The sequence below is a fragment of the Ascaphus truei genome, chromosome 4 (genome assembly GCF_040206685.1).
Source record: "Ascaphus truei isolate aAscTru1 chromosome 4, aAscTru1.hap1, whole genome shotgun sequence".
NCBI classification, from domain to species: Eukaryota; Metazoa; Chordata; class Amphibia; order Anura; family Ascaphidae; genus Ascaphus; species Ascaphus truei.
The window spans coordinates 329,464,030-329,536,118 of NC_134486.1; the positions used below are offsets into that span (position 1 = coordinate 329,464,030).

Sequence of the window (72,089 nt, forward strand, 5' to 3'; positions counted from 1 at the left end):
TAGTGGGCGTAGCTTCTTACCATGTCAGGGGAGAGGGGCGTTAACCTGTGTTTATAAAATAGGCCCAGTGACGGTAAGGGGGTTGCCAGCCTACATTAATAAATGTCAAGCCAAGCTGGCTGCCTCTAGAAACCGTATGTCAAGGGCTGAAGTGTCAGCTCTTGGGTCTAGTTGTGCGCCCTAATGTATTCTCCTGTATTTCTGATCCCATGTTATGGTTCCTGCAGGAATGTAAGCTCGGGATGCCGGGTGTAGTTAGGATCCCTGTTAGGAAAAAGCTGCAGGCCAGGGACTTTGGGAACGGGAGTGTAAGGGGGGATATTGGGGAGCAACTAGGGTTAAAAAGTGTATGAAATGTTGCTGACCGATGTAGCCGGTAGTATGGTTATGTTAGCCGCAAATAGTGTATGATTTTCGGGTACCCGTCTGTAGATGAAGATGGGGAGGGGTATGGAAGTCCCATGTAAAGTATAGCAAAAACCTGACCTGTTTGTGGGCTTTACCTGTTCCCTTTGTCCCAGAAAAATGAAACTTCGGGAGTGTAAGTTTTAGGTGGGATAATAGGGTCAAAATGTATTCCTTTTGTTTGCAGGAGTCCGGGAGACAAAGTTACCGGAGGTCCAGTAATTCTCCCCGACGTGCAAGCATGATTTGCGTGTACGCGAGGTGAATTGCACCGGGTCTCTCCAGTGTCCCCCAGAATCCTAGTTTTCGAGCCCAGGTATCCCAGACCCATTTTCCTCACAGGTATAAGGTTCCCCAAGGTCTATACTTTATTAAAGTATGTTTTATAATGTTTTATACTGTATGTATAAATGTCTATGCAGTCAGCCTGGGCATTTACACCGGTACCAGGATGGCTGCATAGACATTGAAGTTCAAAGGAGGAAGGAGGTCCAGAGAACCGGCGGCACCCCACTGGGGCCCCTTTGTAACTGCCAGACCTGATGGGGCCCGCCCAGCAGGTGGGATATGAATTAGCTGGCGGAAGTTGTGCTTGTGGGCGCGTTTCCCATTGGCTAATTCATATTTCCCCCACACCCGTTTTTTCAAGCCGGCTTGGCACGCCCCCTCCTCTGACATCACCAGCCAGATGAGCCCCTGCTCTGATTGGCTGGTGGGAAATGTTCCAACGCTCTGATTGGCAAGCTAGTCCCTGTTCCATGTTCGACATAGGACACTGAAGTCTATGTAAGGAACTGCCCCAATCAGAGCTCTCTCTCTGTCTTCCAGGTAACCTTGGAACGTTGTCCAGTGACGCACCGGCAGGTTTTCCCAGGTGTTTTGCTGGCAATAGCAAAGCACTAGGCATTGAGGTGCCAGGAAAGCCTAACCTAGCTGAGGACAAGTTCTGAGGAATGATGTTACGTGTTCCAGGTTTATTCCAGTGACATGGAGCGGACAGGGTAAGCCTTTGCAGAAGCAGGCGCCCTGCACCTAGTTGAGGCTAGTTTTCAACCACAGACCCCTAGTAAGTGTATTCGGTCTGTATTTTATATTTCATTGTGTGTACGTGGGTTTACCCGAATAAACCTCATTCTATTCCACCATCTTGTTTTGCCTAGGGAAAATATAAAAATGTGTTAAAAGTCCTGGTCTTCCGTGACAGGCCCAGTGGTTTAAAGTAGTAATTTAAAAACTTAAAATAAACGCATTAGGACCCCACACAAACTGCTGAGCAATGAATCTGTGCTGCAATAGTCAAGTTGCTCACTGTGTTGGACGGGATGGGAGACCTGAAAGACACAACCACATACTGTATATACTATTAACCTCCATGTTTATACAGTATGTCTTAGCTTTCTTGCCATGTTTTTGTGTGCTGTGCAGTGAATGCACCTTTCATAAACAATCTACTACAAGTCTTCGTGATTCTGTTTCAGAATATAGTCACAATTATGTGTTCCTTATTAGGTCACAAATGGATCTTCACAGAATCATCTTTTAAAGCTGCAGTCCAAGCAATATCCTAGATGTTGTTTTTTAATCAGTTCTGTATTATGAGAAAATACTTGTAGCATTTGTTTAAAAAACTCTAGATGACATTTTTAATGTATTATAATGTAACAAGCATTTTTGTTTCTATAGCAACCATTTACAAAGTTACATCCCCTGCCTCTTCTGAAACAGGATCTGGCACACCCCTTTTGAGCCCTGCCCTCTCTCTAGCAGTGCACCAATTGTATCTAGTGACTGTCTGGTCACATGGTCTTCCCCATAGAACTTTGCATCTTTGGTCTACTTCTGCTGCACTGACAGCCATTTAGTGAGCCCCCAAGCCAAATCTTTGCCGATCGATCACAGGAGAACAAATCGATCGGCAACTTAGCTAATTACTTATCATTGTGTGGATTGTATTGATGCACATATTAAAGGGGGAAAAAAATAAATAAAAAAAATGTCAGCTTGGACTGCTGCTTTAAAAAAATATATTTTTATATTTACATAAGTAGTCCTGACTGCTGAAGAATCACTGCGTTCTGTTTGTGCATTCAGTGGCAAACTCTCTCTTTGCCGCTCTAGAAGTAAATTAGAAAATGTAACTTGCTTGTAGTCATTTTGATTATCATACCAAATGTATTCTAATTACAAGTATGTTTTCCAGGTTTGATTTTTGCAATATTAAATTATCTGGGGGCTCTGTATCATGCTCCTGGAAAGTGGTTCAAGATGCACTTCAAACTTTCTTATGCTTGCGGCTGATGTAAGTAAACTGCGTAGAAAACATTTCTTATACTTTATGCAGATCTTACACAGAGATTTGCATTGTGTTAAATCTTGAATATTGGATGTAGGGAAAAAATGACTGCTTAAGAAGCAGGACTTGACACACGACATATGTACTATGTAACTTCTACCCTTACTCCCCATATTTTTCCAAGAAGAACCAGGAAAACTCAGATTGGGTACATTTCATTGCCACGGGAAAAAGGGAGAAAGGTGGTTGCCTGGAGATATAGAATAATCCCATTATTATTACTGTGTTAAAGAACTTCTCCACACCATAACACAGGCTGGAACTTGTGAGAGCTGCACTAGGACTGCGTTTGCTTCAAGACCTAAAGACATTATCTGCTACTCTAACATTTTATCATTTCTCTGTATTTGCCTGTGTACGTAAAAAAGCAACATATATTTTTTTCCTTTTTTCTTTGTTCTCACTAAGGGAAATACCTCTGGTATGTACTGTTCGATCAGTGGGATCGGGCCCGATGATTGGGTCAGACCCCGAAACGTAGCCACCTTTCTTTTTCTGTAAATACTTCACTTTTTGTCGCTGGTGTTTTCAGTGATCTTCTTTCTTTGGGAATAATATCTTACGTCACCACTTCACGTGGTCAGCCTTGGTTTGTTGGGCTGCTCAGTATCATTATAGCTGCGGATAAGTATTGTCTTCATGCTTATCACACTCATTGATCGCAGTTCATTGTTATGTCACAAACGGAAAATGTCATGAATACATAACGTCTTTTTGCGTAAACACTGTGAGAACTATTGCTGTGTTTGTATTTATCTATTTCTACTATCATACTTATTGATAACCGCTCTATGCTATGTCCACTTACAATATCTTTATATGTGATACTACAAGTAAAATGCAAGACATTTTTCACTGACTACCATCATCATCATCAATAAAAATTTTTTTAGTAAAAACACGCCTCCACTTAAGGGGACATTGCAATACTTTACAGTTAAACAAATTAAAATGATATACAATTGTTCTGTTAGACAGGAAAAGCCAGAAGTGAGAGTTAAGTCTTACACCGAGCCCGAAACAGTGGTAGAGTAGATATACACCTGAGCTCTGGCGGTAGCGAGTTCCAGACCTCTGACGCTGCCCATGAGAAGGTCCGCCCACCCAGCGTAGGGTGCAGTACCCTTGGCACGGAGAGGCAGACCCGCTGCTGGGGACCTGAGATCAAAGCCAGTATCCCTCCGCAGCTTCAAAAGAGACTGCAGATAGGCAGACCCTTGACTCAGCAAGGTTTTAAAGACGAAGGGCTTTACCCGAGTAGCCTTCCACGAATCTTCGGTAGTACCCGCAGAACCCCAGAAATGACCGTAATTCTTGGACGTTATTGGGTCTTGGCCAATTCACCACAGCTTCTATCTTCCCAGGATCGGTAGATATTCCTTCAGGGGACACATAAGTCACTGACGTACGGCAGAACCAACACTTGTCCATGGACAGCTTAAGCCCTTCGTTGCTGAGTCGATCCAGCACCTTCAACAGTCGTTCCTCATGTTCCTCCAGCGTCTTCCCGAACACTATGATGTCGTCAAGGTACACCAGGCATTCCCGAGGGTTCATGTCCCCAATGGTCTTTTCCATCAGACGCTGGAATGTGGCGGGGGCCCCGCATATTTCTTGAGGCATACGCGTAAACTGATAGAATCCCAAGGGGCATATGACGGCAGTCTTCTCTTGGACTTCAGAGATCATGGGCACCTGATAGTACCCGGACCTCAAGTCCAACACACTGAACCACTTATTCCCGGATAGGGCGTTCAGGAGGTCCTCGATCCGCGGAAGGGTGTACTGACCGGGTACCGTATGATTGTTCAACGTTCTATAGTCCACACGTAGGCGTACAGTCCCATTCTTCTTGCGCAGTACCACGATAGGCGATGCATAAGGACTATGCGACCCGCGGACAATGCCGGCCTCCTCCATTTCGGCTAACAGCCTCCTCACATCTTCCACATCCCTGGCGCGATGCGCCGAGACCGTTCACGGAAAGGCGTCGTATCGCTCAGGCGAATGGTGTGCTGGGCACTGCGGCTGCACCCCACATCCATGTCGCTGGTGGAGAACACTTCACTTCGGGTTTCCAGCTTGGTCTGCAGTCTTCTCTTCCAATCCTCCGTTAAAGGCGAATCCCCAAAATCAAACGCCAACTTAGGGGTCGCGGCATGAACGGTGGCGACCGGCCGTCTAGCTTCTGTCGTTCCTTCAGGGGTCACTAGATATATTCGGCCCAGCTGCTGCCCGTGGTTAATGGGCATGGGATAGTGGAAAAGGTTTCTCACGTATACCCGAGTCCGGTACGGAATTCTACGCGCCCACTTCTTAACGGAGGCCAATACCTTGTAGCCAAACCGCTGGTCATCGAGTACAGTACTTTCCAAGGAGAATAGCCGATCCACCCGACATCTCGCCGGATAGTGACAAGCTGCAGTCATCATCCTTCCTTCTCCTGGGAGAATCTCCGTCACTCCACACTCCATATTATACAGCATCCCATGCTCTTCTTCAGCCGCGATCCTTCCGCAGGCCTCTTGTAATGCCGGACACGCAGCCAGAGCCAACAACGGCAGCTCCCCCGCTTCCTGCAAGTACATACGGATCACGGCCTGTACAATGTCCGTATTAGTCCCCATGATTATAGGGGGCGCTGGGATGGTCTTGGGGCTCCGGGCACACTAGCGCTTCAACCTCCATGGGGTGATGCTTGCCGGTATTCAGCTGTGGAATGTCCAGGTGTACTCTCACCACTCCATCGATAGGGTAGTCTTCATGGCTTAACCCTCTCAGCCTCATGGAGTCTGCAGACCGTAGCAGCAACAGATGCAGATGCTGATTGTAGAATGGCCGATACACAATGGTTACTTGGGAGCCAGTATCCAGCAGGGTCGGAGGCATAAATACCCTCAATAATGACTTTGACAATGGCCGGTGAGCTGATGCGGCTACTCGTCGGGGCAGGGCCTGATGCTTCACTGGTGTCCTGGGCAGCTCCCACGTGAGGTACCAAGCCGGGTTCCGTGGTCTGGGGAATACACAGCATGGATTTGGCCGGTCGGGGCACCGTTCTTCGCTTGGCGGGGCAAAAAGCCATGATGTGCCCATCTTGCCGCAGTGGTAGCACTGGATATTGCTTTGGAAGGGGCTATCCGGGAAGGTCGGGGAAGCTCGTCCCGAGGCGGTGCGTCCCCGGGAAGCCGCGGGTTCCTCAGACTCCTTCTCTGGGTTCACTTCCCCCGCCGGCTCAACTTTAGCCTCTGACTTCTTGGCTTCTTTGGAGGGCACTCCTGTCTTCTTCCCCGGGTTCAAGTCCCGACACAACAGCACGGTCTCATGTGCCTGCACCCGGCCCATCAGTTCATCAAACGTCAGAGCTTGTCCCGGTACCAGGCATCCGCTGACTCGTACAGACACCGGATGTAACGAAAGAAGTCCCCTCAGCAATTGCGTGGTCCGCAGCCCGTCGGCATCCGCCTCCTGTACTACCTTCTTCCTCACCATGGTCCAGAGATCCAAGTGTAGACGCCTAAGGAAATCAGACACCATTTCTCCCTCTTTCTGGGTTAGGGCGTGGAACTTGGCCATCAGTGCAAACGCATCCACCGGAGTTCCATAGGCTTTTGTGAGGGTATAAATTATACCGGGCGTGTCGGCATCCGGGTGGTCGTCTCGGTACCAATGCACTATATGGGAAGCGGGCGGTCATAGACATTCGATTATGCGCTGCCTCCTCACGGCATCCGTGCAGGACCATTCAGGGAGTACCTGCTCAGCATGATTCAGCCATTCTTCAAACCCAACTTCTCCCAGGGGTGTTGGTTTGTCTCCCGAAAATGCCTTCAGCTTCCGGTACTGATGCGACTGGGTGGATTGAGGTATGGCCTCTGCTAGCGCAGGGATGGACATATCATTAGGCGTGATATTTCCGGCAGGTACATACGCGTCAAGTCTAGACATGCTGATTCTACTTAACGAGGCCCGGATGGTGGAGGGGGTGAAGGATACACCTAGGCCCATGGTGGCAGGCCACCGGGGGTTCAGACTGCTCTCAGGGGTACTGAAGAGATTGGCCGTTGCGGCACTTGACGGGCCAGGGTACTCCTTCTGTGGCATGGACGCAGCCAGTGGTTCGGCTACGGCTGCGTGCACCAGCGAGCAATGGATACCAGGGGCTTCAGGCAGGATTAATATGGAAGGTACTGCTTCGGGCATATGTCCCGTTCCGTAACAAATAACGCTTTACGCCAGGTGTTATCCGCATCAGACTTATGGTCTTTCACTCGGGCCATGGCCAGGAATGGAAGTTTCCTCACTTCATCCCCTAAAGTGCCCACAGAAGTGGTGGCAGGGACATTTCCAATAGCTATGGCACAGGTCAGTGGGATTTTGCATTGTAGGGCCCACTTGCGCACCTCGGTCGGTGAGGGCACAAACATGGTTAACTGAAAAACACAATTTAGTTCTGAAGGGGCACCCCAGGTCTGAGATCTCAGCAGCGCCTCCAAATGTAGCCCTCTTTCCTACTGCTCTAGAGTGACTACTGGTACTGTACACATCTGCTGGCTCAGCGAGATCTGGGCCTCCGCTAATTGGGAGCCTGGGGCAATAACAATAATTTTGGCAGCGCCTCCACTTACCCAGGATCCCCAATGAGTGAGATTCCCCTAGGCAAGAACAATGGTAACACACTTCAGTTTCATAACCGTTTACTGATATGCATAAGTAGATCCTTATCTTATAACTATAAGTTTTAACGCACATAGGAAATAGCATTGAACGTAATGAAATGCACTAACATATACCAGTGGCTCGGCCACTCTCCTATAGAGAAATGTCACTCCCTGTCACCGTGTGCATCCCACACCGTGTCCACTATCATATAAATATATGCGCAGTTCTCTGGTCACTCAACCCAGTGTCCCCAAAGAGTCCTTCCCCAAGGCGGGATCAGCGCCTGTTGGTACCGGTGTTGGTGCACTTATAAAATACCTTCCGATCACTGCGGTGACCGGCAACAACTTCAAAAAGGATCTGCCAATCCAGTGCAGTCTCACACGAGTGGATGATGTCCAGTAGCTTGGGCCCAAACGACTGTCACCACCGCAGCTCCGCGACACTGTGTCCCTATCTGTCTATGCAGTAAATGGATGGTTGTCGCTACCTATATAGGGTGTCCCTGCAGCACCACAAACTTATGGTGACTCAGGGTATACACTGGGGCCTGAGGGAGAATCTGGCCTACGCAGGTGGCTCACTGACCCCCTGCACACACACAACCTCTCCCCTTGCTCCTCCGGTGCCCTCTGGCTAGCGTGGTCTCTCCCCCACGCTTCCCTTTCCTGCCTGTCAGTAATCCCCACAATCCTATTCGCTCCCTGGTGTCAGGTGACTTTGCTGAGGCTCCTGGGGGTTGTAGTTTACTGCAAAGCCCCTCTGTGATTGGCCTGCCGTTCGCGCGCTTTACACTGCGCATGCACGAACTCTCTCTCCGCTCTGACAGTCGCACCTACTATTGCGCAACAACATGGCGGCGCCCTGTGCTGCCGGGCTGTCGCGGAACATCCGAACACTCCCTCAAAAGGCCCCCTGCAGCATAGGTGGACAAACAAACCAGGACATCCCTACACATGTTTACATGTAGAACCTAAGTCTGTGTAACAAAGGAGTCATTTACTGTAGTTGCATTTTTAAAAAAAATCAAAACATGATTCAAGATGTCAACCTCGTCAAGGTAGACTCTGTTTAGCAGGTAACTACACTGAATATATGTCATTACTTATTGTCCTATGGACTAAATTTTGTGAGGTATGTGAAAGTGTCCCGAAGTGGAAAAATAAATGATGCATATGCTTATTTATGATTTAGTGCAGTTAAAAGTTGGCCAAAGTCAGTAACAAAGTTCCCTAATAATAATAATAATAATAATAGCATGTTCTTGTATAGCGCTGCTAGTTTTACGTAGCACTTTAAAGAGACATTTTGCAGGCACAGGTCCCTGCTCTGTGGAGCTTACAATCTATGTTTTTGGTGCCTGAGGCACAGGGAGATAAAGTGACTTGCCCAAGGTCACAAGGAACTAACACTGGGAATTGAACCAGGCTCGGTGCCAGTCCGTGTCTATACTAACTGAGCCACTCCCTTATAAAGGTAAACTGTGGGAGCACAAATACTGCACAGGGTAGGTTTGGCTCACCTGGTTTCTGTTTTACTAAACAGTTCCATTGAGGTGTATGGCTCCTGACCTACAGGATAGAGACACTTACCAATTCTCCAATTAGCATAAAGGTATTATACACCTCATTGTGAGTGTACACGTCCCCCTCTACTGAAGAGTAAGTGAGTGTTTATGGCTGACACAAAGAAGATGTTTGTAAGTATTAATATTTCACACTACTGTATTTGTGCACCCACAGGGGTATATTTTCTCTTACAGTCTACAAATTCTAACCCTAACATTTATCTTTCATGTCAAGGAGGCTATGAGTACTTGCCTTACTAATTGCTATGAGATTCATAGAGTTAATCACCCCATGTGGAGACTAAAACACACTTCTCTTCATGAGACCTAAATCCCTACAACTCCCATGACAACTAAATCCCTACATTCACTGCTACAATCGAGCCACCTCCTCCCCTTCTCATGTCTTTGAGGTCAAGTAGCCGGCCTGGATTGCTTGGCCTCAATTTTTTAAATTTATTTATAAAAATGTTTTTACCAGGAAGTAATACATTGAGAGTTACCTCTCGTTTTCAAGTATGTCCTTGGCACAGAGTTATAAAAATACATGGTTACATTAAAAGAACAGGGTTAAACAGTTAATTCACAGACATTTCATGGACAGAGTTGGAAAATTGGGTACAGGAGATAAAGGGATTGTGATTTTCCGATTGAAATACAGCAGCTTTAACATCACCAAACAGCAGCTGAATGGCAGCAACCGGCTCACACCCTTTGGCTGCGCCAAAGGTTGTCCGTCTATGGGGCAACACAGATGTACACTGGGGTGGTTGATTATCAAGGACACCCTTTTGAAAGCACTCGTTGTAATTGAAATGTAATGATGAATTAATTAATACGTTATACTTTATTATTATAATATAAAATAAATGGTGAAATGTTAAAGTGATAAACAACTAACATTGGTGACACAACATATAAAACAGACTAAAGTGCTCTATACAGAAACTGTAACGTATTAATTAATTCATCATTACATTTCAATTACGAGTGCTGTCAAAAGGGTGTTCTTGACTCCCAGTTCTCAACTTTTCCTTATCCCCTTTTGCACCGTTGTAACTACATTCCACTATTATATTATGGGCTGATGCGAGAGTCACTTTCCTCTTCCCTTCCCCTATTTGTGTGGTTGATTATCAATGCAGCTGTGAACAAAAAGTTCTTTGTGTCCTCTTGGCTCATTAACATTCCAGTGGGTGGAGTTGACGTTCCACAAAGTACAAGCAAATGTTTACCCTTAGCATGCTGGTCCTGTGCAGAGGGGAGCAGCTCTTGGGGAGCCCCATCAGGCAGTCCGCCTTTGGGGCAAAGCAGATGTACACTGGGGTGGTTGATTTTCAATGCAGCTGTGAACAAAAAGTTTTTTTTGTGTCCTCTTGGCTCATTAACATTCCATTTATGGTAACTGTCAATAACTCATAACCGTGAAAAAGTTCAATATAAACACTTGAAAATAAACAGTCAACATGCGTTTAACAAGGCATCGATTCATATCATCGCCCTGCTTACCTCTATTTTAGCGACAGAAAACTTGGAAGCTGACCCATACAATCTCACTATTGATGAACATCAGCATGCGATAGACATTTTTGCAAAACTTACTAATTTAATTGATAATTAGAACAAAGATTTCACTCAAAGATTTTTTTTTAGCTTGCATATTAAATACAACGTCATAGTATCTATTGGAGAAAAAGAACCCAGTCTTATAGCACTCATTCACAACAAAGTGTATAGTGATACATTTAAAATACTTTATTAATAACTATGAATAAAAAATAGGGTGTTAAAACGTAATTAAATACTGTATAGAACAGCACGTGACTGTATCCTTTAGTGACCCACCTTAGTATAGGTGGGTGGATATGGTATGATCCCTGATTGATACTAGAGATCAGATGCTATGATTTATAGCCTCCTAAATATAGGAACGGAGCCAAAGAGACATAAGGGAAACTGAAGCGATTGAGGATCTCTTATCCTTACAGGCAGAATCTGACAGGACACCGGGTGAGGGTCCTTTCACCGACCTGAGACCAAAATCGAAATTCATGCCACATGGGGAACAGTATGCCCACATTGACACCTTTGTCAGTCTAGTCACAAAGGACCTCGAGTCTCTGCCGAAGATTATGACCATTAAATAAGCCTGCACTGTGGGAACGCATCCTTGCAATTTTTGGCATAGCCACGTGGATCTAGTGCTCCGTTTTCTCCCCTCCTTTGCTACATCTGCCGAAGATTAAACAACTTAACAATATGAGCACGGGTGAAACTATAGCACTTGAGGAACTAGCCAATGCTAAAGAAATTGTGATCAAATTGTGATCAAACCGTCTGACAAAGGTGGCAACCTGGTTATCCTAAAATCTGAGGACTATGAAAAGGAAAACATCAGAATTCTATCTGATCGGGCCTGTTATGAGACTCTGGATACAGATCCCACTCAGAGATTTACTAGAGAGTTGATCAACATCCTAAATGGAGGTTTGTCCTCTAAGCTCATTTCAGAGAAAGAGTACAACTACATACTGGTTCGAAACCCCAAAATCGCCACATTTTATAGCCTTCCCAAGGTCCATAAGAACAAACGACCACCTCCAGGTAGACCCATAGTCTCTGGGATCGGAAACCTCACTGAAAAAGCAAGTGCTTATGTGGATAAGATCTTGAGACCCTTTGTCACTATCTTGCCTTCATTCATTAAAGATACTAAAGATGTTCTTACTAAGCTGGATGGCATCTCAGTAGCACATGATTGCATCCTGGTTACTCTGGATGTGGAGGGATTGTACTCCAGCATCAGACATGACCAGGGAATCAGGGCAGTCAACCATTTTCTCAGCACACGTAGTCAACACCATCTTAAGCACAACAGTTTCACATTGGAATTACTACAATTTGTTCTCGGGAGAAACTATTTCTGGTTCAACAAAACCATGTATCACCAGGTACAGGGCACAGCGATGGGCACGAAATGTGCCCCTACATATGCAAACCTGTATCTGGGATGGTGGGAATCAGAAGTGGTTTTCTCTGAGGAACTGGAACACCTAACAACCTTTGTGGAAGTATGGCTGCGCTTCATTGATGATGTGCTGATAGTGTGGCGGGGGACTGAGGCTTTGTTAAAACAATTTATTGAAGTTCTCAATACAAATGACCTCAACCTCCGTTTGACTCTTGAGTACAGCCCAAAACAAATTTGTTTCCTTGACTTACTAATCACAAAGGATGACAATGGCAATCTGGAAACAACTATATACCGCAAAAAGACAGCCACCAACAGCATACTCCTAGCGAGTAGCCATCACCCAAAATCACTGATTAAGGGAATACCGGTGGGGCAATTTCTTCGTTTAAGGAGAAATTGCAGTAAGGACGAAGACTTCGAGGAAAAGGCAAGGGACATGAAGGACAGATTCACCGCAAGGGGATACAGTCAGAAAATTATAAAAAGAGCATATAAATGGGCAAAGCAAAAAGCAAGATCAGAACTGGTCATGGATAAGAGACCACAGCCAGAGCAAAGAACAGTTAGGTTCATTGGCACCTTCAATAAGCAATGGAAGGTGGCAAGGGAAATCCTACAAAAACACTGGCACATCCTCAGGGCGGACGAAGATCTAAGTGACTCCATACCATCATTTCCAGCAATGGTCAGTAGACGGGCTAAAAATCTGAGAGATCATCTGGTCCATAGCCACTACATTGTGGCAATACCAAGGGCCACATGGTTACCACCCCGTTTGAATGGAACCTATCATTGCCAAAGATGTAAGGCCTGCCAGTATATGACAGTATCAAAAACATTCAGCAACTATAACAACAAGAAACATTATACGATACGCAAATTCATCAATTGCAATACATCAGGAGTTATCTATATGGGAACATGCAAATGTGGGAAAAAGTACGTGGGGAAGACCCGTCGTCCCCTTAAGACACAGATACTGGAACATGTGGGCTCAATCCGAAACAAACTGGATACTCCAGTGGCCACCCATGCAAATAGGTGTCAACCGGGAGACCCAAAAGCGATCACCTTTATGGGGATAGACCAATTTTCTCCAGGAATTAGACGTGGGGACTGGGACAATGAATTGTTGAAAATTGAATCAAGGTGGATCTATACCTTGGGAACATTGAACCCACGGGATTTAAATGAGGGCTTTGTTTTCAGCCCCTTCATATGAATGCAATAAACCACCACTACCCCCCAGAAGGGATACAAGTATGGAAAAAACTCCCATATATACAGTAAAATATCTGATGTAATATATGTTTCACATTAGGGCAGCCGCTCATACCTACATTCATGAATATACAATATGATTAAAATCAAGTACAAACAAAATGATGAAAAAATGACCAAGTGTGTTTTAATATTTTCACTTTATTTAAATCAATTATATTCTTTCACTTGTCACAATCAAATTGATGGACCACAGTGTACTTTAATAGGTATATTTCAAAACCTTAAGATATGCCTTATCACTACTAGTGACTAACCATCACATACTTCAATGAATATTAAATTTGACATAACACAGTACCCCATAGCCTATGTGAGCAATCAAGACATGAAAGCATCACATATACAAATATCACCAAAGCCACAGTTATTCAGTCCATGATACTCTAGCATCTAATCTGATACATTTGCAGCAGTTCAAGGACACATTGAATCAGGCAATGAGGCTGTTACATGTGTGCATACCATGATCAGTGCACTCCTAGAAGTGGGATATTATATCAGCTATGCACCAGTAATGAAGGGGTTAAGTGAATTAACAGCCAATTTCCACGTTGACTATATAAACCCACCTCACACGCAGGGACCTCCCCCTACGTGCCCTGAAGAAGCGTTTTATTACGTGAAATGCGCGCGTCGGCAATTCCTCCCTGCACACGCGGGAAGTCTGTTTATTCAAACAGTACAGCCTCTGGATATTGATCCGCGTCAATGCATTTAGGCTTCCCCCGATCTGCATGTTCTTTCATCTAGGGATCGCGCTATACATTACTATTGCGGGACCCTCCATGCTCATAGGAGTCACTGCACAACTCACCTGATAGACAGGCAGGTCCTCGAACACATCGGCACTGATAGAATCAGGATCAGTGCTGATGTAGGGGACACTGCGATCCTCAGCTAGACCGGCTCCCCACTTCACACTCTGTGCACACGACTGCTCCAACTCCTAGTGAGGGGGGATGGGGTGATTCTGGGGCTCTGACCTCACTTTATTATTAATCCCCTGTGTACCCCACCTCAGTACTAGCCGTTGGTGCAGGCAAGTATCTGTATTTAAATTTTGCTGAGTAGCTTCTCAGCTGTCTATGTGCCTACACTTACCCATACAGTCAGCGCTACTATTCACAATACCCACGCTACACTGTGGATGTTGCTCATACATTAGCCTCCACCTATTGCGCTCTATCTGACCCTGCTATGATAAGGGTGATTACTCCAGAGTGCAAAGTAGTTTTATATGGCAGCTTAGCATTTTGTGCCTAGACTGTAAGGGGTACTGCACATACATTATAGCACAGCAGAGATCACCATCACCCCACTTACAGTATTAGAGGTGCTTTGGTGTTTTTATAGCTGCTTTAAGCTCATCAACATCACAGACCTTGCCCAATAGTCTGCACCTAAGAGAACAAGGAACCTTCTATCCCCAATAGAGATCTAGCTCTTATAGTGCTGGTGAAAATACACAGAAACCAGTGCAATCTCTAATTTGGGGGGGGGAGATATCTATAGGTCTTACTGAGCGCAGTACATGCCATTTCACTATGATTGTATCTTTTTAGAGTGCACTATACGTCTAGATACACTCTATTAGAGACAGTCAATCCGGTGGGCTCTCTTTGGCTCCGTTCCTATATTTAGGAGGCTATAAATCATAGCATCTGATCTCTAGTATCAATCAGGGATCATACCATATCCACCCACCTATACTAAGGTGGGTCACTAAAGGATACAGTCACGTGCTGTTCTATACAGTATTTAATTACGTTTTAACACCCTATTTTTTATTCATAGTTATTAATAAAGTATTTTAAATTTATCACTATACACTTTGTTGTGAATGAGTGCTATAAGACTGGGTTCTTTTTCTCCAATAGATACTATCACGTCTCCATCCAGTCAGCACCTCACAGGTTAATTTATAGCAGTGCGGGTTTTTCTTTACGTGTAGTAAATACAACGTCACACAGATTTTTAACCTAGTGAATAGGTCAAAGAATTTTGAATGGCAAAAATCGAATTTGCCTGTGACCAAAAAATTGCAACAATAAAAAGCACCTCGTGTTCGGAAATCAGTTTTTTTGGGGCGGCACTAAAAATGATTGTTTTCAGAGCCTTAAATATCCCTTAACTACATTTAATACATGTAATAAAACCTTTACAAATGAACATTGTGAAGAACGTCGGCCGAGTGTAGGGGTGGCCAGCTCCAGTCCTCAAGAGCCACCAACAGGCCAGGTTTGAAGGATATCCCTGCTTCAGCACAGGTGGCCCAATCAGTGGCTAAGTTAGTCTGACTGAGCCGCTGATTGAGCCACCTGTGCTGAAGCAGGGATGTTCTGAAAACCTGACATGTTGGTGGTTCTTGAGGACTGGAGTTGCTCATCCCTTCTTTAATGCTTAGTGGCACACACCATGCTGTGTGATCTGTGTATCAAGTTTATAAACTGTTTATTGCTATGCAGGAGTATGAAAATGATACTGGGACAAAACTGTCTATTTTATAAATATCATCCTACAGTATAACTTAATGTCTACCCATTTATGGAAACTGTCAATAACATCTTTGTATCTGACAGATAATCTTCCTTCCTTGTGACTGCCCCTGCCTATTGTTTTATTTGCCTTTCACCTAATGTTTTAGTGGTTTATATGTTACAGTGTCTGTCTGACCAATGTTCAGTGTTGAATATGACGTTTCACTTACCCTTCTTACATTTACAGCATATAATCAGATCTACATGCAATGTGAACTCTTGGTCAAGAACAGCTCAGCCCTTGTCATAAACACTATGCTGTATGATGTATTGGGAAATAACCAGGAAATGTGTATATGAGGGAGGTTCAGAGTACAATGAACCTAATAATAATAATAACATACCCTGAGAATCAACTTTTTCAGTATGAGGGGTATCTCAGACTTCTCCAAACAATGCAGTGTTTGTGACATCATCAGAAGCCTTAGATGCCCTGACTTTTTTCTTACTCTTTATCTCATTGTTCATTACTGAAATGTTTATTTGAATAATAATAATTCTATTTTTAAAGTCATGTGATTTTCATGCAAGTGGCATCTACAAAAGTAGCATTGTTCATAACGGAAAGAACACATTAAGTTATACAAGTGTAGTGCCACATAAGTCACGGGGAATGCCTCCTCGGCTGTTTTAGAAAGGGAAACATTTTTATATAAAGAAATGCTGCAGTGACCATTAGAGCAAAAAGCAACCAAGCAGGATGTGGAAACAAAAAAGAAAATATTAATAGTAAATCTGAGCTGAGAGAAAGGAAATATATATAGTCCTGAAAGGCACGTGAGAGAGAATAAATGGAGAAGAGAAGAAGAAAGACTTGGAGGAATGAAGAGGAAGGTACAATTAGAAGTACTCTCTGTTTCAATATACATACAGTATAGTATGTAGACACAGGGATATATATATATATAAAACAAGAAAAAGAAAACAGCGCTAAGACATAAATCTGATGATGAATAAATAAAAATGAACAAAGTCCAGTCCAAAGTGTTCAGACATAAAATGTCATCAAAATCTTTTGGTAGCAGTGTGTTGAATCGAAAGACAGTTGAATAATTGGTGAGGGGGGCTGCTGGATCCAAGGGAGAATCACTCCCTGGTAACTATGAAGAAAAGAAAAAGGGAAAAAAGCGCACCCCTAGTGCAATAACTTCCAGGACATGGAATAAAATTATTTAATAAAATAGATGTGTGATAAAAAGTGCACACTTACAAGATGGATATAGAATAAATTCACATAAAGGTTTCTTTGGTAAACTGTATGATTAGCCGGCTGACAGAGGGTAGGGGTATCAGCCAATACTCACACCTCTACAGACCCGTGGAGCACCGCCAGAAGCCTGTAGGTAACAGTAACAAACTGTGCCAGCAGGAACCGATGTCAAGATCTTTCAAGGTAGTGTTACAGTCCAACAGATCTATTCACCATGGCATACCACCTCACGTGATCACGTGGTGTCTTGAGATCATTGTGGACACTAATATTGGATGCCTACTTCATCTGGAATAATGTCCACTGGATCAAATTATGCTCCTATAAAGGGTATATCACGCAATAAAGCTAAGGGGAAGTCTAAGAGGACAATACTGTATAACAAGGTCAGCCAGACCCCCAAAGAACAAGTGAATAAATCGGAGCTGGGTCAACCAATATGCACAGATAAGTGGTAAATTGCAGTACTCACTATTTCTTGATTGTAGAATGACTTCCAGGACAAGCGTGCAGACAGTCTGAAAAGCGGCAGCAAGGGAAAATTCTTTTTTGGAAGAATTATCCCTATATAGGGATACTAGGCAGATGGGGTTGAGAACACACCCAGAAGGTGGGCTTATATTGTTTTCAATTAAAGAAGTTTTAGGATAAAAATAATGTATTTGTAAGATGAATTTAAAAATTCAAGAGAGGATTTTTGACAAAAAAACAAACAAAACAGCAAAGGAAGACACCACGCACCAGAGGCAAGTTGTAAGTACATGTATCAAAAAATACACAACAAGCATAAGTAACTTACAATTGAGTAAGTAAAAGTAGGCACAATGCTGCATTCCGAGTACCTGGTGCACTGGGCCTCCGGATTACAACTAGCAAGTCCAGGGACAGCAGGGGCATTGTAATGCCAAGATTCTTGATTCAGCCAATAGCTTGCACACTCTGGGGGTCATGCACTAAGCAGTGATAAGTGGGTTTTCTGGGTGCTATGCACAAAGCAGCGATAAGTGCTTTTAAGTGAGATACATGCCTTTATAGCGTGATACTGCCTGTTGTGAGATTCACAAAGCAGTGATAACACTGCAGTATCGTGCTATAATGGCATTTTTTCCCACTTAAAAGCATTTATCACTGCTTTGTGAATCTCATAGCAGACAGTATCACGCGATAAAGGCATTTTTCTCACTTAAAAGACTTATCACTGCTTTGTGAATCTCACAGCAGGCACTATCACGCTATAATGGCTTTTTATATCTCACTTAAAAGCACTTATCACTGCTTAGTGCATGACCCCCTCTGAGTCTGTAAACAGTCTTAGAGATGTAATCAAAAAGGGGTTTTACTTAGCTTTGGTTATGTTCTCAGTTACAGCTTTATACAGCTAAACAGCATGCAACAAAAAAATGCTCCAAACAACCAGGGAAAACCCTATCAGTCTAGTCTGATCCTGAGAGCAAGGGGAATTATTGGCCTGGCACCTGCACGGTCCATGGAGAAGCTTATGGCACTATCCCAGCCTAGGCTCTTGTTTATAGCCTATTTTGTTAGGCTTCCCCCAATCAGTGCTTAGTGGTTTATCAAAAAATGAGCACTTAAACTGATGAGGCACACTTCCTTTGTAGTAAACAACTCTATATATGGCAAACATGTGACAGAGAGAGAGAGCTCTGCTCACCCAAAGCACATGCCATGGCACACTTAAGCTGATGAGTGGTACTTTCCCTATACAGTCATACTTCCTTTGTATCAAACATGTGCAGAGAGAGAGAGAGAGAGAGAGAGAGAGAGCTCTGCTTACCCAAAGCACATGTTATGGCATACTTAAGCTGATGAGTGGTACTTTCCCATACAGGCATACATGCGTCACAGCAAAAGACACAAGAACATGATTATGTCATTCGTGAGATATGCTGTGTGGCAACGTAACAGCAATACCTCAGTGCATTTTGCTCACTTAATGTGCTTCATCAGGGCAGTGTGTTTGATGTCGACAAGATACGTGAATTCTCAAATTCCAACCTCCATGACCTCTTGGAGCAAGCCGATATTGTTATGTGGTATACCCTTTTTTTATGAGACGGTCTGCATTTATTGTACTGTGCTTATAATAATCTTTTTCTGTAAACTAAGCACTGTACTATTTTGTATATTAAATCTAAAATTTAATAAGTATTCTCTTTGACTTTAAATTGAACTTTGCACGTTTTGAAGAGTGATTACATTTTCAGACACATTTTGCTACAATAGATTTTTGTGTGAAGTGCATATATTTCTTAGTAAACAGAAATTAAAGGCTCTGCAAGCACATCTTGATCTTTTTGCTGGTGGCAGTGAATAAAGATATATATTCTGGCAGATTGAGTGGGGATATTATTCATTTGATGGACATTGCAGAGGTGAAAATTGATTATCTAGATACACAACTGCTGTATTAACCCTTGTCACATATACAAGTCACATGCCTACAGGTGTACCGTTCGTGACATAGTTCACTACTATATTTTTTCTGTTTTTTCTTCTCATTTTGTTCAATCCTTCAGCCAATACATTTCAAGTATGCAGCCACATCAAGGTGCCGCCCTATCAGCAGGTCCTACACGACCAATGTTATACTGTGTCTTTTGTATTTCTTCCACTGCATAGAGAAAAGTGTAAACAAAACATTTCAATACAATTTGTTTAATTACATGAACATGTTTATGCATACTGTGTCTTTTCCTGATGCATTTATATGCACAAAAGAATGACAGTCACTTTTGAGACACATCTTGTTAATTTTACTTTCTTATCTTGTTGTTCACATACTGTAGTATGTATTCTTTCTTACTTTTCGTTTCTTGAGAGGATTGTAGGAGGTGGGAATCGGTGGGACTTCCATGACCTTGGTCTGGTTCCTTTATGCATCATCCGTAAGGCAGCGTGCTGTGGCTGTGCCCGCTGCCCCTCACACATCTGCACTGTTGACCTGTGTGATAAACATAGATGATGGCCATTACAATCTATTAATCCAATAATTAATATATTTGCCTTAGAAAAAAAAAGGCTTAGCTGAATTTAAACGATTGAAGGCAGATGTGGTCTTTGTTCAGGAGACCCATTTCCCTCAATAGAATAGGTGATACATTTCTAGATTGATCATAGTGTCTATCATATTTCTCTTCCATAAACATACGCCATTTCATTATGATTTAAAAACGCAATTTGGAGGGGAGATAGCTTTTCTTGACGGTTACCATACTGGGAACTAAATATACTTTTTTCAGACTTTATGCCCCTAATACTAATCAGGGACAATGTTTTTAAGAAATGTTTTCTCAATTGACGCTTTTCAGGGAGGGGATTAATAATCTTGTGATGGGATTTAATTTCTCTCATGAACCCGCTTCTAGACATCAATTGCCAACCTCGCACAACCCCAAAAAACTCACAACCACCTTTAAACCTCTAATGTCTCTAGTGCTCTTTTATATGGTTAGAGGATTGGTCATCCCTCGAGAGAATATAGCTTTTGCTGACACCAGCACAAAACACATTGTTTTTGACCAAAGAGTGTTTGGTAAATTTCGCTCAGCAACAATAGGCAACATCACTTGGTCTCACCACACACATATGGAAACATCCTTCTCTCTCCAGATCGGGGAAAACCAGTCAAGACTATGGAAACTTACCGACAGTCTCTTAACGCAGAAAATCTATTTAACTATTTTGATATGACACTGTCGATAAATATTTCAGTTACTACCCTATGGTAAGACCATAATGCAGTTAGAGGAGATTTCCTCAACCTAGTCTCCACCCAGAGGGGGAAAAAAACCACAAGCAGAAACAGATAAAAATAGATAAAGAATCTCTTTATCTAACAAAATGTGTTTACAGAATGTGGAAGCCTCATACAAAAGGAGACCTGCTGACCTCCTGGTAAATTAACTGACAGAATTAAGAGGGAAATTTAATTTGCTTCTCACCCAAAAGGTGAAAAATGTCACTCTATGGATCAAACGAAAATACTATGAAAAAAGCAACACAGGTGAATTTACTTATGATCCCTCAATTATTGAGAAGGCGTTCCACCACTTCTATTCCTCATTGTATAATATAGGAAATAAAGAGAACAGACCCCTGGGTGGGGGGGTACAGGATCTCTTCATATCTACAAATTTCCCTCTAACCCCAATATCCCACTCCAAGGCACATACATAAACTGGCCTGACCCCCTTTTATTATAAAAAGATTGATTTGATATTAGCGCCCTACTTGACTAAACTATTTAACTTCCTGAAACAATGCTGGAAGCAATCCTCACTGTAATAAATAAATAAAAAAGTGTGCCTGTAACTCTGCTAGTTATAGACCGATTTACTGACTCAATTCAGACCATTACAAAGAAGAAGAAGCTCCCCAGGACCAGCGTACCGGCAGCTAAGTACCCCACCTCTATTACCATTGATATTGAGTGCGTGTCTCATCCTGTCTATCAATTCAGACCATAAAATTTTCTCCAACATTTCTAGGAAACAGATTAAATGAAATTCTCCCTTCATTAATTAACATAGACCAGACTGGGTTTATTCCAGGGTGACAAACCATTGATAACACAAAAAGAATAATCAACCTAATTCACAAATGTAACATGAAGTCCGTCCCATCCATGCTTTTGTCCCTTGGTGCTGAGAAAGCATTTGATTGAATAAACTGGTAATGCACTCTGTTCTTTCAAACTTGGGCCTAGACCCTAATTTTTTTTATTGGATATTGGCACTTCATACATCCCCCTTCCCCCTCAGCTAGAATTAGAATAAGTGGAACACTAACTCGTTCTTGATATAGAACGATAGAAGACAGGTCCCCTTTTGCTCTTGTAATGGAAGCCAAATAAATCTACATGTATGGGAGAGGAAAACTTCTAGAACTAAAAAAACAACCGCTCCAGTCATCCTCTCAGTGCTGTGGATGCACGAGTCCTCCTCTCAGTGCTGTGGATGCACGAGTCCTCCTCTCAGTGCTGTGGATGCACGAGTCCTCCTCTCAGTGCTGTGGATGCACGAGTCCTCCTCTCAGTGCTGTGGATGCACGAGTCCTCCTCTCAGTGCTGTGGATGCACGAGTCCTCCTCTCAGTGCTGTGGATGTACAAGTCCTCCTCTCAGTGCTGTGGATGCACGAGTCCTCAGTGCCCCATGACTGCAACACAAAAGACACTTCTAGTCACCCAATAAATTGGTCACTAGCAGACTAAAGGCTCTCTCTAAACAAGAGAGCTTTTGGATCTTTAAATGCATACATTATAACCAGAAGGTTTAAATGATGAGTTAGATGTCTGGTCTCTTTATTGATTTAGATCTACATCAAGAACATACATTTCCATCAATATATATTTTTTATAATATTTTATTGAGGTGTATTATATGTAGATTTATATATTTTAACATTTATTAATTCATTTGACCAGTGATCCTATCCTAGTTTTTTACATTCGGTTTGTTCATAGTCTATTTTGAATATCTCTTTAAAACTCTGCATGTATATTTTAGAGTCATTTATTTTAGAATTGTGCTTTAATTAATAATTTTCAGGTCTCCTCTTAACTTTAATATTATATGTTTACTATTATAGAGGATTGCACTAATACTGTTTTTATATCATTTCAGTGTGGATGCTTCATGTGCCTGCGGCCTGGATTATGTAGGCAAAACTAAGAGAGAACTCCATGTGAGAATCAAAAAACGTGAACAATATAAAAAATACTAAAAAAACATTTACAACAACATAAAAAAATGGCATAATCTTCCAAAACATTTTTTATTGAATCACGAGAGGGAAGTGACAAATTTTAAATTAATTGGTTTAGAGCAAATACCCCCAAATATTAGAGGGGGAGATAGAAATAAAAAACTAATGCAAAAGGAACAGTGAATCTATAATTTACATACGAGAGCTGCCAATGGTTTAAACAAACATGTGAGTGGGTCTCATGACACAATAAAGTACCCTTTTTACATATTTTGATTTTGGGTCCTTTCCTGCTCCATTCGGTTTGTGCGCTCCTCCCAATTTTTTACTTCTGTATACCAGCATTGGAAGCTGCACAACCAGCCACACCAAGGAACGTGAGTACTTTTGCCAACTTAGGGGAACCTGCCAATGAGATTGATCGTGGGTGGGCTTGCACTACCCACTACCTGTCTTCAGGAGGACTGTACCCATTATTGTTGTTGCATTATCACTACTCTATATTTGTGATTACGGATTTCCTTTGGATGGTGGTTCTGGCATTATATCATCATTGGCCTGGCATTTGAGCGCTTTTGCCATTTCTCTAAGTATATACTGTACACTTTATTATAATAAGTTGTTTCACTTTCAGCACGCACTTAAAATATATGTTATTTCACATCTATAGATTAAAAGAACATAATTTATATATACTGTATGTTTATTAATGTGTGTGTGTGTGTATGTATATATATATATATATATATATATATATAAGTATATGTATTTTATTTTCACCATTCACAAATAAATACATATTTAAATATATAATGCACATATTTATTTAATTTTGACTTTATCACTATATTGTGTTTTTAGTAATTTTTTCCCGATTATACTTACAGTAGTTCATCACAAAGCAGAGCTGCAGCATGTATTAACTTTTCTGTAACTCTATCACATTAACACCAGCTGACAGCATTCGGCATATGTTGAGCTGAATCAATGGGAGAGATCCCATTGGAAGTGTTATCCTTTGTAAGCTCCTGAGCAGCCCCAATGCGTGACCTCCTGATGAAGTACGTTGTACGAAACACATTGAGGTCACGAGGGGCTGCTGCGTGAGCGTCCACGAGCTGGAAGAGGCATACCTGTTGGAGAGAGGAGCACGTGACCAACGACGTATCGTGGGTACGGACCCGTTTTACATCTACCCATCGGATCTCACCTCCGGATCTCCCAGTTTCACCTCTGCAAGCCTGTAGTCGTATTGTAAGTCAATTTTATTTCATTATTATAATTATTGTTGTCCACTCTTGTGGAACATTTTTAACCATATACATTTATATACTCATACTCAGCGCGCTCTCTCCTTTTTCTTTGTGCGTCCTGTTGCGTGAGCCCCCTAAAGGGAGCTCACACTTGTTAGGAGATTAAGGAGTTCTCCTTACGCATGTCAGCACGAGTATAGAACTAGTTTTTGAGGGCAGTATGAGTGCAGATTTCAATCAAAAACTTTTCTTTATAAAGAGTCATAATTATGTTTACTTCCCTTCCATCCATTGCCCGTTTGATGCAAGATAAGATCTTGTTTGCCTTTGCAGCTACTACATAACTTTGGGCACTATTGCTAAGCATGTCTACAAGCACTCCTAAATCCTTCTCCATCAAGGATTCCCTTAATGTATCCCCATTTAATTTCCAAGTCGCCTGTTTATTCTTGCTTCCCAAATGCATAACCTTGCATTTATCTGTATTATACCTCATCTGCCATTTACCTGCCCAGTTTTCAGTCTCTCCAAGTCCCTCTGGAGAGAAATTACATCCTGCTCTGATTCTACTACCTTACACAATCTAGTATCATCAGCAAAGATTGAGACTTTGCGCTATATTCCAACCTCCAGGTCATTAATAAACAAGTTAAAAAGCAGGGGTCCCAGTACCGATCATTGAGGTACTCACAAATTTAGCCCAACCTGAAAAGTTCAAATTATGACAACCCTCTGTCTATCCTTCAACCAGTTTTCAATCCAGGTGCATATATTTTTACTGAGTCCAATTTGCTTTATTTTGTACACCAACCTCTTGTCTAAAAATCTTGTCAAAATCTAAGTAGACCACATCAGCTGCATTACCCTGATCTAAATGCCTACTTACCTTCTCAATAAACTAATAAGGTTAGCTTGGCATGATCTATCCTTCATAAATCCATGCTGACTTTTACTAATAATTTTGTTTTCCATTAGGTATTCCTGAATATTATCCCGTATTAAACCTTCAAGTAGCTTTCCCATGTCAGGATTACAGGTCTGCAATTCCCTGGTTGTGATCTAGCTCCCTTGTTAAATATAGGCACCACATCTGCTTTACGCCAATCTTGTGGTACTGAATCATGAACACACCTCTAGATCAATCTCATTTATGGATTAAAAAACACACTTTTAAACCCCAAGCCTTTAATTTGTGACAAAGAACCGATGCCTGAGTCAGCCTTTGTGGGTGCGTTTAAGTCTTATTTATCACCATCTCTTCCCTGTAACACCTTTAAGTCTGGCTTCTCCTAGAAAGGGGAATTATTTCACTTCAATTTAATCTGAGAGTATACCCCATAACTCTCCCTGTAACCACCAAATTAATCATACCCACATCCTGATGAATCATAGATACCCCCAGTGATAGTCGCATTTCTACCCTAGAGAGGGAAACTAATTATAGTTATTTGTAGCCCAGATATCTTCTTACATTTTATATGATTACAATTGTGTACTTTTGCCCTTTACAAATTTATAGTACGTGGCATTATTATGGCTCCCTCAGGACAGTCCCATCTGAGACTGATATGTACAACAAAGAGAACGCTGCCGTGCACTCAGAAACTGCTTGAAACAACACTGTGGTGATCCTCACCGGGATAAGGGGGGAGTATATGAAACAGTCTGTGAAGACACTGTGATGTGTCACTGAAAATGGAGAAATTCCTACGGGGAGGCGGTGGGGTAGGTAGGGAATAGCAGGGGCAGACCCCTCTGTGTGTACCCTCTATTATCCCTCCTCCTCTGTTAGGGCAATGTACAGTGATCTTCACGGGACAGCTGGTACTCCTGGGCTGGGAAGGTAAGGAAATCACCTCTTACCTCTCTACTCACGCCCTGTGTCAGCCTCCTGCTCCCGTCTTCCAAGATCTGGCTGTACTGCACGTCCTCAGTGAAAGCTCCTCCCCCTCCCCCTGCTAGGGTGCCACCGAAGACCCGGTATCCACGATAGAAGAAAAATCGCTCCAGGGCACACACTATCAATCCTGGTGGACTCCAGCTAATCAAAAAGAACTCGGGTCCCAAAACGTAGTGAAAAAATGAACACATTTATTGATGCATGTACAAAAGGTGAACAAAAATCCTCCCACGCCTTATAATTAAAGAGATTAAAAATGAGATATAGATGCTTCACTTGGACTCTGCATTAGACCACTAACCCCTATAAGGGGGAGTTCATGTCTACTCAGGGTCTTTTGACAAGGTGGAGGGGAGGACAACTACACCCCTTCCCTTAGCTCTCCCCGTTCCTATCCCCTCTCTCCCCCCTTCTTCTGTTCTTCTCTCTTCTCCCCCTCTTTCTCTCTGTCTATCCTTTACAGTACTAATATAAGGGGTTTGATCTAAGATCCTCCTAAAACTGTTAATTCTCCCGGACGGGATCTACATAGTAGAATCTAAATGCATAGGAGGTTACAAAATACTAGGGGCAGATCGCCTCTTCTTGATCAATCAACCTTGAGATGCTTTGGGTTGTTCACTTTTAAATGTATATGTTAATTAAGTTTACTGTCTATAAACAACCATGTGATGTGAATGTACCCCTGTCAGAAAACAATAAAAATGTTTGAAATAAAAAAAAATCCTCCCACGCGTTTCACGCAAAGTCTGCGCTTTCTCAAGGAGGGGACTGGGACCCCAGTTCTTTTTGATTAGCTAGAGACCACCAGGATTGATAGTTTGTGCCCTGGAGCAATTTTTCTTCTATCGTGAGACTGATATGTGTATGCCTGTCATCAGCATTTGATATATATATCTGTATAAATAATATTTTTATGCATTGAGTTTTGAGTACCCGCTTATATTTTCCTTCATCACATGACAATTTTGGGGGAACTTTTTCCAGGTAATTCCTTATTACCATCGGTGCACCACAAAGGTAATTCGCTTTTTTTATTTTTGTTTATTCAGAGTGCATAGAGCTCCTATTTCTGATTATTTATTATGAGTTAAGACAGACAGGAATTATCTTACAGTACATAAGGTGAATCAGTAATGATAGGGAATATCGTGTCCACTCTGTTACCTTTGGATCAGCTGTTTCGGAGAATGTCTCTGGAATTTATGATTCCTTTTGAAGTTTGCCCCAGCAGATAAAATAATACCTGGTGGTGTATCTGTAAGCTGTTACATGTCATTTTCATGTGAGCATGGCTTTCCTTAATGGTTTTATTGCCACCCAAGTCATGGACCCAGGAGACTCCATGATGAACTTACAAGAAACAGAACTAAAATGGTTCTCTTCAAAAAGAAGGTTGACCCCTTGGTTGCTATACTGCTCACACAATCTAGTCCTTGCATGGCTTTATCGTGACATTAATATTGATCAAAAATACAAAATCTCACACAAAAACACACACAACCTAATGTCCTGATGTTTTTATTGGTGGGGAAAACAATTAAAAAAAAATAAAAACTAGCTACAAAATACATAACTGTAACGGGTATTCCCCCACCCAATCGCAGATTATAGTGTGGGTGCGGAGAACATACAGTGTTACCTGCGTGTGGTGCTTAACCTGTTGGCTCACAGGAGGGCTGAGCTTCCGCCAATGGGAAACCTGGGGCCTTTATGATACTATGAGTAACCACTTACTCGGTGCAGCGCCTCCACCTGCAATGGTTCCTAGCAGAGCAGGAATTGTTCCTCTCAGGACATCATACAATAACCATATACACACCTTTTACTTTGGAGCATAAGAAACACATATATCATCACACTGGTATAACAGGTGTCCCTCTCTAGAGAAGACACTAACCACTGCGTCTCACACAATGCTAACGCTATCTTGCGCCACGGCGGACGCTAACACTTTACGCGCCAGGGCGGACGCTAACACTTTATGCACCACGGCGGACACTAACACTTCCACAGAATGATCCCACCCCGTGTCCAGTAACCCCAACCCAATGTCTCGCACTCCCAAGTCATATACAAGTGTGTGTGTGTGACTGCGCAGCCACTATGTCTGTTGATAGGCCTTGCTGGTGCACGTGAGGTTATGGGTTACCTGCCGAGCACTCCAGTGCTCGGACCTGCAGCGAACTTCACAAAGGTTCAAGGCGAACTCCCACACGATATCCGTGATCCACCGCAGGATGATCCATCAGAGGCGATCTCTCTCTGATAATAGTCCAGCTCTCTCCCAGCAAGACGCACAATGTTCGTTGCACTCTATAACAAATAGCTAATGGGGCAGAGTCCCTAACCTAGGGCCTGTCCCTACAACACTCCACTAGGGTGACTCAGGGCTATCTGGGGCCTAGGGGAATTGCTGGCCTAGTGCAGGGAGTCACTGACTCCTGCACCCTACCTCCTTCCCCTAGCTGCTCCGGTCACCAACTGCCAATGTGCTCTCTGCCCGCGAAATTTATCAATCTCCTTGCAGGGAGATGCTGCAGCCCTATTGGCTCCCTGGGGTCACATGTTTCTGCCCCTGTGCACCCTGGGGGTGGACTGCCCCTTCCTGTGCATGCGTGACCTCTCAGTGTCCTCCCGCGCTTTCAGAGCTCCTGCGCATGTGCAACAGTGCTATCCCTGGCAGTGCCCTGCTCCGCGAGCCGCCGGGACCCATACGACGCAACCGCAGCCCTAGCAATGGCCCGCTCGCGTCTCCGGCAACCGGCCCGCTCGTGTCCCCGGCAACCGGCCCGCTCGCGTCCCTGGCAACCGGCCCGCTCGCGTCCCCGGCAACCGCCCCACTCGCGTCCCTGGCAACCCAGCCGCATCAATGGAGAGGCGCGCTATGCTCGTGCCCACGCCGACAGGGGACCTGGTTACATCCTCCCCCTGGTAAAATCCCCAACGTCCCCGCTTTGGACACAACAATGTAACTATGTACAGAAGTTATATAATAAAAATGCAACAACCACATACGATCTTAATTAACTCTAGATCAGATTACACATTTCAGTGAACATCACAATGACAGACTGCACTCTGCCGCGAGCCCACTGCTGAGCCTCATAATGGGGTGCCCCAATTTGGTCATAGGTTACCCGATTTGGAGGTTACCTTACTCTTTGACTCCGATGAAGTTGTTCTTCTGCAACTCCCTCGGGGGAGTAATAAACACAGTCCTGAGGCTCAGCCTCTTCCCTTGAGGGGAGAAATGTCTCTGAACAGTTTCTGTTAGGCACAAGGCACGGGCTCTGTGCATCCAAAGGCGGGCCTGTTGGTGCCACCTTAGTAGGCATTGGCCTACAGGGCCCTTTACCCGTAGCTCTTCCGGGAGGTGCCCCTTCTGTGGAGTAGTCCCTTTGAGAGGGTCCTTCCATAGGATCTTCAGGAGTTTCAGAGTGGGTCTCGTTATTGACAGTCTCTTGACCCACCTCTGATAAGTTGGACTCACCGTTGAGCGGTGTGGCCAGTATCTCTGTCTCTTCATCTCCCACTTGTGGAATGGGAAGAAGATGATTACGGTGCCATACCTTTACCCGGCCTTCAGTGTCTTTGATACGATAAACCGGGAGGCCAGGCATCTGAGACTCTATTTCATACACCCCCTCTCTCCATCGGTCAGCTAACTTGTGTTTCACCGGGACTCCCAGATTTCTAAGCAACACAGCGTCCCCAGGACGAAGTTCCCGATATTTGACCTTATGATCGTATCGTCTTTTATTGCCAGCGTTCAACTTAACTGTAGCCTTCTCAGCTTGTTGATAGGCCTGCTGTAAACTGTCTTTAAGTCTTTCCACGTATTTAAAATGGGTAGCATTATGTATCCCATCCGTCGAAACTCTAAGACGTAGGTCCACTGGTAGTCTCGCCTCTCGCCCAAACATGAGGAAGTATGGGGAGAATCCCGTTGACTCGTGCCTGGTGCAATTGTACGCATGCACCAGGGCCTCCACGTGTCGACTCCATTCAGTTTTCTGAGCACTCTGTAGTGTTCCGAGCATGTCCAGTAAGGTTCGATTAAAGCGCTCGGGCAGTGCATCTCTTTCGGGGTGATACGGGGTCGTTCGCGACTTGGTGATGTTCAGCAGTTTGAGTAGTTCTCTGATCAAGGTGCTTTCAAAGTCCCGCCCTTGGTCGGAGTGAAGGCGGTTGGGGAGACCATAGTGCACAAAATACTTCTCCCATAATATTTTTGCAACTGTTTTGACTTTCTGATCTTTCGTGGGGAAGGCCTGGGCATATCGGGTGTAGTGGTCCGTGATGACCAGCACGTTGCATATTCCTCGGCTATCAGGTTCAATGCACAGAAAGTCCATACACACAAGATCCATGGGTCCAGAACTTTTTAGATGGCCCATGGGGGCTGCTCGGGTAGGCAGGGTCTTGCGCTGTATACACCTAGTACATCGGCGACAGTGATGCTCAACGGCCTCTCGCATCTTGGGCCAGAAAAAACGATCTCTGACCAACCCAAAGGTCTTGTCTATACCAAGATGTCCATGATCATCATGTAGGGACTTCAACACCAGGTATTGTAAGTTCTTAGGGAGGACTAGTTGTCGCCAATCCGGGTGGTTGTGGTATTGCACCACCCGATAGAGTAAGCAATTGTCTATTTCGAATTTGTCCCATTCCCGCATGAGCAGGGCCACCAAGTCATTGGGTGCGCTTTTCAGAAGGGCTGGGTTCTTCTTTTCGATGGCTCGCCTGATGATACTAACGACAGGATCTCGTATTTGGTAGTCTACCAGATCCTTCCACCGTAACACCTTGTCATGCGTGATGTTCATCCCTTTTGGGTCGCAGTAGACGGAGGGGACAGCCTGCGACCGGCATCCCAATGAATCGGCCACTCTTAATTCTGAAAAGGACACTTGGTCGTTGACGATGGCGGCCATGCTACACATAGCTCGCACTCCGGGTCCTGGGAGTTCCTCCCATTCCTCATCATCTGGAATAGCACTTAACCCGGGTCGTCGGGATAGAGCGTCAGCCCCTATATTCAAAGGTCCCGGCTTATACTTCATGGAGAACCTGTAGTTGCTTAGGGCGGCCAGCCAGCGGCGTCCGGCGGCGTCCAATTTGGCCGAGGTATTGACGTATGTGAGGGGATTGTTATCCGTCCTTACCTCGAAGGTAACACCGTACAGGTAATCGTGGAGCTTCTCGTGATAGCCCACTTGAGAGCCAGGAACTCCAACTTGTGGATGGGGTATCTCTGTTCACTGGGTGTCAAGCTGCGGCTGATGTAGGCCACAGGCTGAAGACCCTCGGGGTGCTTCTGGTGCAGGACGGTGCCCAGTCCATTGAGACTGGCATCCACATGCAGAACGTATGGTTGTTCGGGATCAGCATACGCAAGCACCGGCGCTCCAGTCAGACATTTCTTCAATTTCAAGAAGGCCTGTTCACACTCAGACGTCCATTTATCACCAAACGGTTGGCGAGCAGATACAGCCTTCCTCCCGGTTTCCTCTGGGTATATCTTCAACAGAGTGTTCAGGGGTTTCGCCCTACTAGAGTACCCTTCCACGAACCGACAGTAGTACCCACAGAATCCCAGGAAGGATCGCAGCTCCGTGACATTCTCGGGACGAGGCCAGTTCACGACTGCTTCTACCTTGGCGGGGTCGGTGGAGATCCCTTGGGCGGACACGATGTGTCCCACGTAGGTCACTGAGGTATGGCAAAACCGGCACTTGTCTAGGGACAATTTCAACCCTTCGTTCCCCAGACGGTCTATCACTTTAAGTAACCACTCTTCGTGCTCTTCTAGAGTTCGTCCGAAGACAATGATGTCATCCAGGTATACAAGACACTCCCGCGGGCTCATGTCCCCAATAGTCTTCTCCATCAGCCGTTGGAAGGTAGCAGGCGCCCCACATATACCTTGGGGCTTACGTGTAAATTGGTAGAATCCCAAGGGGCAGACGAAAGCTGTTTTCTCCTGATCTTCCGCATTCATAGGTACCTTATAGTACCCAGATCGGAGGTCGAGCACGCTGAACCATTGACTTCCATTCAGCGCATTCAGGATCTCTACAATGCGAGGGAGGTTGTACTGATCGGGTATCGTACGATGGTTCAGAGTTCGATAGTCGACACACAGTCGTACGGATCCGTTTTTTTTTCGCACCACCACTATGGGTGACGCGTAGGGCCCCCGAGACTCCGTCAAAATCCCGGCATTTTCCATATCGTGAATGACGTTCCTCACATCGTCCACATCCCGCGGGGCGATGCGACGAGGGAGTTCTCGGAACGGGGTAGCATCACTCAGTCGAATGGTATGTTGGGCGCTGCGACTGCACCCCACATCCATCTCACTCGTGGAGAACACCTGTCATCTTTTATTCAACTGGGTTGCCAGCCATTCCTTCCACTGGGTGTACAGCGTCGACTCACCGAAGTTGAAGTCCAGTTCGATTAACCGCTCATCCACGGCCGCCGCCTTCAACTGAGGCGTGTTCTCTACAGGGCTGACCGGATATATGCAACCCAACTTCTGGTCGGCATCAAATTCCATCGGGAAGGGGGAGAGATTCTGCACATACACATGGGTTCATAGAGGAATCTTAGTCGTCCACTCCCTCACTTCGGGTAGTACCCTATACCCTCTCCGAACTTCTTCTTCTTCAGGCGTACTCTCCAGAGAGAAGAACTGATCGCTCCCATCTCGTTCGGGATAACAACACCAGATGGCCATTCTTTGCACTCCCCCTGGTAATATGGTCGTCAGCCCGCGTTGACGATTGTAGAGCTCCCTGTGTTGCTCCAGGGCGTATACCCGTTTGCACTCCTCTCGTAGGACCGTATCTAGGAGAGCGGTGGCTAGCGGCAACTCATTAGTCTCTTTCAGGTACGCTCGGATCACCGCCTGTACTATATCAGCGTTGGTGCCCAAGATGATCGGGTACTTGCACTGGTCTTGGGGCTCCGGGCATACCAGGGCCGCTACATGCATGGGGTGTCTCTTGCCGGTGTTCAGCTGGAGTGTTTCCATTTGAACCCTTACAATCCCATCGATGGGGTAGTCTTCATTACTTAGCCCTCGTACGGTCACATGATCGGCCGCTCTCAGGGGGCAGTGTCGGAGGTGCTGTTCATAGAACGGGCGTTATATGATGGTCACTTGTGACCCCGTATCCAGTAGAGCCGACGCATAGATCCCTTCTAGTAACACCAGTATGATAGCTGCAGGGCCTACTTGGCTGTAAGCTTCCCGGTTGGAGGCGTCATCCCCTGCGTCGGCCTCCGCAGGGGCATCGGTAGTTCCCGGAGGGGTCTCCACGTCAGACCCGACAGTTTGTACTCGGCATACCATCGAGCGGGCTGGGTTTCTTCGGTCGGGAGTTTTGTCCTCTGTGAGGTCCTCCCTTTCTGGACAATCAAGGAAGAAGTGGCCCTTCTTACCGAAGGTATAGCAAAGGAGATCTCTTTGTTCAGAGCGGCCCCGGTATGAGGAAGATGATTTACGGGCGGGTCTAGCTTTGGGGCCTGAGCCCTTAGTGGCGACCTCCTCGTCCTGGGTCGGGGTGTTCTTGGCCTTTGCCCCAGCGGCTTTAGCAGGGTCACTGGTGGAAGGCTCCTTAACCTTGGCGGGAGTATGCAACCAGGAGTAGGCTTCATGTTTCTTTATCTCATCCATTAGTTCCTTAAAGGAAGGGGGCTCACCTTGCATCCGGGAACACTTAATCATGATGACGATAGAATGGTCGGGTAGCGATCCTCTCAGAAATTGCTCCCAGCAATACACATTCACCTCGGTGGCCTTAATCTGGTCCCTTTTCCGCATCTCCCATATGATTGCTCTAATTCGCTGAAGGTAATCAGATAGCTCCTCTCCGAGTTTCTGACGAAGATTGAAGTACCGCGTCATCAATTGTCCTACGTCCTCAGTTCGCCTGTGAGCCCGCTCAAGAGTCTCTAACATTTGCTGTGCAGTGACATCCGCATGTTGATCTTTAGCCAGCCGTATCGTGGTAGAAGTGGGTGGTCGCAGGCACTCCATTATGCGTTGTCGTTTTGCCAACTCAGGGCACGTCCACTCTTCTACAACCTGGGAGGTGTATTCCTTCCACACGTCAAACGCGTCTTCGCCCGCGGGGGTCGGCTTAGTTCCTGAAAAGATTTTTAGTTTGCGATACTGCTGTTGGATCGACGCCTCGGCTCTGGTTGCTCCCAGCTCGGCGATAGTCTGAACTAGCATTTGGAATTCCTTTCCCAGGGTAGCAGATGGCAGTTCAATACCTAGCGGTGGACTGTCATCGGCGGGTGCACCTAAATTAGACTCGCAATAACTCTCAGGGGGGGAAGGCGATGTAGGCATAGCAATCTCTTCCAAGTTCGTGCGAGGGCTGAGGGGTTCGGGTTTTATGGGCCGTTCCGGGTACACCACCATACAGCCTATACCGGCCAAGTCCTCGAACCACAAGCTGGACGGACCCTGGCCTTCATTTATATCTTGTCCGATACTCACTAACACGGAGCAATACTCCTTGTCCTCCAAACGTTGATCTAACACGGCTATGGTGGCAGCACCCCGGAGATTAGAGTTTTGCCGCAAGGCCACTCGTATAGCCAATGACGGAGTATCTACCGGGACGCGGCACACCGCAAGCGTGTGGGGCGGCGGCACTTCCACCTCCATGGCCCATTCATACACTTCTGAGCGCGACAGGTACGGTAATGGGGGTGACATTTTAGGAGAGAAAAAAAAATGGACAGGGCACCCCAGGTCTGAGATCTCAGCAGCGCCTCCAAAATGTAACGGGTATTCCCCCACCCAATCGCAGATTATAGTGTGGGTGCGGAGAACATACAGTGTTACCTGCGTGTGGTGCTTAACCTGTTGGCTCACAGGAGGGCTGAGCTTCCGCCAATGGGAAACCTGGGGCCTTTATGATACTATGAGTTACCACTTACTCGGTGCAGCGCCTCCACCTGCGATGGTTCCTAGCAGAGCAGGGATTGTTCCTTGCAGGACATCATACAATAACCATATACACGTATGTGAGATAACCAAATACCTTTTACTTTGGAGCATAAGAAACACATATATCATCACACTGAATATAACAGGTGTCCCTCTCTAGAGAAGATACTAACCACTGCGTCTCACACAATGCTAACGCTATCTTGCGCCACGGCGGACGCCAACACTTTATGCGCCACAGCGGACGCTAACACTTTACGCGCCACGGCGGACGCTAACACTTCCACAGAATGATCCCACCCCGTGTCCAGTAACCCCAACCCAATGTCTCGCACTCCCAAGTCATATACAAGTGTGTGTGTGTGACTGCGCAGCCACTATGTCTGGTGATAGGCCTTGTTGGTGCACGTGAGGTTATGGGTTACCTGCCGAGCACTCCAGTGCTCGGACCTGCAGCGAACTTCACAAAGGATCAAGGTGAACTCCCGCACGATATCCGTGATCCACCGCAGGATGATCCATCAGAGGCGATCTCTCTCTGATAATAGTCCAGCTCTCTCCCAGCAAGACTCACAATGTTCGTTGCACTCTATAACAAATAGCTAATGGGGCAGAGTCCCTAACCTAGGGCCTGTCCCTACAACACTGTACTAGGGTGACTCAGGGCTATCTGGGGCCTAGGGGAATTGCTGGCCTAGTGCAGGGAGTCACTGACTCCTGCACCCTACCTCCTTCCCCTAGCTGCTCCGGTCACCAACTGCCAACGTGCTCTCTGCCCGCGAAATGTATCAATCTTCTTGCAGGGAGATGCTGCAGCCCTATTGGCTCCCTGGGGTCACGTGTCTCTGCCCCTGTGCACCCTGGGGGTGGACTGCCCCTTCCTGCGCATGCGCGACCTCTCAGTGTCCTCCCGCGCTGTCAGAGCTCCTGCGCATGCGCAACAGTGCTATCCCTGGCAGTGTCCTGCTCTGCGAGCCGCCGGGACCCATACGGCGCGACCGCGGCCCTAGCAATGGCCTGCTCGCGTCCCCGGCAACCGGCCCGCTCGCGTCCCCGGCAACCGGCCCGCTCGCGTCCCCGGTAACCGGCCCGCTCGCGTCCCCGGCAACCGCCCCGCTCGCGTCCCTGGCAACCCAGCCGCATCAATGGAGAGGCGCGCTATGCTCGTGCCCGCGCCGACAGGGGACCTGGCTACATAACAATGATATTTTAACTCTGCAATATTAGCAATTGCCATCCTGCACGTTCATGATGTTCTGCAAACCTCTCATACATACAGCATAGCACCAATACGCTAGGGAACGAGTCCTGTTGATTATCATTGTGGGCTTCAGAAACACTACTGTAAGTTGCAGCAGATAAAATCAACGTGGCAGATCTACTGTTTGTTTAAAGTTTGACATTTAGAAGCAGCGTTGGTGTTTTTGAAGTGTGTGGAAATATTCTGCATTTTGCAGAGCAGCATATTCTTTTATACGGAGCTAAAAAATAGAATGGTTTCTTTAACCTTTGTCACTTTAACCTTTGTCGCTTGTTATACTTGTTTCCGGAATGTTCGATGATAGTTGCAGTTATTCTGTAGAATACCTAAACAGCAATAAAAAAAGAAGGATGTAGCTTGCACATTGTAAACGTGTTATTATAATCCTCACAGCTAAGTGACAAAGTAGAAAAACATGTGAAATCTTGTTTTTTGTGTGTTTTTTTTTGTAAATCAGTTATGTAGAATCTGATGATAATAATACTAATAGCATGTTTTTGTATAGCGCTGCTAGTTATACGTAGCGCTTTACAGAGACATTTTGCAGGCACAGGTCCCTTCCCCGTGGAGCTTACAATCTATGTTTTTGGTGCCTGAGGCACAGGGAGATAAAGTGACTTGCCCAAGGTACGAGGAGCTGACACCGGGAATTGAACCAGGCTCCCCTGCTTCAAACTCTCAGTGCCAGTCAGTGTATTTTACTCACTGAGCCACTCCCTTTAGTTATTTTTATTATTCAACTCTTAATGTCATTGTTAATTGGTTTTAAACATCCTTTGATTTCTAAAGTAGGTTTTAACCCACCTCCCAATTAGTGCAAGATCTTTGCAACACTTTCCTGTTTGGGAGAATTTGTTGCTCATCTTCCCAGCAGTTTGAGCTGTAAACTGTAACAATAGATAATGTTGCTGAGTTAGGCAGAGCTCACTCTGCCTACTACCCGACGTTGTGTTCGCGGTTGTGTTGTGTTCGGCAACGTGTGAACATCCCCAGCAGACTGAATGAACTGACAGTAGGCGGGACAGGGGAAGACGTCGTCCTCTTTTTAGAAAAAAAAAAAAGAAGATGGAGCTTTCATTCATTGGCTGGCGAAGTACACGTGACGCAGCTGCCCCACGAAATAACAAATTCAGTTGTCTCCCTGAACGGCAGCAGCGTCAATGCTGTACTTAGCCGCTGGGAGTAGTTTCAAGTCCGAAAACTCCCATTGCCAAACATGTAAGAGTGAGGAACGTGCGCGCGCACGGAAACGTGCGCACGTCGTGTAGCTAGCAGAGTGAACAGGGCCACATAGTGACTGAAGCAGCCACGGTGTTAGGCAAACAATCAGATTGTTACAGATTTCTAACAGGAGCACCAACATCCAATCATTCTGGGATTTGAAGTGGAAAGATTCAGGAAAAAGCAGCTAACAAAATAGCTTAGCAGTTTATTTGGGTGTAGGATAGCATTCAATTACAATCCCTCATGGAAAAAAAAAAAATATAACCATTGTTCCTTTCTCATTTTCCACAAAAACAAAATTAAATCTTTAACCAACAGGCTATTTCACAGAATGCTGTTCCCGGAATGATTGGAATACTGTAGATATTTTGTTGACAACATACGCATTGTAATTTAGCTTGAAACGGCATGCATAATAAGTCTTTTGAACCATGTAATTACAAATACTGCTGGTAAATTGTATTCTAACCATCATTTAACATTGCTTTCAATCTTAGCAACATGCAAAAACAAGTGTTACACAGTATTTTATTTATATAATAAAAAAAAACATGTTTTTTTGCGTCTTGTGTTTAATTTCAAATGTAGACGTTAGCCTCAAACCTTGAATTAGGGGTTATTCCAGGAGTTTGGCAACTCCAGTCCTCATGGGACACCAAACAGGTAAGGTTTTCATGATATCCCTGCTTCAGCACGTGGCTCAGTTTTTGCCTGCGCCACCTGTGCTGAAGCAGGGATATCTTGAAACTTGACCTCTTGCTGGCCCTTGAGGACTGCTGTTGTCCACCTCTGTTTTATATGAGAGAGAGAGGAGATAATAGAGACGAGAAGAGAGTGACTTCTGAAATTCTTTATTATACTAAATACATTTCAACATAAAAAAAACCTTTAACAAGAAAATAGATTATATATGAAATCTCAACTCATCATCTTCTCCAAGACTACAAACAGCATTTCTCACACACCCTCTCTTAAGAAGCATTTGAAAATTACTGCACATTGCATACAAACGACAATCAATCCGGATTCTGGACACAACCAGAATTCGGAAAATACAAAGAGCTGTCTATTATTTCTAGATTTTAAAATTGCAAACTTTGCCGGACCAATCAAAAAATTTGCCAGGCAAATTAAAAAAAAACTTTTCTTAGAGGTATACTGTATTGTACACCCAAAATGAACACTTGATTAGAAAAAGGTAGATGCAAACTAAAAAATGAATTCTCACAAATCTAAATAGGTTGCAACTCTGGCACAGTCACTAAATAAATGAAAAACAGTTTCAGGAACTGCACACTTTAGTTATCACAGCCCTCAAAAATAAGTGAAGAAAAGACTATGATTTTTGAAGTACGGAGAAGGAAATAAAGGATTAAAAAAACAAGAGCTCCTGCAAAAGCCCAGAGGCACACATCACCCCGTACAACATTTACCAGTCTCCAAACATTAAAGAGACCTTTATAAAAGGAACGGAATAATAGTGTCATAACCAACAGGGTCTATTAAAAACAACTGTCTATCATATCCAAACCCACTCACTCTACTAAAAAGGGCAAAAGTAAACTCTCTCCAGGCTCACTCTCCCGCACAAAATAACAATCTCTGAACCGCCTGAAGACAGAAAGCTGCCACGTGACTAATTAAGTCTGAGGCCCTGTTCACCTTCAGCCAAATGTAGAAACAACACACACTGATTTTAACCAATGGTTACTATCCCCAAAAAATCCAAAGCACATTTCTGCATGATCTCAACTACTGTAGGCTTGCAGGAGGGTCAACGCACACACGTTTATGGTACAACATAGAGGCTACCAGATTATTAATCCCCAGCACTCTACCACGGAAAGACAAATGAGGACGCAACCAGAGCCAGTTCTGCAACTTTATGTTCACTTTTTCTTGTAGCCCTTTCCAGTTTTTCTGCACAAAGGCATCACTCACCAGAAACATACCCAGGACTTTTATACCATCTCTATTCCACTTCAAATCCTCAGATAAAATGAAGATGGACTACAACCAAGCCAGCTACCAACAATACCAGAGAGAGAGCACCCTTGCCTTATTCCTCTCTCCATGGGAAAAGGACCCACCATTAATTTTCAAAACACTATAAATGTTAGAATATAATAATTGAACATAAGAAATAAAAACTTGTCCAAATCCAAAGAATAAATAGTTTTAAACAAATAAAAAGGATCAACTCTGTCAAAAGCCTTTTCCTGGTCCAAAGAAATTAGACCAAAATTTAAATTAAAAACCTTCCCAACCTCCAAAATATCTCTTATCAAAAATAAATCAAAAATAGACCGACCAGGAATACAATAAGACTGATCTGTATTCACAATGGACCCCAAAACCATTTTAAGGCGATTTGCTAAAACATTTGACAGAATTTTATAATCAGTGCATAATAAGGACACTGGCCTCCAGTTTTGGTAAGACCCTTTTTAGCAGTAAAGTGAGAACTGCTCTGCGACAGCTCAATGGCAATACTTTCATCTTAATACACTCTAAAATTACTTAAAAAACATAATTTCCAATCAAAGTCCAAAAATGTTTATAGGACTCTATAGGTTCGTCATCAATACCAGGCATTGGACAAACCGGACACAGCAATAAACAATTAATCAAGTGTCAGTGGTAAATCCAGTTCTTCTTGTCCCGCTTACTGTAAAGATAGTACAGTAAATCTGTCAGAAAATTCTCCATTTCAACTTCATCCACAGGATCAGCAATGTAATGATCCTTATAAAAGGAAACAGCATACTTTTGAATACCTGCAGGATCAGAAACGTCCTTTCCATCACACATTTTAAAACAACAAATTAGTTTATGCTCAGCACACTTCTTTTCCATAATAAAAAACACCTTAGTAGGTGCACCCATTTCTATTTCATTTTGGAATTTAGAATGCACCAATGCTCCAGTCACTTTACCCTCTAAGAGACTATTGAACAGATTTTTTTTTGCTTTAAATTCTGAACGTCTAACTGTAGCAGTATGTTTAGCCTCAAAATGTTTTCTGTATTTCCAGAATTTCTGTTTTCAAGTCAGACATTGTCTGATAAAGAGAGGCTGTCGCATTATTATAATATTGTTAACAACAAATCCTAACCTGTATTTTACCAATATCCCACCACTGCCTAAGTGTCTCAAAATCTTTCTTTTGTGTAGTTCAATGTTCCCCAATTTTTTAAAAATGTTTAGCAAATTGCGTGTCTTCCAAAAGCTTAAAGCAGCAGTTTAAAGCAGCTGCCGGTTTTTATTTATTTATTTATTCCCCCTTTAATATGTGCATTAATACAATCCACACAATGATAAGTATTTAGCTAAGTTGTCGATCGATCCGTTCTCCTGTGATTGGTCGGCGAAGATTCAGCTCAGGGTTCACTAAATGGCTGTCAATGCAGCAGAAGAGGGCCAAAAACGGATCATGTGACCAGGCAGTCACTAGATACAAATGGTACACTGCTAGAGAGAGGGCAGGGCTCAAAAAGGGGTGTGCCAGAGCCTGTTTCAGAAGAGGAAGGGGATGTAACTTTGTAAATGATTGCTATAGAAAAAAAAATGCTTGTTAAATTATAATACATTAAAAATGTCATTTAGAGTTGTAAAAAAAAAAACTACAAATATTTTCTCATAGTACAGAACTTATTTATTAAAAAAAACAAAAAACACACATGTGGGATATTGCTTGGTCTGCAGCTTTAACATTAAAATGCCAATAAGAACTTGTACAGTGGCGGCCGCCTTTATCCTAATGCGGCTGGATCCGTGGCGCTCTGATAATCTCGGTCAGATGCGTTTTTTTTGGTCCGGAGTGAATTGCGTTATTTTAGCGCTCGTGATATTAGCATTTTATTCTCGCTGTCTGCAATACTGCAATATCATCTAAAAACTGAGGGGGGCATTCGCGAGCTGTTGTCTTCGAAGTCTAATACTTTAGCAGTTCAACCTACTGTGCGTCAGTACACAGTCTGCGTGTGCGCGTGCAGTAATGGTAAATTTGCATATTTATACATGCATGTGCTGTGCTGTACTGTATGTCTCATTTGAAAATTGTTCAAACGTATAGGCGTGTGGCGTGTGCTGTAACAGTGTCACATTTCGGCATATACAGTACAGCGCTCTCCCCTTGCTCGACCCCGCGCACGCACAGGATAATTTACTGCACTGCAGGATATTTCAACTTCTTATCTTCTCTACAATGTAGTACATCTCTCCCACACCATTCATTTGAACGTGTGTCTTTCTGGTTTCAATCACATTCCTGCTTGACAGCAGATGATTACTGCACATGCACATGTAACTTCACCCACCACTGCTTGCTTGAGTGAGTGAACAAAAAAAAAATTAAAAAAAAATTTTCCTCATTTTTTATTTTTATTTTCTCCACAAGCCTGCAAAAACCATCTTGATATTACAATATTCAATCTGTGCTGTAGCTTTTGACTGCGACCCTGTGCGTTTGACTGCACATGGTTGATTTGTGTGCTTTTTATGTACTGTTTTTGGGGGTGTAGGGATCATATTATTATGATGAACTGCCTTTTGAAATTATGTCATTTCTTTGAACTGCTGCACAGCTAATCCTTCATGCAGCTGTACCCTGTACCCCCCTCCCCCACACACACACACAAGGCTCGCTCAAGGATTTGAAACTCTTATCGACAGACACCTCCACAGAGTCATTCATTTTCTGAAGCTTGCCATGGTGTTCTTAATCCGTCCCTAGCCGAGCGTCACCTCACTGCGCATCCGTGTAATCCTCTTTGAGATGGGAGCTAGCTGATTACTGTGCATGATTCAAACCAACCCTTTGAGGCTTTGTTTACGGTAACGCTTTGGAAAATTCCTTCTCGAATTTGATATGTAAATCTGATTTGCACAGCATTGTGAGAATTGAGAGTTAAAAAAACATTAACTGATTCATGTTGTTTTGTCATTTATTCTATTTCTTTGGTGTACTGTAGATGTGTGTGTGTGTGGGGGGGAGGGGGGTTCTTGTCAATGATTCTGATTATCAAGAATGTAAATAAATATTTATTTTATTTTATCAGGAACCGAAAAAAACAAATATAAAAATAATCATGACTAATACATAATGCAGTCTTTATTAAGTTCTTCTGTCAGATGGAAATTGAGGGCCGGTGGATAAACATGAATAATGCACATTGATAATAATATTAATTAATAATATATAATATATATATACTTATATATATTGTGACATAGTCCAAAGATGTTAGGCAGCTTTCTGCCCCATTTTAGAGCAGAAAGTGCAGGAATAGTTACAAATGATCCGTTCCACAGCTTCCCATTAACTCAGGCAGCTGGATGGAAAATCCAGACCACAGATTACCATGGCTCTAGTTCTCCCTCACCTGCTCTTCTAATCACATGCACAGGTATTTAGAGCAGAGAGGTTTTGCATTTCTCTCGCTCTCTCCTTGGAGCCTGGAGGCTGGGGGTATCGCTGCTCCCCTGCATCCAGTATCGGGGTTGACGGCCCCTCCACGTATCACAGTACCAGAGGATTTGCCTGGACACGGGACCGAGTTCCCACCACGAACAGATAAGACCAAACAAATGTTTACTGCTGTTGCTAAAAGACTGTGCTGTATCTAAGTGACCCTAAATGAGAGAGCATTGTTTTAAGCTGGGGAACCAGGTTAGTTGGCCAGCAGCTGTTAGAGAGACTGATTCTATGTGTAGTTAGATCCCTGAAAGGGATAGGATTTTGTTTATATAATTTGGTTTCTTTTTACTTGAAATAACAGTGTGGGAAATACTGTAACAATGAAATGAGTGAACTGCTGAATGAAAGTATCTGAGTACCTCTAACCTACACATGTTAAAGCTGCAGTACCTTACTTGGATGAAAATAAAGCAGGCAGAAGCCTGAGTTATGCAGCTTAATACTTTGCATGATCCTGTTTTTGTATTAAATAACCCTAGAAGACTGTGTCGGGAAGAACCCAGACAGACGTCAGCACTACAAAAGAGGGGTGTTTGTCACATATGGTGGAGAATGCGGGCAGACACTAAAAAGTCTGTGGGTTTGCAAATAAATGCGGGGGGTTAAAATGGCCGCCCAGCTGAACTAAAGTACAGATGCTATGAGTGAAGTCTGTCCCGCTGTGTATATCAGTTGTGCTTCTAGCATACACAGAGAATGTGCGAAGTGTGGATGCAATAGCACCCTGAACCCAAACAGAAAACCAAAATGTTTTGCTGAAGAAAAAAAAAAAATTTTTTTGCATCTAGCAAGTGCTGTTTGTAAAGCTTATGCCTTTTGCTGAAGTGAGTGAATTTGCAGCTAGCAAGTGCTGTATGTAAGCTGCTGAAGTAAGTGAAATTGCAGCTAGCAAATTGTCCCTGCCGGGTTTCTAAAATGGCCGACGTGAAATGTTTGTTGTGTAATGTACGTAACCATACAAAACAGTGTCCCTTCAGGCCATACTATGATCACGACCCTGGAGGAGAGCCGTACCCACAGATGAATTTAGTATGCTGGGCCTGTCGTGAAGTAGGTCACATGGAAGATGTGTGCCCCAAAATTTTCAAAGACAAACAGCTGCAAAAGCAAGCAACGCCCTGTGAGTGCAAGCAAGATGTGGAAGCTGATAACAGTGAGTGTGTGCCCAGGACCACTGATATCTCTGGAGCTAATAAAGCAAAAAGAAAGAAAACTGTTCCTCAAGTCACAGGGGAAGTGACCGAGCCACTTGAACCTGCACTGTCAGGACATGCGTCAGAAAGGCGCCGAGATGAGCAACAGCCCATAGGGCCTGGCGCAATCGTCCCAGGAATGACGACACGCCTAGAGATGACAAAGGCTACTGCTACCATCATAGGCAGAGAGCCAAGCGAATCAAAGAAAACAATAACTGACTGGAAACTATGCTATGAGATGTCCCAGAAAGATGTGCAAAACTTCATCACAGAGTTGGGGGTTTCTCGGCAAGAGGCTAGCGCGCTTAAAGCAGAGCTGGAAATCTCACGCCATGAGGTCTACGCTCGCAGCACAGAGCTGTGTACATTGAAGAAAACCTATGAGAATACCCTGAGTAATTTAGAGACTGTAAAAAGAGAGAATGTAAGTCTGACACAGAAAAATTCAGACTTGACTGACCAGATCAGTGAAGGTGATGAGAAGCTTCACCAAGCAGAAAAAGTGGAGAAGCAATTGATCCAGGAAAAGTTAGAAATGCAGGAAGCACTGCAGAATACAGAATCAGCGGCGATCCAGGCGACACAAACTGCAGAGCTCCAAAAAATGGAGGCGCTGATGCAAACCCAGAGCAAGCACCAGAAAGAGGTGAAGACCCTGAGGGAGGTCTGGCACGATCAGGTTGAAGAGCTGCAGAAGCAGATGGCTGAGCGCGAGATACAGTGCGCCAAGAGAGAGGAGGTGTCCGTCCGTCAGGTGGTTTGCCTGACACTGCGCTATAAAAGCGAGATGGCCGATATCTACAAGCAGCTGGACCACACGGCAAATGAGGGGGCCCGGCTGCAGCTGGAGCTGGACAAGACCCGGAAGGAGCACCTGCAGCTGCAGGTCAAGAATAGAGAAAATGAAACAGAGTTAAACCTCGCTCTGAAACAGATGACGGACATGGGAGAAGCGGCTAAAGTGGTTCAGTCGGGCTATCAATCCTACCTCCTAACCAAGCAAGCTGTACGTTCCTATACGTGTATCTTCAATGCTGTTGCAATATTACGATTTGCTATAAAGATGAAGTTGGAGAAAGAGATTCCAAGGCTAAAAGAGACACGGTCACAAAAGGAGACCAGGGAACGTAAACACAATGCCCTCACTGATGACAAAGAGGAAGGAGAAAGAATTGACTTTGATTGTGCTGCTGTTATTCCAGAAACAGATAGGCACCCTCCTGAGAATATTCTCCCTGATCTGGGATTCAAAAATCCAGATCCTCAATTTCATTTACGTTGTCCAGAAGATTATCAAACCAGTGGACACACCCAGGACACCACAGAAGATGTTTTAGCCAAGTGGGTGGCAGTTCCTGAAAACACAAACTTGTTGACAGATCCTGATGACGTGGTTAATATGGACTACGTTTGTACAGAGGCAACTAGGTCTCCAAAACCCAAAGGCCTGATAATGGCCACAAAAGGGAAATCAAAGATTGAAAAGAAAAAACAACGAAGGTTAACACGGCGCCTGAATAGTTCCATATCTCACCAATCTGGACCACACTATGGAGCCAAGGAGAATCCGGTCCAAGGGTCTCATCAGAAGCTAAAGAAACAGTCCAGTCATTTGCAGGTTGCAGCGGACTATGAAATAAAGTCAAAGGATGCAATAGACTGGAAGTCAAAAAAAAAAAAATGTTTGGGGGAACTGACCGATTTATTTTTTTTATTACACGTGTGGACTATGTCACGGACACTTAACTTTGCAAATAAGCATTTTTGTCAATATTACAATGTTATATTGGTTCTCTGTGTTGAAAATGTAGCTAAACTACAAATTAATATACAGGGTTGATGGCCCTTAAGATTACAAGGCTGTAGTATAAGAAAAAAAAAAAAAATATTGGTTGCTTACAATATGGAAAAAAAAAAAAAAAAAATGCCCTTTTCGGTTGGTAAATTTATAATGAAGTTCATATTCGTGTCATGTGAATACTTAATGTTGTACTGAGGAGTTAGCTCAAGTATTTCAGGTAGGACGCTCACCCCAGTGAGGTCCATGGCCGCTCACCCCAGTAGGTGTGAGCTGGGGAGGGGGATATGTGACATAGTCCAAAGATGTTAGGCAGCTTTCTGCCCCATTTTAGAGCAGAAAGTGCAGGAATAGTTACAAATGATCCGTTCCACAGCTTCCCATTAACTCAGGCAGCTGGATGGAAAATCCAGACCACAGATTACCATGGCTCTAGTTCTCCCTCACCTGCTCTTCTAATCACATGCACAGGTATTTAGAGCAGAGAGGTTTTGCATTTCTCTCGCTCTCTCCTTGGAGCCTGGAGGCTGGGGGTATCGCTGCTCCCCTGCATCCAGTATCGGGGTTGACGGCCCCTCCACGTATCACAGTACCAGAGGATTTGCCTGGACACGGGACCGAGTTCCCACCACGAACAGATAAGACCAAACAAATGTTTACTGCTGTTGCTAAAAGACTGTGCTGTATCTAAGTGACCCTAAATGAGAGAGCATTGTTTTAAGCTGGGGAACCAGGTTAGTTGGCCAGCAGCTGTTAGAGAGACTGATTCTATGTGTAGTTAGATCCCTGAAAGGGATAGGATTTTGTTTATATAATTTGGTTTCTTTTTACTTGAAATAACAGTGTGGGAAATACTGTAACAATGAAATGAGTGAACTGCTGAATGAAAGTATCTGAGTACCTCTAACCTACACATGTTAAAGCTGCAGTACCTTACTTGGATGAAAATAAAGCAGGCAGAAGCCTGAGTTAAGCAGCTTAATACTTTGCATGATCCTGTTTTTGTATTAAATAACCCTAGAAGACTGTGTCGGGAAGAACCCAGACAGACGTCAGCACTACAAAAGAGGGGCGTTTGTCACAATATATATAGTAATATAATTTTTTCCGTCTTTATCTTCTTCCTCATTCTGTGTACAGTACAGTAGTTCATTGAGAGAGGAGAGGTTTTGTGTACATCATTACTGCTGTTTAAATACTGTACACTTAACTGTACAAACAGTTCACAGACTGTATACGACACCCCCCCTCTCTCCCAGTCCATCCTTTTTTCCTGAAAAGACAAGAAAACAAAAAATTAGTTCAGTTATGGGCATACTGTATTAAGGCATTGTGTGCTGTGCAGTACTGTCGAACTTGTCTATACTGGAACTACTGTATACTGTGACTACTGTTAAATACTTTGTAACCAGATGGCTGGTGCTGCTCTCTCTGGAAATAAATAAATTGAGCAGTTACTGTACTGTAGGTGCATACTGTATTATGGCATTGTGTACTGTATACTGTAGCTACAGTACTCCATATTGGACTACAGTATGCAGTTACCGTAGTACTGTCAAACTAGTCTATACTGGAACTACTGTATACTCTGACTACTAGGAAAGAAAAAATCTGTTCCATACTTATCTGTATCATACTGTACTTACAATACTACAGCACAGTACTTCAGTATACCATACTACCTTCCTGATGCTTGCCCATTACGCGCGATCACAATGGGCAATACAGTCGCAATATGGTCAATATATTTATTGCATCGTTCCACAGTGAGTACATCGTTCCAAAAACTCAGTATGCCTTTCGCCAACTCATCCTTTTTGGAGGGTTTCACGACTTTTCGGATATGGTCCTTCAGCTGATGCCAGACCATTTCGATCGGATTGAAGTCTGGCGATCTGTCATTGGAAAAAAAGGACAATTAGTTTAAGAGATACAGTACACAGTAAAAACAGTGGAAAAAAATGAGACACGGTTACCGCACTTACTCCGCTGGCGTCTTCACCCAGCTGATACCGCGCTCAAGGATATGCGTTGTTGACGCGGTGTGCTTCGGATCATTGTCCTGGTAGAAACGGTGACCATCCGAGAACTCACATGTGATGTATTCCACAATCTCAGGCACAATTTTGTCTTTGGAAGAAAGCTTTATTCATGATTCCTATAACAAGAAAAGAAAAGTGCTCAAAAAACTGCACACTAGTACAGTACAGTGCATAAGGCAAAATTATATTTGATATATTTTACCTTTAAAGATGACAATGCATCCTGGTCCACGCCTAGAGATGGCACCCCACACATGCATCTTCACAGGGTGTTTTGGACGCGGCTTCATAGATATGCGACCTTTTTTGTGGAATGCAAAGGTGGCAAATTGCTCCAGCGATACAGTAGACTCGTCAGTGAAGATGCAATCCTGGAAAGTTTCTCCACTGTCGATCCATGCCTGGGCCTGGACCACTCTCTTGATTTTGTTAACGTCCCTTATCATGGGGTACGCTCTGTAATGACAAGGAAGAAATTATTTTAGAGGTACAGTACAGTTTCTTAAACAACACTTTTACCTCCTGTACTGTCCAGTACTAACCTCAAACGTCCATATTTCCATCCAATTCTGCGTCTCATCTTCTTTATGCTGGTCTCGGATACAGCCAGATTGTAATTTTCCTGCAGAGTGTATTTGACCCTTAATGCACTCTTCTCATCATTCTCCTCACTTATTTTGTCGACCAGAAGAATTGTCTCCCTACAAAGTACAGAAAAACAATCCGGTAAGTTACAGTGCAGTAGGCCACAAGCACAGCACATCCTTTGGTGTAAAAATAGTATACAATGAGATATTGTTCTATTAATATGCAGCAATATAAAAAATATACATATACTGTTATATAAATATACCGAAATAACTAAAATATTAGATACAGTAGATCTACAGTACACAATATATTGTTCTATTAATATGCAGCAATATAATCAATGATAGATATACTGTATTATATAGTTATATAAATATACTTACGCTGTAGTTACCGTTGGTGTCCTCGGGCGTTGTCTGGTTTTTCCGTGTGCATGATAGCACACGGTGGTTGATGGCACAACGAGGCCAGAAGCAGCTAACCAGCGTTGGATATCTGCAATTCGGTGTCCGCTCGTGTACATCTCCTTAATTGTCATGCTGAGATCCTTTGAAATCTTTTTAACAGGCATTGCTGCGAGTAGAAAGTAATACAAACACAAGAATGTATATTCGATGTTTAGTCGATGTGTATTCAATGTGCAGTGAATCCACAAAATGGATGGTGTATTTATACGTTAATGACTCACATTTGCGTACGCCCACTTTCAACACCTGTACCTCGTCGCCATGCATAAAAGGTTACACACTTTGCATAGCCCACCACTCGATGATCTTTATCTGAACTTGCCCTTGTCCAGATACTGCATTGTGCTATCTGCTTCCATGGATCAACCCCGATTCTACGGACGCAGGAAGCCACTCGCCTCTGCCGTGCCTATCACACAGAAAAAGCGAAAGGCGGCAGCCATTTCCACGCCAAGGCCAAAGCGACAGGCTAAGGCCAATAAAGAAAACCTTCTGCTGACCCCAAAGGCTAAGGGTTTTAATAGACGTAAGCCTTATTATGTCAAGAAGCAATACGGTGATGTACACTCAACGCAAAACAAATGGCAGCCAACCCATCGAACCCGCAGACCACTTCCTCCAATACGCTTGGACGATTCTGACGCCGCTCTCCCGGATATCTTCAGCCTGTCTTCTCCACTACTCGTCCTCGACACTGCCGCCCTCCCTCCCGGAAACCCACAGACCATCTTCGCCACTGCTCTTCCACGACACTGCCACAGGTGCCCCTGAAATCCACAGGTCACTTTCTCCATTGCGCTTAGACGACTCTGCCGCTTCTCGCCTGGAAATCCAGAGGTCACTTTCTCCATCCCTCTTCGACGACGCTGCCGCTTCTCCTCTCCCGGAAATCCACAGGTCACCTCCTCCACCCTTCTTCGGTGACGCTGCCACTTCTCTCCATGGAACCCCCATCTCATCCTCCGTAACACCCATCCACCCAGATGTCCACAGCACGCCATGCACAATGCAAGAAGCAGCTCGTTAGACCGGATGCTGAATGGGATAAGTGTGGATATCCCCAGGAACTCTATTGTGCTGGCAAAGATAGATCTGCTTCTGGAGACCATGCTAAATATGGATCAACGGATGCAGAAGATGGATCAACGGATGGAGAAGATGGATCGACGGATGGAGAAGATAGAGACTGACATAGCGGGGATACATAATTTGCTCGGTGTTCATGTCGCTGTATCCCGACGCCGGAGCAGGAGGGTGGCATGGATGTGATGAATGGGACCTAGGACCACCTTCCCTCACCAAGCGCAACCCCTCCACCAGAAGATTTTGTGTACATGTATGCCGTTGAGGAGGAGTATAACATGACAACCCCGTCAAGACCACGCCAGGAGACAACACAGCGACCAAGACAGGAGGAAAGCTTCCTCCCAGACAACCTATCCTCACCCGCCGCCACAAGCACACCCGCTCACAGAAGAACACACGCTTCCAGAACCCAACCTACATTCGCTAGCATCGATACAGTGCCCGACATCATCCTGCGCGATCTGCCACCGGCACTCAGGGAGAAGTATAGGGTGATGAGTGCTGGTGTACCCCACAAGTATGCCTTGTTACTTTTTAAGCACCACGTGTTCTACTTGGTGTACTGCGAGTGGGCCTTCAAAGTGAACTATGAAGGAAATCGCGAAAAAAAGGCGCTTCCTGACAATTTAAGAAAGACCATTCTGGAGGAATTGCGGCGCTTTTTTTCAATTACAGATCCTTTAATGAAAGGCGTTCGAGATGCCATTATTGGCATTTTGCGCCATGCAAGACATCGGCCATGGAAGGACAATCTGGTGGGGTACAAATTTGCGTGAGTGTCCACTGTTGTTTATTTTTTGTAAATGTTTTGTTACAGTCCCCGATGGCAACAAACAGGCACGGTTTTCAAAGGTTACCCTGAAAACTGGGCCTGTTTGCGGCCCTCGAGGACAGGAGTTGTGCAGGCCTGCCTGACCGCTCTGCACACCATCCTACCGTAAATGTTTTGACTTGCTGTTCTTTAATAAAGGAGATGTTGCGTTTTGTATATTTTATGAATAAAGATTTTTTTTTAATAACAACATGTGACTGTAAACCATACTGACTGACTGTAAATGTTTTTACTTTCTGTACATAAATGTTTTAGCTAGCAGTAAACCTGTTGATGTTTTGAATTGCTGTGCAATTAAAATGTTTTTACATTGTACAGTATTTGTAAATAAATGTTTTTGTACTTACTCCACCAATAAAAGAAAATGTTGATTTGTTTTAAATTGTTCCATTGGCTCCTTTGATACTGTAACAAAATACAGTGTTTCTAGAATGTACACTACTGTCCAGGCATACTGTACTGTATACTGTAGGCCTGCTCAGTACTGTACATCACAAGAGTATTAAAAAAAATACAAGACACATACTGTATGTACTGTACTGGTATAGAAGACACATATGTACTGTAATACATGTAGAATAAATGCGTATTTTTTATTTTCTCGGGTTTATTATACAGTATACAGTATATAAAAAAAGCATTGTATACAGTACGGTCTGAAAACATCAGCATACTGTTTCAGGTATTCTATCCTAATCAATAACAACGGCCAATAAACTGTAGACTCCGGTACGTGGGTTTTTTAAATCCGATTCTGCAATGTGCAGGCATTGTTACACAAAGCGATATTATACATCCATATCCATCCGATGACAAAGTTTTATTTTCTGAGGAAAAAATAAATAAAAGTTTTACTGTGATGGTCAGTCCCCCAGAGAAGTTCCCAGTCAGTCCCACCAATAATTTTCTTGGGGGGCGTCTCCTACCGTCGATGTGATGACACGAATATGCGTTTCAAGAAGTTTCCAATGCGCATGCGCCTAGCTTTTCACCAATTGTGCAGTATCTACTGTAGAAGCCGCTCAGCCAATGATATTGCTTACAGGAAAATCGTTTGACTTTTGAATCGCACTGCTATTGATATTTTCAAAATAAAAAAAACAGAATAAAATACGGCAACATTACTCATCATAGAATTTCCCAATCAGCTGGTGCCGGGCCATTGCCAGTCCAGTATTCTTGATCATACACGTCGTTGACAGGGACTACTACTAGGGTGACCACCCGTCCCTCTTTTGCCGGGACAGTCCCGGTTTTTCGAGAGCTGTCCCGGTTTCCTGTGTCCCCCGGAAATGTCCCGGGTTTTCCTCAATGTGTCCCCGTTTTTTTTTTTGTCGCCGGCGGTGCGCGAGTATGTTGCGGTGCGCGAGTCTGCAGCGGCGCTGAGGAGGAGACTGCAGCAGCCTGGCTGGTAAGTATTTTTTTTTTAATGCCAGGGGTTGGGCTTGTGTTACGTGGAAAATGGGTCTTGCTGATTGGATGCGGCACGGCATTGTACAAAGTCGCGGCAGTTTCCTACCTTGCTGGCCAATCCCCTGCGTCCCGGCATTAAGCCCCGCCCCCCGCATCATCCTTCACCAAGGCCCAGCATGTGGGAATGGATGGAAGGAAGGGTGCCATGGGGGGGGGGGGTTTGGGCCAGGGTGCCTGGGGGGGGGGGGGCAGGGCCAGGGTGCCTGGGGGTGGGGGGCAGGGCCGGCATGCCTGGTGGGGGGGCAGGACCGGGGTGCCTTGGGGCAGACCACAGGGGGCAGGGCCAGCGTGCCTTGGGGCGGGCCGTGGGGGCAGAACCAGCATGCCTGGGGGGGTCAGGACCAGAGTGCCTGGGGCGGGGGGCAGGACCAGGGTGCCTGGGGGCGGGGGGCAGGACCAGAGTGCCTGGGGGTCGGGGGGCAGGACCAGGGTGCCTGGGGGCGGGGGGCAGGGCCAGGGTGCCTGGGGGCGGGGCTTCCGCTTCCTGCGGCAGAGCACACGTGGTGTGTGTCTCTGCCTGCTCCTGGCTCCTCTGCGCGGTGTCCCCCCCTCTGCCCGCTCCTCACTCCTCTGCGCAGTGTCTCCCCCCCCTCTGCCCACCCGGGGTGATATGAGGTGGGTTTTTGATCCGTTGCCTCCTGCCCTGGCGCTCTCTTCCCCTACGGTCCCCTTGGTGCGGGAGATGGGCGCGGTGGCGGGCAGTGGTGGCTGCGCGGTGTCCCCCCATTCTGCCCCGGGAACCCGTGGCTGCCCGCCGGGGGGGGGGGGGGGGCGGCACACACACACACACACACACACACACACACACACACACACACACACACACACACACACACACACACACACACACACACACACACACACACACACACACGTAACAAGGACTAATGGTAATAAAGTATAAGTGTACTACAATAAATAAACTGTTATGTAAAAAAAAAAAAAAGGTCCCGGTTTTTCATTTTCAAAATCTGGTCACCCTAACTACTACTACCAATCGCTTTGGTACATGCAAGCTTGCTCGAAACTATACGGCTCAGGCTGCAGGTATCCGTGCGTGGACAGACAGCAAGGGTTGTTAGTGACGGTCGGACCGTTATTGGAAGCCGGTGCTGGTGCTGGCGCATTGCTTGCCAGCGACTGTCGTTTCTTAGTTGGTTTTAACATAACCTTTCGCCTTTTGCTGTCTGCATGATCATAGATACAGGAAAAACCCGGTGATACACACCAATACCCTCCAATAAATTCGGGATCAATACGATAAAAACATGGATCGCTACATAACTTTTTCCTTATTGCACGCTTCCACACATGAGGAGCTGGCGAAAATTTGTAAAAGTCATAGTTTTCGATAAAATACTGATAAATTTGAACAACTGTTGCCATCTTATTATCTGTTGCATTAATCGCGGCCCATATTAAATAAGCGTTCGTTCTGTCGGGTTTTTGGAACACGGGATGCACTTGTGCACTCATGGTGGGAATCTCTGGACAATAACCAGACCAGAAACTGGTGCTTGTTTTTCTTTAATATGAAAAGCCTAAATTGATACATTATTGTAACTTCTTCCTTCAGTCCCAAGGCCAATTTACAATAGACCACTGTGGTATCTTTTTTAAACGAAACACCTGCAAGTCGACACATTACTGAAGCGCATGCGCATTACAATTCATGAATATCTGCCATCTGGTGGACACGCGAAGAATTACAACCTATTAAATCCGAACCATTCTCAATAAACGCATCAACTGCGCGTCAACCGCGCATGAACCGCGGCTGAGAATGCAACATGAACCCGGTGAAGTGCGTAGCATTCGAAAAAAAATCCCGGAAAAATGCGGAGATGTTGGAGAATAAAAGGGGGCGCGACAGTATGCTTTACGGATAATAGAGACAAATTACAACAAGCCATATGATGATCAGAAAAACTGGTTGGTATAATTTTACATCAACGCACCTTAAAAACTGGCAAGTAACATACATATACATGGTCACGTCTTGCCACGGAGACATAATTACAATGAACTTTTAACCAAATATATTGCTTAGCACCAGGATTCACATTTCTACAAGTATCAACCAGAGAAAACATTTGCAACAAAGCGATGAACTCACTGGAAGACTGAGGGTGTGACTCTATGATCCCTGTCTATTAAAGGATTTTCTGTACAGTTAAAATCTAAAATGATGACCTCATCCTGCTTACAAGTAGATACCGGTTATAAATCACTTAAAATCTGCAAAAAAACAAGGCGATCTCTCCCAGTAACTAGTGCATAAATATTAATAAAAGCAAAACTATGTCCTTTATGGTAGCATCTACCTTCAATCAACGTCCCTTTATAATCTCATTCATAGAAACATTGCATGTTAGCACACCTGGGGCAAATAAAACAGCCACTCCTGCACTTGTGTTTGTACCATGACAGGAAACAATCTCCCCTTTCCACTCCTTAACCCAATCAGGATGATTGTTATCATCAGTGTGTGTCTCTTGCAAAAAAAGAACATTTAACTTTTTGAGTAATAAACTCAAAGTTGCCCTCTTATTAAGATCTCGTCCACCATTGATATTTAATGTCCCAATTTGGCGTTTTTGCATTGCGAAAGAGGAAAAAACACACTGCGAGCAAAAAAACGTCAATTAAAGAAAAAAGAAAATCCGAAATAATAGCCATGATTCTTCCATCATTCAAAAACAACAGTATTTACCTTGCAATCCATTTTTTTACATTTTGCAATAACTTTTTTAAACTATATCGTTTTTGTTTATCAATATCTAACAGAGAACCTTTCTTCAAAATGTGATTCCCTGAGTCTAGAAACAACTGCAAATCAGGGAAATAATCCTGCACTTTAACACCCCGCCTGGCCTTAGGAAACCTCTCACTACAGTACTTACAAATGGGGAAACGTTAGACAGAGTAACTTTAAGTGATGGACTGGCTAACGGCAGAACAGTAAACAAACAGCAATCAATATGTAACCCTTGCACAATAGGAAAATGTACAAGTACTGCTCATAAAAACTACTACAGCTTTATTCATTCGGGAATCTGATTTCAAAACCTACAATTTCCCCCCCACACACATTTTTCCACAGAAATATAACAAACTGACAAATAGTCTGCTATGTAAAAAAAAACTAAAAAAAAAACCAATAAAAAAAAGATATAATGTAGACCAAATAAGAGAAAAAGTTTGAAAAAGAAACATTCACTCACTCCAACACTCCAACCCAGCACACACACACACGCGCACCTATATTGTGCACTTTCATAAGCAAATAACACAGCATCACTAATACCTGACTCCAAGTGATTATATTAAATAATAGGATAAAAACAGTAAAAAAAACACACATCAGTTCTCCAATACAAGAAAGAAGAAAGATCACCCTGTGAATGACCACAATAAGGAAGAGTAAATGCAATGGATAATAAGTCCAAAGATAGTTGCCCCTCAATGAGAGGGAAACAATAGAAAAGTTCCTTAATGTGTAGTTTGATAATACAGCCTCTTAGGTCCACTGCTGTTTTTAGTCCCCACTCGTACCAGCGTTTCAGAGGGAGCTGCAGATTTAAAAGTACTGCAGTTTATCCATAGGTAGTTATAGTCTGAATAACATTCAGTGATTCAAAAGTGGTGTAACAGTTCTATGGTATTTCCATGCTAGCCAGTGTATTTCATGGGGACCAATAGCCAGATGACACAATAATGGGAAGTAACTCACCACACCTCTCCGTCCGAAGTATCCCCACGCTGACCGGCAGCGTCCCTGGTGTTAGTGCTTGGAAACCTGTGTCTGCGAATGCCGCTGGTGACACTGTTCTGGATATTAATAGTTCTCCCAGTATAGCAGCTGGTAGAGGGCACACAATGATCTTCTGGTTTAAAACAGCAGGGCTTGGCATCAGGTTAATGTACTCTCCAAAACAAGAGGAGCGGGGGACTGTACAAAAAATAGGAATACTATATTGAGTAGTAACGTCAGTGAAATAGTGTACACATATAGAAAAAACCCTCCAATTGTCCTACTCACAATGTTGGGGGGTATTAAAGGCAGGATCCAAATCAGTGGCAATACTTCTAATCTTGGTTATAAAGTGGGTGATTCGGTGATGTGCTCATGTGAAAAAATACTACACAGCAATTGTGTAGAAAGTAACATACATTTTTACCACATAAACTTCCAAATAAAGGCTTACATCAGCTCAGATATGGTGGATGTCGAGCGGACAGTGAGACTGCAGCTTACCGGGTCCATGGGACATCATATACACCAATGCCTGTATATATCTGAGCTGATGTATGCCTTGATTTGGAAGTTTATGTGGTAAGAATCCCTGATGAAGTCATGTTGATGACGAAACACGTAGGGCGTGGTCTAATTGTGTGGCTGATACTCACATAGCGGACAGTACAGAGGCTGTGTATGAGCTCCTGTGGCTCCCCATGATTCAGATTGAACAGTAATACATTTGCTTGTACGGACTTTGAATCACTTGTATCCGGAGGGACATTCTTGCCGAGTGCACAGGGGAGCAGGTTCCGCTTCACGTGGAGGAGCGACGTCGGAGAACGCTGGGATCTCGTGGTGTGCTGAGAGGACCTCGTTGTTGGCGATTGAGATCCAATCTCATACACGCTTATTTTATTACTACCTTTGTGAGTGGGCATTTGAATGAGTTCATGTTCCATAAAATATAATTTTTTTAGACGTTAATACACTAGGTGTGCGCCTGTTTGTTTTTTCTTTCTATAGATCTCTGTCAGAGATTGGTGATCCCTTATTCGGGCTGCAGACACTTTGGTGGATTACATTTTGGAACTGGACTGTACTCATCTATTGGTCCTATTATTTTATTATCTTATTATTTTTTTTAAATTTAAATGTATTAAATGTATTGAGTTTTAATATTTTAGATGTTTCATATATATTTTAGGGACCAGAGGTTAGAGTAGCTATAATACACACGTTACCTTGAATTAATTATATATTGCCCTGTTAGGTATATTATTTGTCTAGCCTATAGTTAGTTGGTTCTTTTTATTTATACCAGCTTTGTATTTAGGGTATATAATAGGCGCTACTTCATAGTTTATATATATATCTATATATATATCTATATATATAGATATATATATAGATATATATATATACCAACTGTAAATATTACTGTATGTTCATTTGCTTGTCTTAGACAGGTCTGCAACCCTGTCTTTCCCCATTATCGCCCAGCATACAGCACTTCCACTGCAGCAAGGGATTCTGGGAAATGACATGCAAATGAGCACTCAGTGCCACCTTTTGTCTCAAGCTCATATTACACAAGCAAATCCTCAAGCCAATGCTTGCTGTTTTAAACACAGCTTTTAGACAGAGGCTGGGATGAGGTGCAAAGCCATTAAACCCACTCACAGACATGTTTCAACCTTGATAGGTATCATCAGTGTGAGGTTGGTTGTAATGGCTAAGCCATATATTCATGTAGAGGTATCATTGTAGAGGGAGAAAGGGAGTGGCCCGGGATTAAAGGGGTTACACCCCATTTGGCCATCCCCCTGACCTCACCCGGGAGTCAAAGGGTTAACTGGGCTAAGACCCAGAACGGTGATTTAACCCCTGTAATGACATGTACATGTTTATTCCCCTGTTTCCCCTGTTTTATTGTAACAACTGGTCTGCAGCCCACACACACTGGGATCCATCCAGGAGCACAAGGGTTAATAGTTGTATAGTGATTATAGCCCTTTGTGTAGATTTTCCCGCCTTTTCAGGCACAATTTTGCAGGTTCCCATAGGCCGCCATTAGGGCTCAATGCTTTTTAATGGTGAATCTTGCTGTGGAGTCCGGTTCCTGAGAAGACCAGCAGATGGCGTCCGAGAGGGAGAGCAGCGGCTTCCCATTGAAAGTCTATGGGCTCATTGAGTTCAATGGAGAAACCCTCGAAAGAGCTTTCCAGGAACAAGTTGGCTGCCGTCCAAACCGCTTAACCGCAAAGCGGATACATTTTCAATAGGAGAGCTTTGATCACTTACAAGTCAAGTTCAACGACAAGTGGCGTGGGAATAAACAGTTCTAGGGCCCCTAGGAATAAAATTCTTTCTGTCCCTAGTTCCTAAACTTCCCCCCACTCGACCACAACCGTATCCTGGACCCCCGATAAGGGTCGAACCCATAAGAACCCATAAGAGCGGGCTGCGCCATAGGTTCCAATGGCGGCTGCCGAACCGGCTCAGGAAAACGGCTAAGTGTGAAAAGCTGAATTTTGGTATTCCATAGCTCCGGTTCCGGAGGGTCCAGAGAGTCAGGGTTTGGGGTATCTGTAGCCACTGCTCCGGCATTGCTGCAGAACCATCCTTGACCCTCTGAGACCAACCCGACGGAGTATGGACCCCCTTGAAAGTTCGGGACTTTTCCCATCGACTCCAATGGCGGCCAAACCCCATTGACCGGCTACGGCGGAAAACTCCTATTGACTTCAACGGCGGCATCGCCCCGTTGAAAGTCTATGGCGGGGATTCCCATAGCCGCCAAAGGCGGCGGTTTGCCATTGAAAGTCTGAGGCGGCAAAGCCCGTTGTTTTCAATGGGGATTTAGTGAAAAACCGTGATTTCTTGTAGCGGAGATTTTTGTATTAAAATGGAAAATGATTTAAGGTGCATTTGTGTAACTCCGGTTCCGAAGGTCGTAGCACGTCGCCTTTTGGACCATACGGTGTCCCAGTTCCGACATTTAGAACTGGGAAATATGGACCTGCTGGACCCAGCGGATCCGGATATTTTAATACATTTATGTTTTATGTTTAATACTGTATCCCAGGTATGGATAGAACCCAGAGGAAATTCTTTTGCATGCCAGGATAGCAGATAGCCCTAGAGGAGACCCAATGTCTAGGACTTAAGTACTGTTCAAAGGGTTTTGTCACCCTCCCTGTTTATTTGAGGGCGGAGAAGGCTCAAACCAGAGCAGTTTTTAAGTGTCCCATTTAACACCTTCCAACAAAGGTTTTCCTGCCAGAGATCCAAATGGGTAGACTGGCTGGCATTCCATTTGCATATGTGGGGCTACAGAAATGAGACCCCAGAGTTCTACTGCGCCTGTGCCAGCTAGCAGGGGGGCATGTATCAAAATGTGTTCCCACATTAAAGATTGGCTGGAGGTAATTGAAAACCAATCACAGGTACTTAATGTTAAGAATAGAGGGACAAAAGGTTTATAAACTGCTGTCCACCCTATATCCTTTGTCTTCGTTTGCTGATATGGTTACCTGATATCACCTGAATGATTACCTGATTGCTGAGAGAAAGGCTACATCATACTTCTCATTCCCCAACCCCTAAGTAAGTGTACTTCTTGTCTGTTACTGTATTATTCGTGTGTTCACCTATCCAAAGGAATAAATATACTTTATTATATCTAAGACTCGTTTCAGTTCAGACCCAGTGATAAATATATATCTGTTATATATATTTATGTGACCTTATACAGCCTGCCATAATCTCACCGTGACAATCATACACACACATACACATATACATATACAGTATACAAACACGTGCTTTATGGCTAGGGACAACCGTAACCATATGGCCCCTATTCTTAGAGAAAAAAAAAAAAAAACTTATCAACACAAAATACAGAATACGCAGTAAATGTGGACGCTGTGCTGCTGTTCCTTTTAGCTCTATTTTTCTGCACTGTATTTGTAATTATACCGGGATGTATAACAACAATTGATAACAATATGTTTTTTTTTTTTATCATCCCTAATATTGGAAGTTTGTTAACTGGGTGTTAGCCTGACACATGAATACGTCATTTCGATACAGACTCCCTCTGAGAGGATATCATTATATGCATCTCATTTATATATGTTGTGAGATACAACATAAATATAATTTGGGTGTAATTTCAAAAAAAACAATTGGGATACCAAATAAAATGCCACTTTGTTTCAGGCAGATCAATCTAATTTGCCTTTAGAGTACAATTTCAAGGTGATATTGTAATGTTATTTCCCCATGGCAGTGTAATGAAGGGACGTGTCCAAGTTGAACCCAAGTTCAAGGTTCTAGCTATTTCCTCTGTTTCCTTATTTAAGTTAAAGAGGCAATTCAAGTGGCGCTTAAAATATATATTTTTGTTTTAATATATGTAGCCTTTGATTACCTTTATTGAAAACGAATTAGCTAAGCTGCCGGTCGATTCGTTCTCCTGTGATCGATCAGCTAAGATCCTGCTTCCCAGGGTTCACTAAATGGCTGCCTTTCAGTTTCAATTCAATCCTTCAGCCTAACTCAGCAGCTACAATGTATTCTTATATTACTAAGGTAAAATGTATTGTTACAGTTTGCAGCTCAAACTGCTGGGAATATTGGCAGCAAATGATCACAAACAGGAAAGTGTTGCAAATGTCTTGCACTGCTGGGGAGGTGGGCTAAAACCTGCTATAGAAATCAAAAGATGCTCATTATATTAAAACTTATATATATAAAAAAAAATGGCATTAAGAGTTGAATTTAAAAAAATAAATGAATGTACTGTAGTAAGTATTATTTAATACTACAGAACTAATTTATTTAAAAAACACACGTATGGTATTGCTTGGATTGCCCCTTTAAAAGCAAGTGCATGTGAAATATTTAGCTAAAATGTAGTATCTATCAGATTTTTAGGAAGATAAAGCACAATTTAGGCTTTGTTAATGACAAAGCCCCAGGAGGTTTTCATAGCAAAATCGTTATTTTATTGTTGCACAAATATTACAATATTATATAACAGGCATAGACAAATGTTTTGCATATATTGGTTACATAGCAATGTTTTTCTTTAATAGACACCTCCTGGGGCTTTGTCATTAAATCAGGGATTGTACATCAAACTAGTTGACTTGAGGATTTCATATGTGCAGTATTTGTTAGCGAGAGGCATTCGTTAACAAAAATTATGTCTTCGTGACTTTAATGGAATTTAATATTAAATACATATTACTTGCCAGTATTTAAAATGCGCTATCTGCCTTTTTTGTAATGCTTTAATTATCAAAGCTTGAACAATGTGGAAACAATGAATAACGATGTATAGAAAACATCAGTGGTCTGCACGACAAGAGCATTACTTCGGTGTTCCATTAGAATCTATATATCTATTTTTGAAAACATTGTATGTCCCTGTGTCTAGGGGCAATCACATTGGACCTTTGGCCCGTCACTCCACCTCAGTCCAATGAGATGGCTCCCTTGGCCCGCCCGCCCCCGCACACCTCTCATTGGCCGGTGTGGTCTAGCACACACACACACACAGGCTACCACACGATGTGCACCAGCGCCACCTCCCGCCCAGGTAAGTAACTAAACCGCCGCCTCACACCCTTGCGCCTACAGCCTCCCCTCCCAGCTCACACCCCTGCACCTACAGCCCCAGCTCCGTTTTTGACCCCCCAGCTCAGTTTTTGACGCCCCCCAGCTCCGTTTTTGACCACCCCCAGCTCCGTTTTTGACCACCACCCAGCTCCGTTTTTGACTAACCCCCAACCCCAGCTCCGTTTTTTACCCCCCGCCAGCTCCGTTTTTTACCCCCCCAGCTCTGTTTTTTACCCCCCCAGCTCTGTTTTTTACCCCTCCCCCCAGGTCAGCTTTTTACCTCCACCCCTGCTCCGTTTTTTACCCCCTCGCTCCGTTTTTTACCCCCATAGCTCCGTTTTTGACCCCCCCAGCTCCGTTTTTGACCCCCCCCAGCTCCGTTTTTGACCCCCCAGCTCCATTTTGACCCCCCCGACACACACAGTGATGGACACACTGACACACACATACATGGACAGACATAATGACACACACAGGGACCGACATAATGACATACACAGGGACAGACACACTGACACACACAGTGACACCACCCCTTGCCCCCCGCCCCTGCCTTCCCTCCTCTCCCGTGCCTTCCCCCCACCTTCCCACCCCATGCCCCTGCCTTCCCCCCCTCTGACCCTGCCTTCCCCCCTCTGACCCTGCCTTTCCCCCCGCCCCCCACCCGCCTTTCCCCCCCGCCCCCCACCCTTCCCCCGCCTTTCCCCCCCACCCCCTCACCCTTCCCCCCACCCCTGCCTTTCCCCCCCCTCCCGCCTTTGCCTTTCCCCCCTCCCGCCCCTGCCTTTCCCCTGCTCCTCCCGCCCCTGCCTTTTCCCCCTCCTCCCGCCCCTGCCTTCCCCCCCTGCCTTTTCCCCCTCCTCCTGCCCCTGCCTTTCCCCCCCCCTCCCGCCCCTGCCTTTCCCCCCCCCTCCCGCCCCTGCCTTTCCAACCCCTCCCACCCCTGCCTTTTCCATTCCCTCCCGCCCCTGCCTTCCCCCCCTCCCGCCCTGCCTTCCCCCCCTCCCGCCCTGCCTTCCCCCCTCTCCCGCCCCTGACTTTCCCCCCCTCCCGCCCCTGACTTTCCCCCCCTTCCCGCGCCTGACTTCCCCCCCCTCCCGCCCATGACTTCCCCCCCCTCCCGCCCCTGACTTCCCCTCCCGCCCCTGACTTCCCCCCCCTCCCGCCCCTGACTTCCCCCCCCCTCCCGCCCCTGACTTCCCCCCCCCCTCCCGCCCCTGACTTCCCCCCCCCTCCCGCCCCTGACTTTCCCCACCACACCCGCCCCTGCCTTTCATGCACCCGCCGCCCATACTCCCGCCACCTCCCGCCTCTCCCCCGCCTCCGTCCCCTCCCCCCCTCCCGCCTCTCCCCCCTCCCGCCTCTGCCTTTCACCCACTCGCCGCCCACACTCCCGCCTTTCACCCACCCGCCGCCCGCACTCCCGCTGCCTCTGTCTTTCAGCCACCTGCCGCCTCACACCCCTGTGCCCCACAGCCGCCACTCTCACTCAACAGACACCTGCCACCTCTCACCCACCCGCCACACTCGATACACACCCGCCGCCTCCCACCCCTACGCACCCACATCACATGCCGCCGCACCCACTCACCACCCACCCGGCGCCTCCCGCCTCACATCCACCCACCGCACTCACACCCCTATGCACCGACATCACTGACCAGCCGCCGCCCGCACTCGCCAGACACCCGCTGCCTCACACCCTAGCGGGACCCCCACCCACAAACAGCACTCACTACCCACCCGCCACCCGTACTGAACACCCAGTCGACGCCTCACACCATAGCGGGACACACACCTCACATTTTTACATCACTTATGTCACCAAAATATACATTGTACTGTATACTGTTTTGTACTGTGTTTACAGTAAACCATTTTTAAACAACATCGTATTACATTTTCTTCCATGTTTCTTTTCAACATTATTATTCAACCATTCCACCAAATAGTCATCCTATAGTTACCCTATTTATAAATAATACTACCTATTATGGATTTACATCCCGGGCAACGCCGGGTATATCAGCTGGTGTCACTATAAAAAGGAGACTTCTACTTCAGCCTCTGGTCCCTAAAGCTAGAGATGTGTGTTTCATTGTAAAGAAAGTCACTCTACCTGCTTCCATAAGGGCCATTTTTATCCTTGGCAAAAATCACTTTTATTTGAATGGGTTAGTCACTTTATAGATGTAGTAAGTTTAATTGTACCTACTGATCATGCAGAATATCGCATTATAACACAGAATGTCACAGAGTTTCCATAGGATTCAATTGCAGGAATAACACAGAATATCACAACATATCTCAACACAATGCACCAGTTTGAGCAGTAACCCTAGCTACATCTGTATTTCTCTGTCTTCAATCATTCAACATTCAAATGACATTTTTAGGGGGTTACGGAGTTAGTGTGCGTATTTTGTGCTATTTACAGTGTGCTCTTGCAGTGTTGTATAAAAATACTCTATGCTTTGACTACCATATCCAGAATTGAAGCTCTACAACAGTGGTTTTCAACTTTTTTTGGTTAAGGAATCCTAGAATCATATTGTGAAATTCTGCGGAACCCCAACCCTCTCTAATAGCGCGTCTGAGATCAGATGCATTGCAAGGAACCCCAACCCTCTCTAATAGCGCGTCTGAGATCAGATGCATTGCAAGGAACCCCAACCCTCTCTAATAGCGCGTCTGAGATCAGATGCATTGTAAGGAACCCCAACCCTCTCTAATAGCACACCTGAGATCAGATGCATTGCAAGGAACCCCAACCCTCTCTAATAGCACACCTGAGATCAGATGCATTGCAAGGAACCCCAACCCTCTCTAATAGCGCGTCTGAGATCAGATGCATTGTAAGGAACCCCAACCCTCTCTAATAGTGCATCTGAGATCAATCCTTGTAAGGAACCCCAACCCTCTCTAATAGTGCATCTGAGATCAATCCTTGTAAGGAACCCAGCAGTATACTCCTTGAGAAAGAATACTAGCTGTTCGAAACGCGTGGGAGGAGGTTTTTCTTGTCTTGTCTATGGACCGTATCTGTTTTCATGTAGTTTAATAAAAGTTTTTTTACTTTAACCTACTGGTGAGTACTTTACCCTTAAGGAGCGGCTGCCTTTTTTGATCCTTCACTTTGTTGCTACCACTTCCGGATCTGAGAGACGCCACGGAGGGAGGGTGCACCACGCAGGTGCACCTGAAGCCAGGAGGACGCAGGGGAACAGTGGCTGATCGTGAGTACCTTTGGTGCTCCACACTGGCATTGCTGGGGAGTTTTATTGCCGCTCTTCAAGGCTATAAACGCCCGCTACCCCGTCGCTTACCCCCAATATCAGGCTGACCTTAACTCCATTATGCTCCGTATTACTTACCTAATTCCTACTGTGTTATGGTTAAGCAGGTTTCCTGTAGATCTCCTTTCTACATTGCTCTCTAATAGCGTGTCTGAGATCAGATGCATTGTAAGGAACCCCAACCCTCTCGAATAACGTGTCTGAGATCAGATGCATTGTAAGGGAGCGCAATCCTCTCTAATAGTGTGCCTGAGATCAGATGCACTGTAAAGAACCCCAACCCTCTCTAATAGCGCATCTGAGATCAGACGCAATGTAAATTCCTCTGTATTTGGTAGTTCAAAGTAAATGAGTACTTCAGTATTAGGTGAAATCTTTTTTTATTTAGACTACAATTTTATATTATAAGACAAGCTTTCCAGCGTTCTCTCTCTTTCTCAGGTCAAGCAATAATGATATATGAAAGATTCCACTTGTTTAACACAGGTGTAAAATCTAAGATATTGTTATCTTGGATTTTACATCTGTGTTAAACTCATGGAATCTTTGTAAATCAGAATGACTGACCTAAGGAAGAGAGAGAGGGAACTCTGGAAAGCTTGTCCTATTATATCAATTGTTATTCCATATACAAAAAAGGTATCATCTAATACGGAGGTACTCATTTACTCTGCAATCGCAATTGGACTCATTTTCAAATTACCTAAAATTGCAGGGAACCCTTTAGGGATGCCCACAGAACCCAAAGGGTCCTAGGAACCCCTGTTGAAACACATTGATCTACACAATGTGTGACGTATGGTAGGAGGCAGCTGCCTGATTAAATCCCTTGGATGGGATTCTTTGGAGCCTAAAAGTCACTTTATTCACACCCATAATCAGCTGTATTTGTAATATGTCTTACAATAATTTATGTAATTTGTAGCCAAATGGAGCCTTTGTTCTGCAATGAATCTACAGGGGGATTAGGCATTCTGTCAATCATACTTTAAACTGCTTTGCAGAGTGAATGCTGCCTAAATAATTATATAATCATACACATGCGTGATGTAAATGAAACGAGCTTTTAAACAACTAATGAAAAAACTAAAACTTTTGGTGGCTGCGGGGTCATGTAACACTTTGCTCTGCAGAATCATGAAGGATTAACTTGTTTCCTAACTAGACACGGCCTTGCATTGAAGTGTGAGTAAAGTAAGAGAATATATGTACATTTGAAGAGCTGCAACCTTTTCTTCAGGTCAAACGTTTCTCTTTGGTGAATGAGTGTGTGTAGCTACTATGCTCAATATCGGCCTAACTTTTTTATTAACTTCTTAAGTATGCATTGTTATACTAGAGTTGGTATACTGTGTATATTACTGGATGTAGCTCCAGAATTGCATACTGTACATAAAAAAACATGTCGCCAACAAACATAACGTTACTTAGAAACAGGTCTGCAACCCTATTTTTCACCATTATCTCTTAGATACTGCAGCCAGGGATACTGGGAAATTACATGCATATAAGCACAATGTGTCACCTTTTTCTTCAAATCCATTTTAGCATGGACCCCTATGTTAGGAGGGGGGTCACCTTTTTTAGTTTTTTTTTGTTGTAATTTTTTCCCCACCGTACCCTATGTACAGTAATGTGTGGTTGAAACCTAGATTTTCACGATCTTATTTTAATTCCATTACTTTCCTTTACATGCCCCCTAGTGGCTGAAATAAATAACAGAAACATTCATGGAACTTCACAGGAAGTCGGACAATCGATTAAAACAAAATGCATTGGCATAGTTTGTGTAATATTTTTGTCAGCAATCACTTAAAATGTGAATACTTAGCACAACAACATGAAACCGCATGTTTCATGTCATCCAGATGACCTATGTTTCCATTACATTGTAATATTACAGAACTGAAAATAATACAAATACTGTTTAAATGTACAGTTCCATTTTGTTTCATAAAACTTATTGATTGCATCAAAAATATTGTATTGCATCATTATTCAGGATTTTCTTTTACAAAACCCCACACTGGATGCTGAAAAAATATTGGTTCTTTTTTGACATGTGACTCTTAAAAATAAGTACAGCTTTTTGGAAGAAAAAAAGTTCTCTTTGTCATGGCATAAACATGAAAGAAAGGCAAAAGCTGCTGTTTTCTCGTCTGAATTAACACACACTTTCCCAGCAAGCTCATACCCCAACACCCATCACATTATATATATATATATATATATATATATATATATATATATATATATAAATATATATATATATATATATATATATATATGTGTCAAAAGGAGTGCTACTGAGCGTGGCAAATGTATACAACAAAAGACAGGGGTGACCAATGCTACATCCAATTGACAAACCATAATGTGTATAGTAATGAGTATAAAGTTAATACCTCAATAATAATATTTTCTTGGTTATTTAGTTAAACCCTTTGGCCAAAGCGTCATAAGCCTGCATACCAATGTAAAGGTATAACCAAATTTGCAGGTCCTAACACTACACTGTGAACCCTTCCTTTAACTCTGTATGAGGGGGAACAACCATAGTAGGTCCTGTCCATACAGCAAAATGGGAAAACCTCCCAAGTTAAAAAGGTTTTTAACTTGGGAGGTTTTCTCCCCCTCCCACATTTTTAACTTGGGAGGTTTCCTCATTTTGCTGTATTGACAGGACCTACTACGGTTGTTAATTCAATTTCTAACTGGCAACAGTTGTTTGGAGGTGGGTGGCCCATCCTCCAAGAGCTAATAATAATGATAAAGACCAAACCTTTACTAGGTCTTCTATGAATCTGTTGGGATCTTAAGTGTATTGTTGTTTAAAGATTATACAACTATTGTGGTATAGGCTTGGTAAGAAACTATTTGAACTATATGAACAATATGCCCTTTATAAAACACATGGGGTCATGAACAATATGTTGCAAAAATATGGCGACTGAATTTTTAATGATTTAATTATATTGCTTTGGATTCATGATTTGCACAAGCCTCATAGCTGTCAGACTGATACATTGACCTTATAGTTTTATTAAAGCAGCATTTCATTCTAAATCCTATGTTTTTTTAAATAATCAGTTGTGTAGTATTAGATAGTACTGCATTTACACTGCGCCCCCCCCCCCCCTATTTATGCCCTTGTTAATGATTTGAATGTATTAAGCGTCCTTCAGTTGCTATAGCAACTATTTTGGAAACTACACCACTTCCTCTTTTGAAATAGGCAGCCGTATAGCCATATTGTGTGCCCAGGGAAGCAGCATCTTCACTGATCAGCAGCTTAGATAATTGCATTGCCATAAAGGCAAGAGGCTGCTGCACGTATTGAAACAAAAAAACACATACACAATTGGAAAAGAGGGAATGTCCCTTTAACTAACATAAGTCCAACCGGGACGGTGAGGGGGTCATAGCCGTCCTTACTATATGCAGATGGTATAACATAAGACTCTGAAGAGCTGAGCTTCACTGCTCATGGAGCCTGCACAGGATCTGCCAACAAGAGGTTCTATAGCAGCTAGGATTTTAAAAAGACAGCTGGCTTCTCTAAGACGGGCAGTTGATCAGGTGCGCTTTACTGGGCAAGCATCAGAGAGGAGGAGTACAACTAAATAAATGATAACAAATATTTATGATGAGGGAAGAAATGGACAAACTAAAACTATCTATTTAAGAATAAGGAGTGCAAATGTGAAGGAGAGAGAAAGATAGAGAGATGGAGAGAGCGAGAGAGAGACCGACATGCAAACCTGTGCAGCGAGACAGATTAAAAGGATGTAGTGTAACGCTTGCGTTACCCACAAACAAGACAAGATCCCGGTACTGAGGTGGGAAAGTAGGAAACCACGCACCGACAGCAGCGGAGCGTGCCTGGAATGCGGATTGTCAGCGTAGCCGGGTCTCGGTAGGAGAGAGTGGGTGAGTCCGTATACTCGCCGGAGTCTTGGGTTATAGAGAGCAGCGTAGTTGAAGTCCGTTAAGCCGTGGTCTGGGATTGGAGAGTTGAGAATTATCGAAGTCTGTGTAGCCGTGGTCTTGGGTTAGAGAGGTAATCGTAGTCCAGGGTAAGCCGAGATCGATATTCAGAGGAGTTCCAATAACAAGCCGGGTCGGTACACGAGGAGACAAACTGCAAGACAAGACTGGACAAGAGCTAGGCACAACTGAACTGTGAGGCACACAAGGCTACAATAGATTATGCTGAGCAATGCAAGAGAGTGTGAGCAGGAGATAGAGAGACAGAGCGCTCTCTCTCTCTCTCTCTCGATGGAGAGATGGAGAGATAGAGAGATAGAACAACATTAACATTCTCACGTCCGGTAAAGGAAGACTGCACTCTGATCAGTAAAGGCAAAAAAAAGTCTGTATTAAGCATCAGTACAAAATGAACAGGCCGCCCAATCCGACGTTTCGGTTCCGGAGTGGAACCTTTCCGAAACATCGGATTGGGTGGCATGTTCATTTTGTACTGATGCCTAATACAGACTTTTTTTTGCCTTTACGGATCTAAGTGCAGTCTTCCTTTACCGGACGTGAGAATGATAATGTTGTTCTATTATTATTATTATTAGAGACTGACACCTGTTAATGTTTTTGAGTGCAAGCTGAAATTTGTTTCTTTTTATATATATAATATATATTTGCCATTGGTTAACTTTAAGTCTTGGAAGAACTGCACCTTGAAGCATTCAACAGCCATCATTTTATTAACAAAAACTGAAGCAGCTCTAGTCAAGCATACAGATTGTCTGGGCATTGCAGGCACTTTCTGTCCTTAGGGTGTAATAACTTCCTGTGTTGTTTCCATCTGTCGTGCTTTTAGTTCAACTGAAGCAAAATTTCTGTTTCCATACCAGACAACTGCAAACAACCCACTAAGAACAAGCGTCAGCCCCTGAGAGGAGTCAGTTTCATGTAACTGTTCAACACAGTAACAATTATGCAAAACATAGAAATGTAGTGTTAGCAGAAATGACTGTCACAATAATAAGCCACAGGTAATAAGACTCAGATATTTGTTTACTGTCCAGTTTCATTTATGTAGTACAGTAGTCTGTCAAATAAATAATATTTACATAATTACATTTCCTCTACCTATTGTGATGTCTCAGTCACACTGCAGGGTCTTTTGTCCCATATTAAAGGCAGGAAAATGTAGGTTTCGCTTAACAGGGTTTATTCACAGGGCAAAACAAGGACACATAACAACAAATGGATCTAACTCCACTTTGGAGCTCTAACTAACGCATCTTAGTTACTCACTATAACTGGGAGAACTAAACTCTTGCCCCACTCAGAATGCTGCTCCTGGGCATGAACTGCAGTCCTCCTGCAGTCTCTCACTCAGGCTGTCAGCGTGTGAGCTTCCAGATCAGAACAGCAGCAGCACAGGGAGGTGTCGGGACTGCCTTTAATACTGCAGTCCATTAATTGGTGTCCGCTGAGGGGGAAGGATATACACCCAGGAAAGTGTTAGGTACTATATACCTCCCTTCAAACACTTCTCACTGAGTACAGCACACTATATATATATATCTCCCACAGGGCACCTAATTATTACTCCTAGGACAAACAAACTTCTCTCACAACATGATTTCTATGTGAGGTAAACTACAAGCGGGTGGATATTTTCAAATCAATACCATCTTGAAAATCAGTAAGCAACACACTACTAAAGATGTTTACTGACCAAAAAAAGTTTATATATATATATAAATAATAATAAAAAAAAATATATATATAAACCATACGATACCGTTTGTAGCACGAGATCAGGAGACAGCACTCTGGTAAGTTTGATCACAAGTTTTTGTATTGAAAAGACACATAAACCGACGTTTCGGTCCCCCAGTGGGACCTTTCTCAAGGTGGTGCTTTGCATCTCATCCCAGCCTCTGTCTAAAAGCTGTGTTTAAAACAGTATGCATTGGCTTGAGGATTTGCTTGTGTAATACGAGCTTGAGACAAAAGGTGGCACTGTGTGCTCATTTGCATGTCATTTCCCAGAATCCCTTGCTGCAGTGGAAGCGCTGTGTGCTGGGCGATAATGGGGAAAGATAGGTCTGCAAACCTGTCTAAGACATGCAAATGAACATACAGTAATATTTACAGTTGATATATATATATAATCAAAAAATAAATAGATGATACCGTTCTGTGGCTAACGAAATGCTTTTATTTGTGCGAGCTTTCGAGATACACTGATCTCTTCTTCCGGTGATGTTACAATGAATGAAGCAAGCAAAAGGGTATACTTAAAAACAGTGTCTATTGGAATGTTATCTGTGCTGATCCTTCCACACCGGGGTATTTAATATTATTATATATATATTACGTATTTAATATTATTATATATAGAAAAAAAGAAAATACAATAAAAAAAAAGGGTGCTCAGGGAAATAAAATCTTACCTACAGCAGACACTGCGACTATTCTAACACAAACCTGTGGCAGTCGCCAAAAAGACCCAGGTACATTCTGAATACATACCTTAAAATTGCCTTAAACTAGCCCCAGCATTTCTGCATTGACTAATGGCCCATCAGATTAACAGCGGGGGTCCCCGGCAGTCCCATTCAAACTGAACTGAACTGGACCCCTGCCGTGTTAATCCTATGGGTCATTAGTCAATGCAGAAATGCCTTAAACTTGCCTTAAACTAGCCAGGTTACACCCAGCACATACCCAGAATGTAACCAGGCTAGTTTAAGGCAAGCTTTAGAATAGCCGTGGTCTCGTCTGTAGGTAATAGTAAATTAAGTGAAGTCCTCCAGCACTGACAGATTACTCAAAAACAGGCATACTTGCAAAAAAAATATTGTTTATTTTATAATATAATTATGGAAGGGAAGGGGAGGGTTAATTCCCACTTGTGATGCTAACCAGGAGTAGGCAATGTTTGATCATGATATAAAAATATAAACATCTTCATAGCATAGGACAGTTCATAAGACTCAGGATTCCAGATAGTCCAATGTTAAACACACTCCCATAGATTATGCCACTAGCCATATAAGTAAGTCTTATGTGGTGGTCTAGGTTACCGTGTGTGGGACTGATCACATAAATGAAGTAAATGGATTACTCACTGCTGACCTTGGGGATATCCTGGTCCT

The 72,089-nt window shown here is 44.0% G+C and overlaps 1 long non-coding RNA gene across 1 annotated transcript; it reads right to left on the reverse strand.

Moving 5' to 3' along the window:
* Nucleotides 1–19,695: 19,695 nt before the first annotated feature.
* Nucleotides 19,696–56,098, reverse strand: LOC142492133 (uncharacterized). Its single transcript, XR_012800767.1, has 3 exons — nt 56,030–56,098; nt 21,912–22,168; nt 19,696–19,954 (listed from the first exon to the last, which is right to left on the reverse strand). It is a non-coding gene; the product is annotated as an uncharacterized LOC142492133 (long non-coding RNA).
* Nucleotides 56,099–72,089: the final 15,991 nt, after the last annotated feature.